Below are 54,488 nucleotides of genomic sequence, written 5' to 3' on the forward strand. Positions count from 1 at the left end.
AATTATCGAGCTGTAATCATACACGCTACTAATTTGGAAAGCTCATCAGTTATCTGAGGTTTAATATTCTGAAATGAAATTGGCGTCCTCTTTGTGAAAATGTGAAAAATAAATTGAAAATAATTATATGGAACGCGAGTTATTTTCTGATGACGTCGTAGACCCCATTATCATAAATCTCGGTTGTAACAGTGACGACGACGACAATGATGATGATAATTATTACTTCAGATGTGACCATGAAATGGATGCAATAGCAGAGCATGCAAACTCTCACTAACGGCTTGTGGTAAGATGTCAATGTTTTCAATTAGGTGTTCATTGCGTATCTTTGTCGTTTTCATTCAGTTTTCTCCCCTTTCCAAGTGACGTCACCCAGGCTTTCAGATCTTCTGCGCGAGCTCTAGATATGAATGTTAAATTTGTTACTCATTTGTGTTAAGTGTAATATTTAAGTAATGAAACATCGAGGTAATACATTAATTTCTTGCTGAATGAAGTTTGTACATTGAATATTGCAATTTCATTGATAGTGCGTGAAATGAATAGGAATGCCAAAAGTGATTATTTACCTATTTTTATTGGTCGTTTTAAAGGTTCACTTTAGGCACTGATAACATTGGGTAAAATTCAACATTACGCACTATCGTAGAAAAAATCATTACCTTTTTCGGAAAATTAACAGTATCCACTCAATTGTAAGTGTTGTGATAGGAAACTTTCATGAGAGTTAATATATTTTACTTAATGATCTGAACGCTCTTTCCCGAGGCAAAAATTTGAAAAACATGCTGACATGTGGAATTAATATTCATCATGACATTGCAAGTTCAATGACAAAAACTGCAGACACATTGTTCTGTCTCAAGTGCAAAACTATGGGTTTATAAATCAGTGCAGTGGTGCATATGAAGCAGAATATAGTCAGTATAGGCCTAATATAGTCTATTATCTAATTGACGAGACAACTGATGTACAGGCCAGATATATTAGAAATGTTATAGTGGGCGTGTTGAAAGATAATGAAACTTGTGAGGTGTTACCAAAATGCAGTCCTCAAAATATTGCTAAATTATTTAATGTCGAAATGGGGCGAAACAGCAATGCCTTCCATCTTATGATGGATGCAGCACGATATATGTGTAAAGCTGCCACAGCTTTGCAAGTTTTATATCCTAAAATGTTACATTTCACATGTCTTGTCCATGCATTCCATCATACAGCAGAACTGGTTCCATCTAAATTTTCGAATGTTGACACACTAATTTCGAATACAAAGAAAGTATTTTTAAAGCCTTACAACAGAGTCGATAAATTCAAAGAACTGTTTCCTGAGCTTCCATTGCTTCCACTGGGGAAGCTGAATTGATGCTGTAGGCTCCTACGAAAAGAATTTTGATCCTGTGAAACGAGTTCTCCAGTATTTTGATTCCCAAGGTGCAGTTTCTGTAGAAATATCAAAGCTATCATTTAGTGATGTAAAGCTTAAACACGATATTGCGTACATCCAGTGCACTTTCTTGCATTTATGCAATTCCACTGAATCTTTGGAGACATCTTCCAAACTCTCAGACAGTCTTGATGTTGTCCATTCTGTAGTCACTTCTCTGGAATGTCTACAAGGGCCGGTTGGAGTTGCAGTGAAGGGTAAGCTTTCTTCCAGTTGAAGAAACACCCAGGATTCAAGAAAATCAGTGCTATTAACAGAGTGCTAAGTGAAGATAGTACCGAAGTCTTTGAAATTGAGCTCACACCAGAAGATTTGTGCAAGTTTAAATATGCACCCATTACTTCATGTGAAGTTGAACGCTCATTTAGTCAGTACAAAGCCATGTTACGCGATAACAAGAGAAGCTTTCTATTTGACAATTTGAAACACATGTTTGTTCCTTATTGTTATGGGGGATCGTAATTTGGAAAACTAACAAATATGTAATTTTCCATTTTTGAGTTATTTACATACATTTCCAGATTATTATACCTCGTTGTAATATTGGATCCATAATATGGTATGTGTTAAGACATGTGATTCTGTAGGTAGCATATCAGCGATATATTTGAAGAAAATGTAGAGAAATTGTGATATTATGATGTTACATATTTCTTGGTGTTCTAATGGTTTTATTAGATATTTCAAGATTTTTAATACATATATATGTACATATTTTACTGATTTATAGTACATAACTATCCGGTACCTGGTTATGAGATTTGGTACTTGGAATGTTACAAGTATATTTAGAACAGGAGGGATAACATTAGTAGCAAAAGAACTAGCTAGATATAGAATAGACTTTGTGGGCGTACAGGAGGTTAGGTTAGATGGGAATGGCATATAACAAATAAGAGATTACGTGTTGTATTATGGGGAAGAAAATAAATATCACCAATTAGGAACAGAATTCGTTATCCATAAAAGAAAACATCAGTAGTAAAAAAGGTAGAATTTATCAGTGATAGGTTATCGTATTTAGTACTTAATGGTAGATGATGCGATATCGTACTTATAAATGCTCACGCCCCTATAGAAGAGAAAGACGACCATATAAAGATACCTTCTATGAGGAATTATTGGAACATACTTTTGATCAGTTATCTACATATCACATGAAAACCTAGTTGGGAGCTTTCAATGCTAAAGTAGGACGAGATGATGTTTTTAAACCGACTATTGGAAAAGAGAGTCTACACGAAACTAGTAATGATAATAGAGTTAGGTTAGTCAACTTTGCCACATGAAAAAATTAATTGTAAAAGTACAACATTTCCCATAAGGATATAAATAAAAGACAAAGTATAGGTCTATGATCATGTCTCGTGACCAGAATATTGTACAAAATGGAAATATGAAATATGAAAATTGGAAATTTATTCTTTGAAAAGATGGAAAAATTAAAATATCTTGGAGCAAAAGCAACAAATATAAATAACACTCGGGAGCAAATTAAACGCAAAATAAATATGGGAAAATGCCTGTTATTATCCGGTTGAAAAGCTTTTGTCATTCAGTCTGTTCTCAATAAAGCTGAAAGTTACAGTTTACAGAACAGTTATATTACCGGTTGTTCTGTATGGTTGTGAAACTTGGACACTCACTTAAGAGAGGAACAGAAGTTAAGGATGTTTCAGAATAAGGTTATTAGGGAAATATTTGGGGCTAACAGGGATCAATTTACAAGAGAATGGAAAGAGTTATGCAACGTAGAACTGCACGCATTGTATTCTTCACCTGACATAATTAGGAACATTAAATCCAGACGTTTGAGATGGACAGGGCATGTAACACGTATTGATGAATCCAAAAATGTATATAGAATGTTAGTTGGGAGACCGGAGGGAAAAAAACAACCTGGCCGAGACGTAGATGGGAGGATAATATTAAAATGGATTTGAGGGAGGTGGGATGCTAGGGACTGGATTAATCTTGCACAAGCTAGGGACCGATGGCGGGCTTATGTAAGGGCAACAATGAACCTCCGCGTTCCTTAAAAGCTATAAGTAAGTAAATAAGTAAGAAACGGAAAGTGGACGTAGCATATCGAGTGTTCAAAGATAACTGGTTGTGGAAGTATTTTCTCACATCTACAACTACTTACCAAATCCACCAAGGAATACAAAGAAAAGTAAATCTGTCTGTTGGATTCCTTACTAAAGGTAACTGTCGGTTTTTGTTGTTTCTAACGACGCAGTGGCAGTATTAATAATTCACCTGAATCTTTCCTGTCATAATATTGACTTCTTTTAATGTATCGATATGTGTGATATTCTGTATTATTCAGAAACCTGTGTTTAACTTAAACTTATTCACGACTACATGTGCGGGTTCAGATTTTTAAAATGTTTATTGTAGAAAAACTAATGCACGATCCTTTACCAGTCTCTTCTGTTTTCTCCATTTCGCTCCTCTGTACAAAATTTTGCTACCCCTGCGCTATATCATATACTACAGCTTAAATATAGCCTAGAAGGAGACGTCAAAGAAATAATCTTACATATAATAATTATCATTCCAATTTCGATACATTTTATGAAAGGTACTCCTGTGGGAAAACATTTTTACCTGCACTTCATAAAAGTAAGTAAGGATTAACTCTGTCAAAAATAGTTTACGCATGATTTGAGATAAACTCACGTTGTTCTACTCATGAAATATTGCCCATAATAAAAAATACTGTGACAAAGGAAATGCATTAACAGTTTACAAATAGAATCCATTGTAATCTTCTTAAGTATCGTCAATGTGAGTCATATACTACAATCACAGATGTCTCACCCCTGTACCAACAGTGAATTGCGTTAAATCATACTCTTGTAGAGAGTAATTATACGAGATGCAAATAAATGCACTTATTAATCAGCAATACGTTCCAAACAGATCGTGTTGATGATACTTACGTAAACAAAACTTATCTTAAATTATTTACGCAAATTTCAGAAGACGAATTGTGATTGGTCAAATGTAATTACAAAGATAAATGAACTAATGATTTATAAGGCATTCTCAGAAACGTTCAGACAGTTGTAGGGAGGAGGACTCAGGGTACGCAACTACAAGTCTGGAAGATTAAACTCAATATAAATATTACATAATTCACATCTTTGTATCTTAACGAGACGTAAGACAGCAAATATACACAGTAGAGCAAGGTGTTCTCCAAATTTAACTTAAAAACCGACATTATTTCTTATCTCTAAAGATGGCTGTGATATTCGACTCGTTGGCCCTTAATGTTATAACATTTCTGAGTTCAGTCACTCTCATTCTGTACTTATATTTTACACGTAAGTACAAATTGTGGAAAAATCGTGGAATTCCTTACATTAACCCCTTGCCCTTCGTGGGTAATATCAAGGATGTGGTCCTTCAGAAGTGTGGAGCAGGCCTTTATTTGAAGACTATATACGACGAACACAAGGATAAACCTTACGTAGGGATCTTCGCCTTTGATCAACCGGCCCTGGTGATTCACGACCTGGAGCTCATTAAGAGCGTCCTGGTGAAGGACGCTCACGTTTTCATCGATCGCAAGTTCACAGTGGAAAAGGCAAGAGACCCTCTACTTCATAACGGCATTTTCACACTGAAGGGATAGAAGTGGAGACATATGAGAACATATCTCTCCCCCACGTTCACGTCAGGCAAGATGAAGTACATGTTTCACCTGGTGGACAAATGCGCCCAGCAATTGGTGGAGTATCTTGACAAAGCTCACAGTGAGTAATTTTATTAGTGTTCACTGTATTTTTTTCCATTTCAAATTGATTTCACTGTTTTTTTTTTAATTTGTAATACAGACACTAAATATAGCGGGGGTTATAATCTTATTTTTGATTTCGAAATTTCTACTAATTCTAAATTGTTTTACTATAGGGAAACAGAGAGTTACCTATCTTCCTCTTGATGTGTGTTGAGTGTTTTCTTCTTATCTTGCTTTTCTCTCCCCAGTCATCTGAGCGAATTCCTCCATTAACAGAAGAAGGTTAGCGGTTATTCATATTAAATTTACTCTTAGAATCAGAATGGAAAATACATTGAACATAAATGATAAATTAAAAAGACAAATGCCCATTCTTTTTTATTTTTATTTGGAATAATTGCTAGTTATCGAGTCGTGCAGAGTCGTATCATGTTTCTCGTCAAATTTTATACTTTATTCCGTGCTTCATCCCTCAGAGAACTCCACTGTCCCAGAAGATCTATCTTCGAAGCCACTATTTGCTTTTAAGAATCTTTCTTTCAGGAAGAAAATTATCTTAAGAAAATTAAATTTCTGAAAACAAACCACAATCTTATCGTTTGAAGTTTATTCAAATTTGTTCGTGAAGATTCTTACAACAAAGTCCAAAGTCCAATTCGAAATCTTTCCTCAAACAGATTTTCACATAAATATAAAACATTGTAGGATTCGGTAGAGTAGTCGCTTTAGCGCTGGCCTTCTGTGTTCGAGGTTTTGGGTTCGATCCCGCTCCAGGTCGATGGCATTTAATTGAGTTTAAATGTGACAGGCTTATATCAGCAGATTTACTGGCATGTAAAAGAACTCCTGCAGGACAAAATTCCGGCACATCGGCGACGCTGATATAACCTAGGCAGTTGCGAGTGTCGTTAAATAAACCATATATTCTTTTTGTAAAATATTACCTACACGTACTAATTCTAAACGTAAACAGTTACTTGGAATGCTGCAGTAAAAACAACGGAACAGTTTGGTAGAGTAGCAGTGTTTCATTTTTGTGAATGTCAATGGGTTATGTAACATGCCAAAAATCTCATGCACTAAAACCGCTTCGTCAGTTGAGCGTAGCTGAGTGAGTATTATCAAATCAATGCCGGGGATCTAACTACTCAATTTGTCTACAATGTATCATTCAAGTTTTAATTTTGTAACCAATATATAGCCATATAAATGTACCGATGTTAACTGGGGTTTCGCGCAACCTCAGCGAGATATTCCTCTGCGTGTTACATTGGTCTTTCTGTTTCTTATTTTATACCCGTCTACGTCATCTCACTTCATTATTCAAACTTTCAAAATATTCGTTGCCCTAGCGACAGCTCGTTATTTCCGGTCTTAAATGGATTCAATTGTTCCTCGGTGTTGTTCAACGCAATTAAGCCGTTACTTTCCACGGTGGTAAAAATTTCTTCTCCCATTTATTTGAATTACGTACTTCTATGTAGAAGTAAGTTAATTTTACAATTATATGAAAGGAGGGCTTGACGTGTTCGACGTAATGATACACAGTTACACAGTTTCATGTTATACTCGTCGTTGGCCAATCCTGTATGTTTGGAATTCTAAGTCTACCTACTCTAAATGCATTGGTCTTACATACGTCAAGAAAATCACAACCACACCTAAAAGGAAAGGATTTTTTAAGAATCTGCCTTTCCAAATTGTATCTCCTCACATCAATAGAGACGTAGACACGAATTTGTCCATGAGCTCTTTGTGAACACATCTTCATTTGTAAGGACGAAACGAGGCAGGGATCTCGAAGAAATCGAACTTTGATCCATCAAGCTAAACGAATATTCCATGTGTTGTTTTTGCTCTCGAGAAAAGAACAGAAATGTGAAGACGAGTAGTTCAAATCGTGGCAGACCAGTTTGTACTGAGCAGAAGAAGGATATTTCTATACACTGTTTTCCGGTATTTTAAAACTACACATTTATGTACTTTTATTATAGCTATGTTACTTTTTGTGTGTAGGAAAGTCATAACTTAATAGTAAAAACGGTTTCGTAAATAAATATAGGCCAATCTACAGTATCTGTTTATATGCATGTTAAATACCTAAGGTGGTACGGAACCTTTGTTACCGATGAATGCTGTACAATACATGATACCAGCGGAGGGTTAAATCTGTAGGCCTAATTGCGTTGATCTAATTATTTGGCTTAGAAATATGTGTGCGTAGTTTCGACATAAAGTTTATAAGGTTCATAGATGGCAATGTAATTCTTAAAGTCCAGTCGGGAAATAAAATAGGGAAACTGATTTTTTGCGCAATTTTGACTTTTCATAACGCTTGTATCGTGAAGAAGAATATGAATTTTGCAATCGAATATCATCGAAGCGTCACAACCACTTACATATTGCATTATCAGGATCATATTATTCAAGTCGTATTCTTACTTATGGTTACACAAAACAAATGGAAAATGGTTTCATAGTCTGAACACAAGAATACACATGCTACAACGCAAACCAAAAATTATCGTTCATGCATTGTAATTTGTGTCCACAGGTCCCACAGTGCATGTGAAAGAGACTATGGCGCGCTTCACCACTGACGTGATAGCTTCCTGCGCTTTCGGACTTGATACGAGGTCGCTGCAGAGTGAGGGCGCCGAATTCTGTCAGATGCTGCACAAATTCTTCAACTTCTCTCATTTGAAATCCATCGCCTCGGTCCTCGCCTTTTTCTCGCCCCATCTGCTCAAGGTGTTAAGACTCAAGATAGTGGATGATAGCGTCACCGATTTCGTGAGGAATTCTGTGTGGGATACAGTGGAATACAGGTCAGTGTTCGAAGGACACTGTGAGAATTACAGTACGATTATTTAGTCCTGATAGTCGTCGGAGATGTGCGCGTGGGACAGGCGAGTCCATTTAGTTACGCCAAGGGGTGTTTGGGTTATTCACTCGCTTGCCTTTACAGACTGCTCGCCCTATCGCTACTCCGGAACTCTCCACACTCCTCCTATTACTTCCCCTCTTTCGCGTCGCTGAGCTATCAGAACTAAATAATCGGTCTGTATCTGTAGTAGGAGTCACTGAACTATCTTAAACTATGCATTAATAACTGAAAATCGCATTATTATACAGTTTACGGATATTTTATTCCATAATGTTTGACTGTTGTTATTTAGTCAACTGTATGAAGTCAGGTTTCAAATTTATAAGTGACACCATGAGGAAACTTAGCCAGGAGATAAAGGGGTAGGGTGGTCAGTTTCTTTCGAACGCCATTGCATGCATCGCTGACTAGTAACATATATATATATATATATATATATATATATCTCACTACAGTCTCACGTTTGGTTGCCTAAATCCTCCAAGAGACCCGCAACATTGTAGGTATGTATGGAGTATAGATCAGCAGCACCAGACCCTATACACATCTGTTGTTCAATGAACACGCGAAATCAAAACAAAGTTAGGCGTAGAAGAATTTGGTAGCCAACACTTCATTAGGAAAAAAAAAAGAACATGTATTTTATAAAAACAAGGAGAAATTTTTCATTTCACCCACTTAAAATGTTTAGTCATTGATTGTAATGTGTAGAGACTCGTAAATCACACACTCGTAATTTGTTTCATTTCAAGTTTTTCCATATATTTACGTTTTTCCATTTGTTAATTCTAACCTTTGATTAAAACTGAAGTAAATTAATGCGTTTTACTTATTGCAAAAATCAGCGGTAGACAAATTTCTGGCAGCAGGTAGCCATGGCGACGAAATATATTTTTAGTGGTACCTGAGTTGTTTGTCGTGTTCAAAATTTGTTGAGACTTAGATTTCTTTCATGTCACTACGACTAACATATTATAATGTTAGCAAAAGCGGTTGTAGGATGAAATTCGAATGTGCTTTTTAGATTAATGTTGTTACAATTGTTAAAGCTGCTCGAGATTTTGTTACTACATAGCTTCATTGGAGAGCAAAGAGCGTCTCTGAGAGCCTGTGTTTGCACAGCATAGATATCTAATATTGTTTAATATATTTCAGTAAATGTATCTTTATATTAGTGCGAATGGTTTACTCATTGCATGTACATGCTCGTGAAAATAAAGGGGCTGGTTCCTGAAATTCTTCAGTTTTGCCTAACCGTAGTGAAAAATCATTTTTATTTCATATTAGCTGCCTTTAAATATATTTTTCATTTTTTGTTATTAAAATAAATTGGTATTTTGTACATGAGTAGTATTCCTGTTACTCACTGACTTATAGACACAAGTATACGAATGAATAGATATAAGCACACAGTACCGAAGCGTACGGGGAGAGACCGCAGCGTGAATACTATTCCCTCGCAACTTGCTCTCTGTAGAAAGAGTATGCTCGACGTACAGCTAACTTGTATTCAAAGTAGCCAAACGCAGAACTCTACATATCACACTAATCACACTTCAGATGTATACAAACAATTGTTCCTCCTCTGACACAAATCTTCAGCCGGTAGCCTAATAGTAGATGTACATATCAGACAGAGTATCAATCAGAGGTGTCACCCAGGATGGTACAGTCGGTATAGTACTTCGATCCCGGCACAGGTCGATGGCATTTAAGTGTGGTCAAATGCGACAGGCTCATGTCAGCATCTACTTGCATGTAAAAGAACTGGGGAATGACATTCCGGCACACCTGGGACGCTGATATAACCTCGGCAGTTGCGAGCGTCGTTAAACAAAACATAAATTAAAAATGTAATCACTCAGAGGTAAATGTTTAATTGCAAATGAAACTTGGTATGGTTTAAGGATTATAATAATATTAGTGGCTTATGCAGCGAATTCTGGAAACTAAGTTAATTAGAAATTCAAATAAAAATTTTTCAGATTTATTTGCAATGAAGAATAGGCCTACCAGTCATTTTAAAAGTCATTTGCTTCCATAATAATGAAACGTACTCTCTCTTAATGGTTTTCTTTATGCCAAATACTTTTTCTTGAACCTATCCATCTTCGGTTTTTGAGTTTAAAAGCGAAAACGCAAGTAACAATGTCAGGACGATCAGTGGATTTTTCATGTGGGAGTAAAGCAGTAGTAGCTATTTCAGGTCATTGTGGATTGTAGGTGAGAGTTAAGAATATGTCACATTTGCTTTGCTTTCGAACAATAGACATAGACAGAGTCTAGGGAGCGTAAGCAATTCTGCTCTTCGCAATGCCGAATGAGGGCGGAAAGAGACGACTGCTATATCTGCTATGCTGAATGACAGCCGAGAGCCGTAGGAGAGGGAGTAGGCAATACTGCTCCTCGGAATGCCGTGCAGTGTGGAGATTATGCATTTTAAACTAAATTAAACTTATTTATAAATACCTGTATTTCAGTCACTGTGTACATATGCCATGATTCACCATTATTGTGTTTGTCCGAAGATGAGATGGGAAATTCTGCACGTGCTTACTGATGTAATAATATAGTTTTTATGTTAAAATATATCTTGAGGTAGGCTAGCTGAATTTTCGGTCATTGTCTGTATTATAATTAAATATAAAGAAATCTAATTACAATTAAAATGTCAATATTAAAAGAGCTTTGTTCTCTATACGTATGTACAGAAAACATAAAAATATCTTTGGACCACGGAAAATCTTCCTCTCACCATCGACTTAATTAAATTCCTGGATTTCGTTTATAGAGTAACATAACTGATTTCTGCGCGATGACTGATGATTTCAACTTCCTGCGCTTCATGAATCACTGTAAAGTTCATTGAGTATAAAATGTGTACACCTAAATTAATTTCACTAATTGTGAGTCATTGTATCGCACTGTTTAAGAACAGAAATCTACTGCATTAACACGACACTCATTACATTGTTTTTATCACAGTACAGTTATTATTTACACAAACCAACAACAGTAAATGAAAAAGAAATTTCCCTTTATAGGTAGGCCTACTTATCTATAGTAGACCTATCACTTTTCTTGCAATAAAGTTAAGCTAATATTCTGAGCTTCTACATGGTTAGGTTTAGTCATAGCATTATATATATATTTTTTTTTTTTTTTTTTTTTTTACAGAAACAGTCTTTTCTGAGGAACTATATTTCTTTTCTTTGCATGGATTATATTGGAATTGCAGATTCCCATAGATTCACATTCACTTTTGGGACGTACTGCAGCAAGTGTTGCATGAAAGGATGCTTTATGTCGTTTCAAAACTTCAAGTTCACTTTCTGTCATTACTGAATCAATAAGGTTAATTAATTCTGCTTTCACTTTCTCTTTCTGATTTGTGAATGACAAGGAAGAATGGGAATCTCCGTTCTTCATAATTTCGGATACAATTTCTTCTTTCTCAATATCATTTTCAGCATCCAAATAAATAAATAAATCATATTCTTCATTGGAGTGAACAGTATTAGGCCTACTTTCTTCAACACTTTGGCTGGCTCTCAGTAAACAAACACTGTGGATGTGCTTACACATGTTCTATTTAATAGATGAATCCAAACAGGTGCATGTGTATTGGTGAATACAGGTGTTACATTCAATACACAACAACTTGCACTTGCAGCTAAGAGCAGATTCTTGTACAAAATATACATCCTTCACATCGGAAGATGAAGGTATCGTCCATCCGTTTTCTACTCTAATAATCAGGTCTTTGTTAAGCTCAGTTCCCGATTTGTGTCTGTTTCTTAGTCTTTCAGCTTGCTCGTGATTTTACCTTTAGTAAGAATAACTAGTCTATCGAAGAGTTTGTCTCAAAAGTCATTAGAGCATAAATTGCCTTATCTAATCGTTTTACATTTTTTCCATGTAAATAAACATATTTTAGCGTCCTGTGCCTTCTCTCTATATCCATATTAATATTGATTCCGCTATGAAGTCTATATCAGTATGCACAGCTTTTTACGTTCTTCAGGTAATTTTCTCGAATGTATGTACCAAATTGAGTTGTATCAGGATCTTGAAGTAGTTTTTTTAGTACACTTGGTACCATCATGTCAAAAGTAGTGATATCACGTTCTTGCATTAACGTCCTCATAATTTTGTACACATCTACAGTACCTGTTTTCTTTTCCTGAAATTTTCCGCTAGGTCCTGTCTACATGCCATTAACAATACAACCTCATAGTTGGTGGATCCATAATTATTAGATTTAGATTAGATTTATTTATTTAACCTGGTAGAGATAAGGCCGTCAGGCCTTCTCTGCCCCTCTACCAGGGGATTACAACTATAACATGAACAATAAGATTACAATTAATATTAAATTTACAATTACAATTACAATAAAAATTAAAGTACGACAAGAATACCTGATTAATGAAAGCTAGACATTTTATCATAGAAGTTAAGAACAAAGAATATTTTTGTATTTACTAAATTACAAATTAAACCTACAATAACAAAATTCTATAGTGATGAAATTACCGGATATTGAGATATTTTGTGGTAGATTAAAAGAACTATTTACAAGAAACCATGTCTGAACGAGTCTCAATTACTGACCAAGTGCCTAGTAAGTTTGCGCTTGAATTGAATTTTATTTCGACAGTCCCTGATGCTAGCAGGTAGCGAGTTCCAGAGTCTTGGCAGGGCTATTGTGAAAGAGGATGAGTATGAAGAGGTGCGATGGGATGGTATTGTTAGTATTGTTTCATGGCGAGAGAGTGTGTTCAGATTGTGGTGGGAAGAAAGGTAAGTGAAGCGAGACGACAGGTACGAAGGAATAGAAGAGTTCAAGATTTCGAAGAGAAAGAGAAGTGAATGTAAATTTCTTTTCTTATCTAGTTTAAGCCAACCTATTGCTTCCAGGGATGGGGTAATATGATCATATTTACGAACATTGCTTACAAAACGTACACACAAATTATGAGCATGTTGAAGTTTCATTTTGTTGTCGCTGGAAAGGTCAGTCAGTAAAATGTCAGCATAGTCAAAATAGGGAAATACAAGGGTCTGCACAAGGGACTTTTTTAAGCAAGAGGGAAGATGAACATTTATCCTTTTTAGCACATGAATAATAGAATATACTTTTCTGCAGGTTTCTGTGATTTGCATGTCCCAGTTGAGATTATTATCCATGTGGAATAATTATATTCCATGCATTGAAAAAAAGACTCGGCCATGTCAGACATGAAAACTTTGAGGCATATTTTCCCCACCTCTTATCTAATGCAGTCAAAAAATACAGATAGGACATACTGATCACTCCGATTTGATATAAGAAAAGAACAAGAGAACCCCTGCCTCATATCATCGAATATAAGAAGAGTAATTAACTCGAATCCATAACTATTCACGCCATGTGTCCCATCTATGCATATTACATCATTGCCATATTTCCTCAGAATTTCCCGCTGAGCGCTGTTCATAATAATTTATGAAGTCATCGTTCTTCAGACCAGGATGTTTTTCGTTTATTGTTCCCTGTGGTTTGTAAAATAGCACGCAAGGGTTGTCACTGCCATTTATTTCATTCACCCATGCCTCCACACTTGTTCCACCATCACCATGCCGTATTGAAGAAGAACATAGATTATAAGAATGTTCTATATTATGGAGGTCCTTTTTAGTGACAAGGTGAATACGATCCAATTTTGGTTGTGACACTGAATCGCGAACTTTGTCCAGTATCGATTGAAAGGAAATTTTATTAGCAATGTCTGTTGCCAATGCTTGTCTCTCTGACTCTGTTAAAGAGAGGTGAGCTATATCATTTTGATGACCTACATGAGTGGAAATGTAATTAATTTTACAGCTTCCATCTTCATTTTCTGTTACTGCCATGCTTGCAGGACAGACACCATTGATCTTGTTGCTGCCATGAGTTTTTATATGCCTAACACCTTTGCTACGAGAGTTAAAATGTCCCGACCTGTGGCAGACATACAGTAATAATGTTTAGTACAATTATTAGCAACACGACGTGAGCCTTGCTGTTTCACATACCTTGTTACTGTTGCTTTTTCAACTTCTCCTTTCCATTGCATGAAGTGCTGTATTGAGGAGATTTCCCTGTTTTCGCTCTTGACTGGAACATAGTGTACTAATTCGAAGTGTTCATACAAACTCTTCTTAACAGCTGTTGTGAATTCACGAAGTCCACATTTCAATTTGCTTTCCTTAACATTTTCAGGTGTACCGGTACCATGAACTTCTCTTTCGTGGAATTTCAAATTTTTATTGTGATTAAATTTTCTTTGACATGCAGAACACTCGTAAGCAAACGACTTCTGGTTTATCTTTAAAACATGAGGATGTGCTTTTGATACATGTCTTCTAAGATTTCTATTATAGTCAAAGCCCTTATTATACTCCGAAAAATTGAACTGTTTAGGTATGTTTATTCTCTTATTAATACATCAAAACGCACGATAATACGAAACAGCTAACCCTTTATCATTCATGACCATTCCAAAATTAATTAAAACCATCTCTATTATTTCTTAAAAGACACTTATCCTACTATAAGCAAGAAGAACTCAGTCTAAGCAACATAAACATGAAAAATGATGTTACGTAACATTTCATAACATTATAATACACAAACTTATAGTCTGCATTCACATTATACGAATGTTATTTTTATGAGCAATGATACTCAGTCTGAACACCACAGAATTAAAGGGCGCGAATTTGATGAACAATGATACTCAGTCTGAGCACCACAAAATTACAACAGGCTCGAAAACACGACAATAAGAATAACATATGACGCGAAACATGACCTGCCAAACTCAGACTATGTCCACTGTCCAGCATAGCGAGGAGCAGTTGTCCCTTTTCTTTGTCATTCGGTATTATGAGGGCGCTGAGGGGTAAGTGGGGGCGATTTTTTGTGGTCCATAGATATTTTTATGTTTTCTCTACATACGTATAGAGAATAGAGCTCTTTTAATATTAACATTTTAATTGTAATTAGATTTCTTTACATTTAATTATAATACAATGACCGAAAATTCAGTTAGGCCTACCTCAAGATATATTTTAACATAAAAACTATATTATTACAATCAGTGAGCACGTGACCGCACGGCATCCGAGGAGCAGTATTGTCTGCTTCCTCTCTTACGGCTGTCGGCTGTCATTCAGCATAGCAGATATAGCAGTCGTCGCTTTCCGCCCTCATTCGGCATTGCGAGGAGCAGAATTGCTTACGCTCCCTAGACTCTTATTAGATATAGTATCTTGGTATAGCTGCTGCATGTTTCGTGAACTACCTTGAAATGTAGAGGATAGAATCATTTTATCCTGCTAGGAGATCCTTCTGAAATGATCGGAAGACTACAAAATCTTGTACGCCACTTATTTTATCAGTAAGTAATACCTTCTGGTCTTTCCTTAGAAATTGTAATTTTTGTGCTCTCTCCAGACAATACTGAAGAGAATCACGCATATAAATATCCACACCAACCCGGCATAAAATATATGAAAAAGACCCACACCACATGTTTAATAACTATAAAAATATTTCATTTCTAATAAAAATAATTTTAACCTACGTAAGTTTTGTAGTTTTCAGTAATATAGTCTATACTCTATATATTATACAGCTGTCACTCAGTAAATTACAGAAATGAAGATCTAATTTAAGATATATTCTCTACGTCTACTTATAGGTTTGAGTTTCATATCAATAGGCTATGTCATTAATATGTATATTAGTGACAAATACTCGTATCATGGCATTAACTATAATAATATTTCACTTTTAATGGTGATAATGTCATCAAACCATCTTTAGTTTCGTAGTTTTTAATACCCAATACACAGCTGTACTCAGAAAATTACACACCACAGAATCAGATCTGTAAATTATTTTTAGTAAGTCTTGAAAGTTTTTAATAACCAATTATAGAGATGTTATAAAAATTACACAAATTAATTTTTAAATTTTAATTGTGGTTTATTTAACGACGCTCGCAACAACAGAGGTTATATCAGTGTTGCCGGTGTGCCGGAATTTTGTACCGCAGAAGTTCTTTTACATGCGAGTAAGTCTACTGACATGACTCTGTCGCATTTAAACACACTGAAATGCCATCGACCTCGGCCGGGATCGAACTCGCAGCCTCGAGCATAGAAGGCTAGCGCTATACCAACTATGATACGGAGGGCGACTACACAAATGATGATCGACATATTGTTGTCATTATTATGTCACAGAATTTGCTCTGATTTGCTCTAAATATGTCAGCAATACTGCAGGTCATGTCCTTCATGTAATATTGCTTATTGTAATGTGTGTGCTTTGTTTTATTCTGAAAAGCCATTAGTTCTCAAAACTGACGACAGATGGATTTTGGAAAATAGGAAAATTATGTAGAAAAACTGACATTTCACTGAAAACTAATATATATATTTTTTTTAATCTTTGAGTCCCAAGCTTCAAACGAAGGAGTCATTCATTAAAATCCGTTCAGCCGTTTTCCCGTAATTTCCATTACCACTTCAAATTATATATATAGATTCTTGAAGTTAATATGGAATATTAGGAAATATATTAATATATTTTCTCCAATACATATAGCCGATAATAGCAGTTGATGTAACGAGGCATTCAACTGCAGAGATTATTCAGCGTCGAAAATCAACGTTAAAGAAAAATTACCTAGCCTATAAATTTTGCATGGAGTAGAATATAAAAAACAGAATTGTTTACGTGCTGTAAATATACATGGAATACACAGCTTTAGTTCCTCCTGGAAAAAGCTAAGCTATGGATTTCGTCATCCATTAAAACCCATCACCCTAGGCCAGATTTGAACCAACGAATCTTGAATTTAACCAGTTAGCACGTTATCCGCTAGACTACCTTTGATGATCTCCCTTTAGTTCATCTGAACTTTTGGGTTGCCAAAAATCAAGCAATATATATATAGACCTAACTAAGTCATTAAAACTGACAAATATAGGGCACGATATACAGCAGAATGCATTCTCAAATATGCTAAAAATTGCACAGTCAAGTTATTGCTGCATTTCTTTACAATCAGATTAGTGTATCAACGTCGTTTTGTAGATTACATTTTTGTGAATGTGCGAGTGTTATATAATAACCCCCGACACGGAGAAAGAGATTTTGATTTCAGGGATTCTTTCTCTTAAAAAGACTTATTTTAATATAGTTAATACGCTCCCTCTTCCCAACTACATAGTTTTGTTCCATCTCATTATTTTATTTCCCCGATACTCTCACGTCTGCTCTCAAAAAAACTGAAAGTTAGAATTCGAAAAACAGTTATATTACCGGTTGTTCTGTATGGTTGTGAACCTTGGACTCTCACTTTGAGAGAGAAACAGAGGTTAAGGGTCTTTGAGAATAAGGTGCTTAGGAAAATATTTGGGGCTATGAGAGATGAAGTCACAGGAGAATGGAGAAAGTTACACAACGCAGAACTGCACGTATTGTATTTTTCTCCTGACATAATTAGTAACAATAAATCTAGACGTTTGAGATGGGTAGGGCATGTAGCACGTATGGGTGTATCCAGAAATGCATATAGAGTGTTAGTTGGGAGAACGGAGGGAAAAATACCTCTGGAGAGGCCGAGACGTAGATGGGAGGATAATGTTAAATGGATTTGAAAGAGGTGGGATATGATGATAGAGACCGGATTAATCTTGCTCAGCATAGGGACAGATGGCGAGCTAATGTGAGGGCAGCAATAAACCTCCAGATTCCTTAACAGCAATAAGCAAGTACTCTCATGTCCGTACTAGAATGGATCGAGTCCTTGTCGTATTGGCATAATATTGCGATTGGAAGTGCAAGATGCTGAAAAATGTTGTACAAATTATATAGACAGTACTGTAACTTTTGATATTTTCTATTAACTTCAATACTGTAGTCGAGTAGTTTATGATAATAGTAATAAGAGAGCAAAATTAGATTTTACGCGCCACGGGCGTTAATTTTCACAACTACAATAAATCGGTTTACTCTAGTGAGATATAAAATTTTATTTTTATCCATTACTGATATCTACATTTCATTATTGGTATCTAAATTCAATTTTAAATTGTACGACTTTTCTTTGTAATGTGATTTTTATGAAGTAGTTATAAATGATTGAATGTATGGATTTTATAGTTGCTAATATTTTGGTTGTCATGGAAAAGTTTTTAATTGACAGCAGTGAATAAAAAACTTTTGTGCGAGATCGTGCGTATTTGCTTCTTTTCCGCACAGAACCAATACGCGGTAAGTGTGAAATACCACATTCAGTATTCCCAACGTAACACACATAACAATTTCCCTCTTTTTACAGCTTAAGCGCGACATTCATTTTACTGCTTTAGGCTTTTAACATATTATTTTTAGATACGTTTAACATAGTAATAATTATAAATTGGAAACTTACCACTGCAATTTCAGCTAATTGCAATGTTAATTATTGTTTTTAAATATTTGCAGTAATTAAGTAAAGTCTACTACTCCACGAAACTTATTGCATTCCTGATACAAGTAACATTAAGGAAGCCGTGAAAAAATCAACAAGATTCCAGATGCCGATGTTATTACTGCAATATGTTATATAAATAATATTGTTAAAATATTAAAATGAAAAATAAATCATTACATAACCTTACCGTTTGTTTTAAGTTCGCATTTATAGACTGGGGAAAAAAGACAGACGTATATCACGGCCTGCTGGAGTATAGTAAACACAGAAAACATTTTATATCAACAATGTTGAAGAAAGATATTTTGGTTTTCCGAAGTTGCCGTCATTAAACAGAAACCAACATGGAGATTTCATTGCAACTAATTAGAAATTCGTCTTTCAGTTATGTAATAAACGATCTTCGCACAAAATAATGTACGATACACGAGCGGTATGTTTGTTTTCATGTTCTCGGAAATTAAAAAAGCTCAACTACGTTTCGCTTTTTCAATCTTTTCCTCGACCATGAAAACGTCAACATACCGCCCTTGTAACGTATATTACTATTAATTCAGTGCTGTGAATAAAGCTATTGTTTAGGTTTCTAAGGACGATGAAATGAGACCAGTTTAGATAGGCATGCCTAAAACTATTTATAAAAATACTGTTTAGGTTGCTAAAGACGATAAAATAAAGACCAGTTTAGATACCAGTAATGCCTAAAATAATTTCTGTTCTTATCAAATAATACTTCAATTTTGAAATTATTTCTTCACCAGTATGAGACACAACTATCTTGCATAATGTGTATTTATTTTTTTTGTCCAATGGAAAGGTCATTAGTTTGCCTAGACCACTTAGTCCGTCAAAGACTATCCAGTGCGCACTACAGACTGTGAATCTACACTACTCTCATAATGAATGATGATGGACAATTGTTGGCATGTCAAAGGGGAACCGGAGTACCCGGGCAAAACCCATATGGTGCCTGGATCACGGGGTTGCCTAACACAAGATTTTCATCTTAGAATGTAGGCTTTCACGGCCTATGGCCTGAAAAACGTCATTGGGATCGGTGTTATCCGGACCATAGGGCAGTGGTCTGCTAGGACTCTTGTTACCACACGTTTCGTTTATTACTCCGGTAGACATCATCGGTGATGTGGCACACCGTAGAGCAAAGTCTTCTTGGAGTGCGGAGAACGACTGTAATGTTTCTCTGCATGGGACCATGAAACTTTTGATAGATATGTGTGCAGATACATGAATTTAACATTTGTTTAAGGAATTAGAGGAAAAAATACCTTGTCAGTCTCAAGATATATAAATAAGAGAAAGTCAAAAGTTATAATTAAGCCTATCATTAGTACAAAAAAGAACAACAGTTGGAAACAATCAAGTCTAATTTTAGACGCTCCATTGAATCCTACATAATTGCAAAAGTTTGACCCTTTATTAGAATAATAATATACTACGTGTAAAATGAGTACCTGAATTCAATTTCTCACTTACAATATTAACATAACGTCATGGGTACAGGATTATAACATTTCGACTGAAAGAAAAATAATTCACTTCCTGTAGTAATTATTTATAAACCTAGAAATTTCTAACACTTAAGAACTTAATAATATAATTACATATACACAATCAAAACAACTGGAAAGAACATGTAACAAGGATGGAAAGACATGGACTTTCGAAATTAGCAATGCAGTATCAACCACAGGGAAACAGGGACCAAGGAAGGCCAAGACGTTGTTGGGTCCAACAAGCTCAGTTTATAAACTAGAGGCGACAGTTCCTTTTACGAATGTTCATGATGGTAATGATGAGTTAGGCCTACATATACATACTCTTAAGGATGCTTGAATTTTTTTAGGGAGAAAAATGGAATTATCCGCAAAGATTTTCTGGACAGCATCATTGAGCTTAGAAAGAAGATGCAACAAGATCCATCTACAGGCATCAACACTGATTCCAACAGTAAGTGATACTGTACGCCCAAGATCTTTAGGAATAACGCTACTGTTTGTTTCTGTGAATAGAATATATCTATATATTAAATTCAATTTAAATAATTTTATTACTTAATTTTAATAAGACCGTCAATATTTTTGTTCGGTTAACAATAGCTGCAGCACAAACATTTATTACAATATTTTACTAACAAATACAGGATTCAAGTAGGCTACGGGGCGACGTCACATTCTTAGTCACAACATGACCAACATTGAACACGTTTATATGTAAATGCACGCTTAACATGAGTTTAATACAGCAATTCCTTTGTTTTTTTAGGACTTTGAACATATACTTATATTAGTCGATTGTCAAGTGGCCATGACTAGACCATGACAATCACGTGACTCCGATTCGTGCCGAAGCCTGTCTTCCTCGTTAGCCATTATTCAAGCACGATGATGTGTTTTTCATACAGAATAAAGGCAAGGTATTAACTGTTATGTGCATTAGACATAGTCATCAATCTTCATTTAAGATCAAAAACTTTTGTTTATCTAGTGAAGCGATCCTCAGCGCGGTAATCAATGTTTTTCATCTATGAGCGTTGCTTTCCTACTTTACTAGTGATGACTAGATCTCGGATATACAGGCTCGTTCAGCGTAGGCTGAAACGTACTTTCTTTAATGCAGCTAATTTTAAGCAATATCATCGCTCGAGAGTTTCTTGTGTTGCATACATTTAGCGATTTTTACATAAAATTTTTGTAACCCAAAGGCGGAGACAGAACCGTTTCCTTGGGGTGAGGGGCAAAGCAAAACCATAGAATCCCCATATAATGGGGTTATGTGGGACATAATTTACCTTCTCCTCCCGTTATAGCTTCACCGTAGTACAGTATATCGGAATACGATCATTTAATAAAAGTGTTTTCGGGAACATGTTTCTTACAGTGTTACATCCATATCCGCGAATTTTCGGACCGAGTTGTATAGGGCTTGAACTGTAGGTTTACTACAAATTTTAATAGGGTATAACTTAAACCAGTCTCCCTCTTTTTCTCTCTCGTACAGAAACACATGCATACATCAATAAAACCATGTAACAGTGCTACAGAAACTTTTTATATGAAGTTTACCTTCCTGAAGATATATGAAATATAACTCTTATTTACTTTATTTAATCTCGTCTTTAAGTTTACACATTATACCGAGATCACTTTTCTTCTTTCAGCATTGTTGTGCAGTGTTATTCATATTTCTCAAAATGGCGGCCCGAACACCTGCAGACTTCTAACACATGAGTACAGGCTGTTACAAACAAAACATTACAATGTTTCCATTCCTCAAATGAGGTATAGCAATTCTTATACAGTACATTCAGAAATTTGAAATAAATGTTATAGTTCAGGCACATGATCTGAAGACATTAATCATCAATTTAAGCACAAAAACTTAATCATTTTTTTAATCCAATATTTTGTAACATTAATAGAAAAAAAGGGTTGAGATAAATTTGGCGGGGCAGTGCCCCCCATGTTCCCCCATAACTCCGCCTATGTTGCAAAGTCTCCTATTCGAGCTAAAAAGCCTGAAGTGTAGTGATGACCCAAGAAGTTACCTTACAGTTTGTTCTCTACGAAAGAAAGTAATCCTATTGATATCAACGACCTAGTGGTCTAGCAAATATTGTCTCCCTCTTTTATAAGGATTTAGTTTTAATAATTTTGTCGATATCCAAGTTGACGTCTTAGATACACATGTCTATTGAGTTAACTATTTTAACGATTTCGTGGGAAATTGTTCTAGCCTATAGTCTATATCATCAAGTTTGTCTCCGGTTAGATATAATTTATTCGCATTTTTTTATTTAAAAATATACCGGTTTTTTTTTCTTTCCTTTCCATTAAATTTTGTATTCTTGAATTCCAGGACATTTCTTTAGAAATATAGCACAACACTTTTTTAGGCCTACGATTTCTTTATAAAATAAATATAAAGAATTATGCTGAAACTGATCAGAAAGAGAAAAAGAAATTGGTTGGGTCACTGGCTGAGTAGAAACTGCCCACTGAAGGATGTACTGGAAGGAATGGTGAACGGAAGATGAATTCGAGGCAGAAGAAAATATCAGATGATGAACGACATTAAGATATGTCGATCATATGGGGAGACTAAGAAGAAGGCAGAAAATAGGAAAGATTGGAGAAAGCTGGGTTTGCAGTGAAAGACCTGCACATGGGCAGAACACTTATGTGTATATATATATATATATATATATATACGAATATTTATGCATTTATATAAAATTATGTACATATGTATGTATGTATGTATGTAATGCTTTATCTGCAGACTTACTAAAGGCTTTACCAACAACCAAAAACGTATTTAAAAATAGGCTTAAGGACTTTACTAATAGACGGTAATTATACACAGTATGTAAAGGGTGTAAATGATATTTTGTTATTGAAGTGTTGCATCAGTGAAGAATTATGTTGTGTCAGTGAAGTGTGTTGTGTAAGTAAAACGTATTCCTGTCAGTGAAGCTTTATATTTTATAGTGGCAGTGCAAAGTATTTGAACAGTGAAATGTTTTTGAAGTGTTAGTGAAATCAGTATAGAATCAGTGAAATGTGTCGTAGTTCCAGTGCAGTGAGTGAGTTGACAGCGAAATGAGTGTAATGTGGAAAGGTACTTGTGCAGATATGAACATATCATACTCGTGGGTTTTAGTTCGAACTTAGGTTTAAGATACAAATTAGATTTATTTTAAATGTTATTTTAAGTGATCGTGCTTCATTTAATTTAGGATATTCCCTATTATTATTATTATTATTATTATTATTATTATTATTATTATTATTATTATTATTATTATTATTGTTAGTATTAATTATTGGTATTAATTATTGGTATTATTGTTAACTGTATTTTAATTAATAAGTTTATTATTGTCATTATTGAGTGTAATTAGTTACCACTGCCACCGGGTATATACCCATTGCAGTGTGAATAAATACACACATATGTATGCATGTATGTATGTATGTATGTATGTATGTATGTATGTATGTATGTATGTATGTATGTATGTATGTATGTATGTATGTATGTATGTATGTATGTATGTCCGTATGTACGTACTGGTATGTATGTAAATATATTAAGCTAACATTCGCTGTTCTAATATCTAATTAATGAGTTGGCACAAATTAAACTGCACTGAATGGAATTCGACTGAATACGCTCTTACTTTGATGTTCCTTCAAACTGTATTATATGTGTACATTTGCCCAGCGTAAATTCTTCCCACGCTAGAAGCAGGGAAAATACTGGGTGTTCATTTCAAAGTGTGTCATGACGTCACTGTTGGTGGGTCACCGATTTGAAGCGAGTTTCAGCTTAAATGTTAGAGAAGTTGCCTATTATTTAAGGCGTTCTTCAATCTGAACTTGAGAACGTGTACGGTATAACTTGAACGTCGTAGCAACAGATGGCGGTCTGTACGGTCTGTGTGCTACCATAACCTCTTTCGAACTGTGTTTTGCGCCGGCAAGTCGTACGCAGGGTATTTCTTATCATCGGTTGCGTACGGTAACATTCCACAACACAAATCAAATGCTCCGTGTCCATGTTGACCGTCGAAGTTAATGTCAACAAATACGTAAGTAATCGTCTTAACCCTCTCCCCATATCCCGACAGTAACTACGTATTTCCAAACAGTTCACATTCCTGCCACTACTAGTGTTACCGTACGTATCGGCACGTACTCTTCAGAATGAACGCCGTACTTGCTAGCCAACTTCTCTGTCTCTTAGATTATACACCTGAGCTGCGGAAGTGTAGGAAGATTGAATTCTCTAGGCTCATCAGCTAGCCACATGAAGGCATACAGCGAGCCAAGACACATTTTGAACTGAACACCCAGTATAGGTTACAGAGTACTTCCTCGGCAGCCACGTCCTGTAACAGTAAACGGCCGACGGCATTTAATATTGCAAAACCTACTTCGTGGCGAATGCTCTGTAATCTTATTGCTTATTTGTTACAACAGTAATAATAAATGTTGAGCGTGCGAAAATGTTTCAAGATGTGTAGCGCGATTCACCGTTTAATTCATTCTCAGTATAGATATGACAATATTTGAACAGAAAAGCGAAGTGACCATCTGGATCACATTACGACCGAAAACTTTTGGCTCGGAGCATGCGCAGTGTGACATTCTTTGACTTAGAAAAGACACGAGACGCTCATTGTACATTCATTAATTAGTTACTTCATTCATATTGTTCTGCCGAAGGGCAGGTCTTTCACTGCAAACCCAACATTCTCCAATCTTTCCTATTTTCTCATTGTACAGTACACGGTATATTAAAGCTCTTTATTTTCAATAGGAATTCACCCACATTTCAATCTGCACCTTTAAGTGAGAATTCAGGAATAATTCAACCTTTTCCCTGCAAGAGTTTTACCTCTATCTTGACATTATTCTTCTCTTAACACTCCTGCAAATTTTATAATGCCATAAAATTTTATCTGTGTCGGTTTTGGCGTCTCTTCTCTCTATATCAACCAGGACTTTGTTGTCCACTTTACCAGACAGGCTTTGTACAACTACGTGTTGCGGAAGGGTTCTGATAAGTAAATATGTCTCCTTTATAGTAAGTGTCCATTGCTGTTATTTAAATTTAAATTTCTCGATCTATTGTTATTCTACAAACATGTAACATGATTATAGAGCAAATTTATACACTCACACACTATTGACATCTTTTATCCAGGGATGGAAGATGATTTTGTGGCGCAGGCCTTCAACTTCCTCACGGCCAGCTTCGAGACTTCCTCTACCACTATGAGCCACGCCCTATATGAACTTGCTCTTCACCCAGAAATTCAACAACGTCTGCATGCAGAAATCACCGATGTCCTTGCGAAGCATGATCAGTGTGTCACATACGAAGGAATGCAACAGATGACGTACCTCGACATGGTGGTATGCGGTAAGTTTTTGCTCCGAGTGACAATAGTAACATCATGTTTCTGTTATTCCACTTCACTTGCTAATAATTCTTCTACAATTCAATCTTCATTGTCAATACTGTGAAACCTTCTTTAGGAGCGCTCTGCTGAACCTCTTATAAAGCCTAGGTTTTTCTGAACCGACGCATGAGAGTTGCGAGGTGCGAGGCCCGGCTCGCAAAAATCCGGACTGTACGAGAGATAGTGAGTGGTTTCTATAACTGCGAGTTACGTAGACCTCGTTCCTCGCAGTTATAGAAACCACTCACTATTTTTCGTGTAGTCCGGATTTGTGCGAAGCGGGCCTCGCACCTCGCAACTCGCATGCGTCGGTTCAGAAAGAACAAAGGTTTAAGGGTTATTAACTTATTACATTGCTCCCATGTACTATGATGTTTCGTCTATCTAGCTATACAAAGATCATATAATTATACAGAAGAAGTAGTTCACACGTAAATATGTCTAGTACCACTGAAGTAGTATTTAGATAAAACTTCGTATAAATGCATTTTGTCCAATACATATTATTTCACAGATTCAGGTGCGAATCGAACCTCGATTTCTTTGATGAGACATCATAAATTGCATGGATCTAAATAATACTCTACAACAGACTTACAGTGTGTCCATCTTCGCATTCACTCTAGCTGGTTCAGTGAAGGCGATGGAGATCATTTAGGGCAGTAAGTGTGGCATAAGATCAATGACTGCAAAAAGAAGACAATTCCAACTAGCACTTCTTATAATCACGAATTTATGAAAGAAATAATTTAATTAAAATAGTACTAAATGTATTATATTTGTTACAGAGACGCTTAGAATGTATCCCGTACTGCCGTTCCTGGACAGAGACACAAACACCAACTACAAACTTCCGCCCCCTAATGAGAAAGTAATGAGTGTCACACTTCCGGCGGGAGCTGCGGTTTACATCCCAATCATGGGAATTCACTACGACCCAAAATACTACCCGGAACCTGACAGGTTCGATCCAGAACGCTTCACAGAGGAAAATAAGAAGAGTCGACCAAATTTCTCATACATTCCGTTCGGAGAAGGACCGCGAATATGCATTGGTAAGTGAACAGGGGTCGTATATAAACAATGAAATATTTTAGCATTATCCTCATTATCTGTAACTCGACGCATGTTACTCCTTACATATTATGTTGTAGAATGTAACAGAATTGTATTTCTAATTTCGGAGGTCGCGTAATGGGATAAATATCAATTCATTCATTCATAGTTTTCTGACAAAGGGAAGAGATTTCACTGCAAGTCCTGCATTCTCCAATCTTTCCTATTTTCTGCCTTTCCTTTAGTCTCCTCATATCAATATATCTCAATGTCGTCTAATATTTGATATCTTATTCTGTCCCGAACTCCTCTCCCGTTCACCATTCCTTCCAGTGCATAATTCAGAAGGCAGTTTCTTCTCAGCCAGTGGCCCAGCCATCTCTTTTTTCCTGTTCCTGATCAGTTTCTGTACTATTCTTTCTTCACCCACTCTCTCCAACACAGCTTGTTTTCTTATTCTATCTGTCCATTTCACACGTTCCATTCTCCTCCATATCCACATTTTAAACGTTACTATTCGCTTCTCTTCACTTCGCCAAAATGTCCATGTTTCTGCCCCACACAAAGCACTCACTAGTCTCTCCATTACATATTTTTCCAGGGGGCCGCTCCTTTTCTATTAAAAGCTTCCTTTGCCATTGCTATCCTCCTTTTGACTTCCTGCCAGCAGCTCATGTTACTGCTTATAGTACATCCGAAGTATTTCAGGCTGACCACTTGCTCTCCTGATTCATTTAGAATTCTCCAGTTTACCTCCTTTACTTTTCTTCCTATAACAATGGTCTTCGTCTTGTTTGTATTTATCTCCATCCCTTAATGCTCACAGCTGTCATTTAGCTTCTCCTCTTTTTCTAACAACGTCATATCATCAGCAAATCTTATGCGGTTTATTCTTCTTCCTCCTATTATCACTCCTCCCATATTCTGAAAACAGTGATTCATTTAATCCTCCAAATAGATGTTGAACAGGTTAGTTGATAAAGGGCATCCTTGACGTACTCCTCTCCCTATTTCACTTCCTTCTGACATTTCTTCTGATCCTCAGAGGGTTTACAGCGGCGATGACCAAAGCTGGTGTCGTGATTACATCGTATAATCACAGACATTCAAACGGGTACAAGTAGTTTCCTGTACATTGCTGTGTGTTTCATTCACGTACTGAAGGCACGCAGTGGCGGTATCATGTCGCTCTACAAACTCTATCTCTACAAGCAGTAAGAGTAAGGTAAAGAATGAGGAGAACTTTTGTGTTGTTCTGTCGGACAAAATGTGATATGTTTACTTTGGTCAACGGTTCAATTAGGAGTATATAGAAATATTAATTTCCACAGTGAATATTATTATTGTTGTTGTTGTTATTATTATTATTATTATTATTATTATTATTATTATTATTATTACTGACCACTAATTATGTGTTTCTATAATTCTTCTGTACGTGCATGAACATTGATATTTTTAGATCTTCTCCCTAGAAGGGTGCAATTATTAGGTTTTATCTCAATTTTAATATTCTTAATCTTTACATGAGGATAACTATTTATTTGTTATTCATTTAATAATAATATGTAGAAAAATTGATTCAATATTATGTGCCAACGAACTGTTAAAGGCCAGGAATTGACATATTTTCAATCATAGCAAGGAAGAGAAAGATGAGATAAATAAATGTAAGGAAGTCAATTACCTAATGGGGTTTGAAATATCTCGTGCTCTAAAGCAGTGGTCGTCAGCACTCGCTGAAACGGGTAAAGGGTATGCAACATGATTTGCCCCGTCGTACAGCAGGAAGAGTAGACCCGCCAGCAGCCACAAATGCACGCTGGTGCTGTAAGAGACCTGCGGGTAAGAGACGCTAGCCCGAGAGTGCACTGAGTTGACGACAGCTGCTCTAAAGCCTTTTAATAGAACAGAATTTCTCAAAAGAGTAATGATTAAAATAGCTTACATAACTTCATCATTAGAAGTTTTTAATTTTGAAAAACTACGAATTTCTCGGCCAAGTATCGAGAGAAGAATTTAGAAAATTCCTCATTATATTCAAGGCGAAGGTTGAAAAAAAAAGCAAGAAAAATTGTATATTATTCCCTGGCTCTCTATGACAGTAATGACATTAATGATACATAGAAAATTCCTCATTATATTCATGGGGAAGGTTAAAAAAAGCAAGAAAAATCGTATATTATTCACTGGCTCTTGATGACAGCAGTGACATTACTGATACAGGAAAGTTTGATATTTTTTATACGCGGGATTGATCAAGATGTTAGTACAGGAACCACCAATGGTTGTAGTTTTCATGCCGAGTACCTTTTCCCGTCTCCTTACTTCATACGCTGTCTGTCGCATGTAATCACTGCAGCTCGAGTTTTGGTCACCGCTGGTTTACAGAGTGAGCGGAAAGTCAAACTAAACCCATTTATTTTTCCTGCAGAAACAATCTATGCATGGAAAATTTATTCGTCATACTCATATGCCATTTGCGGATGTATTTCGAGTTATTCTCATAGCTGGAGGTATCTGGCGGATGAGGGAAACCATAACACACAGAAATTCCAAACCATTCCAAGAGTGAAAGGTGGAGAGGAGAATACGAGAGTTTTAGTGTGGAGGAGAGGCTAGTGTCTTCCGTGCGAGTCCGGCTCTGTAAAAGCAAGCCAACCAGACTGATTCAAAAGTTAGAGAAACTAGGTGAATATGTACGGAGACACAAGTCAAACCTCCTGGTAAGGGTTGGCGTACTGTAGAAAGCAGTACACTTGCTTATCATGGCAACTAGCATTAGGTCATAAGATCTTCAAGATTGTATAAAACAATTGCCTTAAAAAGTTTATCACATTATGTGCGTCATTCAAAAATTCATTACCGTCAATATTGACATTGTTCTTACCGCACTACAAAAAGTAAGTCGATGTTGGTAGAGTATGACACAAATGATGTAATCTTGTTGCAGGTATGCGGTTCGGAATCATGCAGGTCAAGATGGGATTCATCCACATTTTGTCCAACTACAAAGTGTCGCCCGCCAAGGACACTCCTATTCCATTGGTGTTCGACCCGAAATCATTTCTTGTGTCAGCACTGGGAACTTTACCCCTCAATTTCACTAAAATCTCCACATGAAGCTCGACTAAATGTCCGGCAGATCTGGTTAGAAAATTATGCCATCACAAAACATCTCTGCTCACACTGAAGGAGACAAGCGTTAAAATGATGGTGTGTGTACTCTGTGCAACAGTTGTATATATTGCAAACAAGTTAGAATATTAGGAATGTTATATTTCTTAAATAAAATGCAATGAATATATATTTTCTTGATACCCTTATTAAGCGACCATTCCCTCTTAAGGTCCAATATTTTTCAGGAATGAGTTTCAAAGCACCTATACGGTCAATGTCTTTTTAAAACTACAGTGTGAAGAAGCCATATATAGCCTATATCTAGGGTACATAAAAATAACAGCGTAAAATGCGAAGCACAATTTGTCATTTTAATTTTGTAACGTAAACCGGAATCGATAGAAAATAAGTCCGAGATTTCTTCTGTCACACTTGCAAGTTTATTGTTACTCCAACTGTCGCGCAAGCGCAGAAACGAAATTAGGACAGGTGCTGTACTAGTCGGTTCCTTATCTGTTCAGATGTGAACGCCATAGCGTAAAGTGCAGTGCGTGCTGATTTTCATCGATATGGCGAATTATCTGAGCAACAAAATCACAGCTCTTTTGTGACAATCTTTTGGTTTAAGATGGAGTTAGAATTTGTAAGCATTGAAACAAAGATGCTTGTAAAAAATGTCGTGAACTGTTTAACGAGGAACTTGCAAATCTCTATTAATGTGCCTAATTGACTTAAGTGAGTTTCTAGCAAATGACTGACACATCTGATCATGAGCCTCTTCCCTGGTTTTGAAATTAAGCTTTTACTCTCTAGCAGAATTCATCCCACTCTTAAGTGGATTTGCGTGTGGGAGGATCCACATTCCATTCCCTTTGCGCACGCTGCTAACTTGTGTAACTGATTAATTTTTGCAAACATAGCACGCACTGCGTTTTACAAACTGATATTTAGCACGGTCACCCTGTAGTTAACGAACAATTTTACCACTGATGCACGAAAATTCCCTTAATGTGCATCTACACGGTTCACTTTTGCATGCGCGTACCCATGCAATCTGCGGCGATTAATAAAATAATCAATCAGAAAACGAATGCTCAATTTAGATGCATGCAGATTTCGTGTCTACATGGAGCGCCGTGTTGAACATCGTCTTCATTACATATATATATATATATATATATATATATATATATATATATATATATATAATTAATAATTACTAAATGTCAATTCAATACTTAGGCCTACTTGATTCTCAAAATTTTGATAGGCACTCATATTTGCGATGATCTTCAATAAGGCTAATCGTACTTGCAGATCTTCTGTTTAAGAGATCCGCCATCACCAATAAAAATAATTTTTAATTTATTCACGGCCACCTAAAACAATCAGCTGCTCCCTATGTGCTACTGTTGAACGAAAAACGCACAAGATACACACGGCGATGGGCAGCTTTCAATTGCCGCATGCGCTATCATGTTTAGTGGAAACGAGCATGCACAATCGAATGCGTTTGGTTTACTATTTCATGCATTTCTTCAATACTGTCTTAAAATTGATTGCAAAGTTGAACCGTGTAGATGCAATTTTAGCCCTCTAAAATGGCGATATTTGTTCATGGTTCTTAGCAGTTTTTTTTAAGAAAGTATCCCGTATAATTACATATAAATAATTGAGGATCGCTATATTGACATGACACACATTCTTTACTATTCCCGAAATACTTAAAGAGTACTCTGAGTTTAACGTCAGTACTGTTATCACAACGACAGAACTGACTTCTGACGTTACAAGTGAAGCACGTGGCAGGTAGAGATTCAGAGCGCTGAGTTGCAGCGAACAGTATCCTTCTCTTACTTCGGAGGCAGACAGCAGGCAGGGAAAGATTTTATCTTCATTACTGAAAAGCTCGGCGTGTTTATACAGGGACATCATTTTATTTTACTAACATTTTTAATATTAACCTGGCTATATCTTTGAATTAAAGGTGTAGAACCGGAAACACCGCTTGCTCCCCATTCCAAGACTGGAGTTCGATGTTACTGGCGTAAAATACAAATCACTTTACTAGGTATAGGAGGGAAGAAAAGTAGTTCATCCATTTATGTAAACTAGGAAATATCGCAATTTTTAGTTTGATAATTTTCATTAAGTTTTTCTTTAACCAAAAATACAGTACACTATTAACAATAAGTGCTTTTACTCACGAATTGAGCTATCCATTCGGACGCATTAATTATGCAGTGTATATTGTACTGTTACAGCACATTTGCGTACAATATAGAGAATGAAGTTAAATTGAAAAATAATCACAATATGGATATTTAAACACATTTTTAAAATGGTGGCCGTTCATTTCGATACAGGCTTCAGTTCTTTTGTGCATATTACTGCACTATAGACTATTGTACCTAATTCCAATTACCAGTTTCGTCCTTCGTACTAGTAACTCATGTTGAAATAATTTTGTACCTACTCTATAAAAAGAGTACTTTACGAACTGTAAATTTAATCTTCACTTCTGCCCGATCTGAAAAGATAAAATTACTCAGAAATGCTATCTATTGTCCGTCCAAGTGGTTATGTCGCAGGGTCGTAGAAAGGGGGGGGATCACGTGATAGTTAATTACTTAACGAGGCCCTTTCACTTAAGTTATTTTAAACAGTTGTATAATATTACGTAGACGTCCAATTCCTAACAGAAATTAATGTTTTTAGAAAAGAGCTAAGACAGCCCAGCTACTAGATTTTACAGAGGGGCGAACAGAAGCAGGTGGGGGAAACCAGGATGCGACGTAGGCAAACGGACGAGAGTACCTGTGCGAAAATATGATTCAATATTGAAAGCTCTTTCGTCACTGGAAAACGCGAACATATTTCTAGAACGTACTATACTCACTAACTCAGTACTCCATACGCGGCCTTGGCTCTGTGTGGCGAACGATTGTAAGTTTACTAGTAGAGGGGGTGGGAGTGAAGTACATTCAAAAACTCAGGTACAATAAAAATTGAAGTAAAACTGAGCTAAAGATCTATGTTGCAACGCAGTATTCACTAGCCTTGTGGCGCCGGAAAGATAGGTTTCATTTCCTATCGGTTGGACAATGCGAGTAGCAGATAGAATGAAATTTAAAAAAAAAAAACGATATGGAGCTGTCAGAGGTCGGTTAATTCCTTGCAGGAGATTTAAATGGTTGCTTTTACTATCCGTTATATGCACAGCCTACACGTATATCCCTTTTATCGCATAATTACACAGATACGTGTGAGGATTTCTTATATCTTGCATAATTAATTATAATATAGACTTTATTTACTGTGTCTCTTGGAGGAAGACGAATTTTACTACTCTTTAAAATTATTCGTTCTTGACCTGCTTTAGAATTGTGAACTTCGAATCCAACGGCCATTGTGGTAATCGCGAGACCACAGAGGACAACATTCCAATTTTCAAAGATAATACGAGAGAAATCTGCTCCAAAGTATTTCACGAATGAGTAAGAAATTTTCTTTTTCAAATTTGCTTTGCTCTTCCTCTTCTTTGTACCACTCCATCGATTCGAATCCAATGTTTGCTTTTGGATGAATTCATCTCCTTTCCTCAGAATATGTCTTATCCATCGCTTTTCTCATTTTCATTTGTTTTGCAGCAGGTTTGTTTCCACCATTTTCCCCACAATGCAGGGTCATTTATTACTTCAAATCAAGTATTCTTCTCAAGAAAGGATTTAAAATGATCCGCTTTATAGGTATTCTGATTGGTTATTTTCCAAGTCTCGCATCAGTAAAGAAAATTTCATTTTACATTATTATTATTAAATATAGGCCTTTTATTTGTTCTTGTTGTTCACTTTAACACATGATTAAATATAAAATTTTCTTAAAATTAAATCGTTAAAGTTAAAAAAATGTTATAAAAATAATATATTTCAATAATAGACGGACTCGTTTCGACACCTGTGTAGTGTCATAATCAATGTCTTTCGAACTACTGCGGCTCCAGCTCGTTTTGATTTTCGGAGATTGTTGCCGTCAGTGATGGGGGTGTGCTGCTTTAATGGTGGTGGGAAGGCTGTTTATTAAATTTACTCTGATCATATTCATATTTTTTCATAATGCATACAGTTGTACAAATAGCCTACTCTATTTGTTTTTAATCGTGTTTTAACGTCTAGAGGGCTCCTCCGCCTTATAGGGACCGCCGTGGATATCCAGAGTACCGCAATCGTTTGAGCCGGCAAATGCCGACAAATCCGCCATTGTTAGTCCAGCGCGCGCTATGCAGTATACAGTTGTATAGGGAAATAATGTAATTGAAGTGCGAAAAAATGCAATGCTGCTGTGTTCAGAACTGTTCACAGAAAACTGAAAAAAGCGCACATTTGTTTTCACTGTGACAAGGTGAAAGAAATAAGGAAAAAGGAAAGAAGTGGTTATAAATATAAAAAGGAACGATCCGCTACCTAAGCGAACATGCATTGTGAGATTAATGAATGACTATATTTTGATATTTATTTTTTCAAAAATTGGTCCCCAAAATGTTTTTATAAAACTAATCTAGAATTTAAATTGTTTCAGCAATGATATTTCTACATAAAACAAATGAAAATCACGTACCAATTATGATCAGTATCAAATTTTTACCATGTTCTCCCTTTCAAATCAAGCATTTCTGAATTTAATCCTATTTGCTATTTGCAAGAATGACATAATATATTTGTGAAGTTCTGAATTCATTCTTGAGACAAGATTGTATTGTTTGGCTCGATTGGAAAATGCAGAGACTGTAGAAACTAGAAACCCTATTAAGGTTAGACTGATGTGAAATTTCAATTTTCTAAACTATTCTAGGTAGATCTCTGAAATTTTATACTTTTAATTTGTAATTTTAAATTGCGTAAATTTAGGTTTTCAAAAATTGCTACTATTATGGCCAGAATTTTTGTCTACATACTTGTCAGACCTTCAGAAACAAAACTTAGTATACAATTTTCCTTTTATTTTACTAAAAAAAATAATTAAAATATTTAATGCACTAAAAGTGTAAAAACAGAAAAAAAATTCAACTCGAGCGTAAAAAAATAGTATTAAAAATAGCTTTTTATTAACATTCTGGCTGATATGCATATATATTATCAGGCAGTACATCTCACTTGACGATATGTGTCCGAAGAAGAACAATTGTTTGTATGCATCTGAAGTCTGATTAGTGGAATATGTAGCTAAGCGGCGAAGTATGCATTGGAGGGAGAAAGGAACTGGCCACCCTACCCCATTATCTCCTGGCCTAGTTGTCTCATGAGTGTTGGTGGTACTTATGAGATTCAAACATGTCTGCGAACATTTGACTAAACAACAACAACAAAAAATATGAGTGTTAGGTATAATCCTGATAGTAAGTTTTGTTAAGAACATATTCAAAAACCTCTAATCATTATTCTAATACAGTAAACTCTATGTAAACTGTAAGAATTGTTTATGTATTTTCGCGAAATGACTTCCTAAGCTAAAACGACATAGAATAAATAAATTAAGAAAAAAACTCTACAAAAAATCATGCACGTAGTACAAAATCTGTAGAAAGAGTAGAATTTTAGCAATGTAAAATTTACAGTTAATTAAAGTGGAGAAAATTCACTTCAAAGTTTTGGACGATAATAATGAACCAGGTCCCTGTCTTTTTTATTTTCTAGGCATTTTGAAACTTATAGACCTAGCATATTATGTACAGAACTTACCCTTATATACACTACCACGCTATGCACACCTAACCTACACTAATAAATAACGGTAACTAAAAAAACTATGTAAACTTATGAAAACACTATAATAGATAAATATTACTTACAAATTACTAGATACCGTAGATACTATTATAACACTAATAATAAAACTGTTAGAAACTAGTATATATTTCTTGTATCATAAACAAAAACCAAGCATGGAAAACACGTTATGGCACCTAGCAACAAGTGGAATTTTCCTTTAGACAAGAGTTGTGCTCTCCTTTGTAACTGAATGTTTTTTAAAGGAGTCCACACCTGTGGAGTAACGGCCAGCGCGTCTGGCTGCGAAACCAGGTGGCCCGGGTTCGAATCCCGGTCGGGGCAAGTTACCTGGTTGAGGTTTCTTCCGGGGTTTTCCCTCAACCCAATACGAGCAAATGCTGGGTAACTTTCGGTGCTGGACCACGGACTCATTTCACCGGCATTATCACCTTCATATCATTCAGACGCTAAATAACCTAGATGTTGATACAGAGTCGTAAAATAACCCAATAAATTTTTTTTTAAAGGAAAGCAGCCTCTGAAGTAGGCCTAACACCTGTTGGATTCCATGAAGAAATATTTTGAGAAGTTACACTTGCTCAATCGGAAATCTAATATTATAAATAATGTATAAAATAGAGCGTAAAATGGTAGCAGAATTCATAATGGAGAGCGTGGACGGAGCATTTAAATTAACAGTCAGAGCCCGCAGCCTTTTAAAAATGTGACCCTAAATAGCTGATAGACTGGTCGTATGATCATGAAAATTGGCCGTGGGCATCTTTAGACCAAAAATGAATTTTTAAAGGTAAAAACAAAGAAACCATTTTTTGACCAAAATGACAAAACCTCACGTCAGTGTATCCTTGGGGACATTATACTGAAATTACTAACTTCCATATTTTTAAAGCTAAATTCACAAAATGTTTATCACTAGTATATCTGGTTAATTATAACACATGTAGAAAATTTTGTCTCTCTATAATAAGTGGTTTGCATTTTATTAATAACTTAATAGAATAATATTGTATTGTTTTATACAAAAAGACCCTTGCGTCACAATTTACATTATTTTTCATTGATATTCACTTATAAGATTCTTTATATACATTGGAACAAACATTACTATTGGAATTTTCTGTACAGCGAAAGGGTAAATTACTAGGAATTTTTATGACTTAACTTTTTTATTTAATAAAAAATTCTAGCAATTTACTTATTAATTTTACAGCAAAAACCTTATAGTAAGCTTTAATTCCATGTATGTAAGGAGCCATATAAGTGAAAATCACTTAAGAATAATGTCAATTGTAGTGCAAGCGACTTTTTATATAAAGCGGTTCAATATTTTAATAAAATAATTAATAAATTGCGAACCACGTATCATAGGCGGATGCAATTTTGTACACTTATCACTAATACGCAGATATACCAGTGATCAAAATTTGGTGAATCTAGCTTCGTAAGTATGGTAGTTATTGGTTTCACTGTTGTGAACTCTTAAAACTAATAAACTTCGAGAAATTTCAGTATAGTGTGCCCTTATATGCGGAAGCCGGAGAGTTTGCACGAGGAATGCAGTTGGAAATGTTTAGATCTATTGTTATTTTATTTGCAAAATTGTTGTTTTCATTTGTTACTTGTAATTTATTAAGTTCTTGTTGCTGTAATACCTATAACTGTGATGTCTATGAAGGAGTATATTGAACACTTAAATGCGTATTTATGGTGTAATAATTATTAAATGAAGTTTTTATACATTAGTATGTTGACTGATAATAATGTTCTATAATGTGAGAAGATCCTTTAGACGTTTTTGCCCTTCAAATTAAAAATATCTGAGTTTTACTTCAAATATTCCTATCCCTAGCGTGTTGAAAAGGACTAACAATGGCGGCCGACTCGGTGATTGCGCTACTCTGTATATCCACGGACTCTGATAGGGAGGGACTGGTAGGAATAGGCGGTATAAATTTGCAAGTGATGAGATCTGACGTTTACAGAGATAGGATGTACTGTACATTGGTAGTTGTGCCTGGAGTGGAAGCCTTCTTCTACCTATAAATCAAGAGAACCCGAGTCCAATTCCCACCCTGGGCAGGATGCGTATCCCTTACTTTGCTTCTCTGGTGTTATCTTTTAAATTCCCCGCGGGTGTGTAATATTTCTCGCTTGAACGTGGGAGTAAAAGACCTAGTATACAATTCCTGAACCCAGGTAAAGATGAAATGTATTTTATGCCAATGAGTCCATCTTAGTGTCCACTGTTACTATTTGTAGTAAACATTATTGGGATATTACCCTTAGTGAAACTTCTACGTCTGTGGCCAAAGAATTATTTATGCAGTGAAAATGTATTATTCAGAGTCGTATGTTGCCACTGTACCCACAAAAGCGAAAAAAAGGTAGAGTTGACAAATTCATGTAGCCCGGCCATGGTCATAGTGTGATCAGGTGAGGAAGTTAAGCTCACGGCCATGAGACGGATGGATAGCCAGTATAACGTCAATGAATCCCCTACTTACCTTCAAACTACATTCTTTCCTTTAAATATATGTTGTCTGATAGATTTAGTGGCAGGGTATCTTATCAAAGCTAAGTTGAAGCTCAGGAAAGCGTAGTTATGGTAAGAACACTATTGTCGTTGCTTACAAGGGGAAAATATAAAATGTCTATTATGTTGATTTTGTTAGGTGTTAAGAGATACAATATACAAAAGCATTATGCCTTATGGCACAAGGAAAATTATACAATACAGGTAAACAGAACCTCAAATCTTTCCACAATGTATTCCCGAACAATGAAAATAACTCAGTTAAAACAACAATCAACATAACATTTGTCTCCATCAAAATATACAACACCACTATGCATCTCTATGATAATACATCTTTCCTGTCAAAATTGGACTTGTGAATAATTCAGCTTAAACGAACTAAGTACGTATTATAATTTAATTTTTAATACTGTCTCATGATGCAAAATGCAACAACAACAAAAATTATCATCTAATGATACTCTAAAATGTGAAATTATCTGAGGTTTACGGATTTTCATGCTAAGGAAAATTATTTTCAGTTTTTCCAAATTATTCTTCTTTAATGTTACAATGGAAATGATTGATCGCAAAATAACACTTTTTCAAAAAGCCAGTGTGCAAATATGATCGGCTTAGAAATCTACCAAAAATTACATGGGTTAAACCAGCCGTCGGCAAATTTGTACTCACTATGACATCATATGCTTCATTTTATTTTTCTCTTGACCATTCTTTTTCCTCACGATTGTAATTCCATCAGTTTGCCCATTCGTACCTTGTAACCTCATGTCTTCAGATCTCCTCTGCTCTTTTGCATATTGATGTTCTCTCTTCTTCGTACTTAATCCAAATATTGGATGATCTTCATTTGCCTTGCAGAATTCTACGTCATAGAATTTCCCATTGATTTTTAATTTGTCTTCATATTAATTTTGCAAAGTGTCCATTCGCTCTTGCCACCTTCCTTTTACATCTGATCTCGTAGCTCAGGTCTTTTTCAACTCTCATCCCCGTTCCTCGCACTCTGTGGTTACTATATTTGAGAATATTATCACAATAGGACTTTTACATTCTAATCCGATTCTATAGGTCTCCTCGATGTCTTCTGTTCTAACCTCCAGTTTGAAGATCTCGTAACATACTCTGCGTACTGCCTCCCCGGTTTCTATTGAAAATATTTCCCTCATATGTATGTAAAACCTGTTATAAATATAATGTCCTCCGCTTTGGCTCATTGGATAATGAGTGCGCTTTCCAACCAAGCGTCTGTAGCTAGATTCCCGTTGAACAATTATCTCCATTCCATGGGACTGGGTGTTTATCCTCTGTCCCGCCCTTGTTACTTGGAAATTTGGGACCGATGTGTTAGTGAGACTGAATATGACTTACATGAAAACCAAAACAAAGAATATAAAATTATGAAACATTTGAATAAACAAGAACGAGATATAGTACATCTCAACACAATATCAAGAACAGAAGGCTAAATTATTTTAAACCTTTATAGACTAGTGATGAGGAAGAGTCAGAAATAAATTCTAACATTAATAATACCGTTGATCTGATTTCAATAGAGGATCTAAATGTTGTGAATTGTTTCCGTATCGGAGACTTAACGCAGACGCGTGAAAACAGTCGTTAAATCTTGTGCTCAGGTTACGTCGCAGATACAGAGAAAGTCTCTCAGACTCACAGTAATGACTTTCTATCCGACTTCTTCCGAAAGCCCCTGTCGCGATTCTTAAACCCTGACGGTGAACTGGGTCTAATATTTTAAGCCTTGATTTAGATGTGGAACCGTAAATGAGACAGCCGAATAAGTATTCGACAAAGATGTAAAAGCACAGTACGATCTGCACTCCAGCGAACCCCGACAAGAAGTAAAATCTTCAAAGATTTCTCATAAAACCTTTGTAAATCATGGAAATGAGCCTTATAGTAAAATATCAGGCTCAAGAATCTCGCAGAGTATCTGATTGGAGCTGTACCCTATCTTGACACAATTAAGGATGTGACAACAATGCACGGTGGTAGTAGAAATGCACACACTGCATTTCAGAAACAGAGAATTCAAATCCATTTCGTAGTGTTCATGGAGACTTTGCGATGGTGGATAACTCAAGCTCTCGTGCAATAGTTAGAGGTAATCACGAGGTTAGGCCTGTAATATAAGCTACAGTAAAGTCATCAGAGTGGCAACGGCTGCAAGCGTGTCACGTAGTGTCCAAAAAATTGTAACTGAAACGAGGAAAATAGAGTGTGGCGACGATACATCTTTCGAAACACCGGATAAGAAGAAAACAATTAAAAACAGTGTCTTCAAACTAGACGCATTTGATGACAGTATAGTGCGAAGGTTAGTGTATGATTTTTCCACTAACGAGAAATGCGTTGCAACATTAATTGAAGGGTTCACAGCCATAGTGAGCCAAGCGTCATTTATTAAAAACAGAGAAAGCAAGGATTAAAGTTAAGTGAATACTATAGTTCAGCGTTTCTCAAACTTTTTTGAAGTGGGGACCACTTTTTGAAGTCAGAACAGTTCCGCGGACCACCTTACTCTTGTTCCCTTCGAAAACAAATTTATCATTTTCATAGCATATTTTAATACCAGTATACTTTATTTTAAACTGAATTAAGGTTCGGTACTTTGGTCCTCTATTGTGAATTCTGGTGGTGCCTGGCTGGGTTACAGGCGCGGCGCCAGATGTGCAGGGAAAAGATGTCGAGAAACACCACGTATATAGTGCTTTAAATCCCTCTTTTGTTGCTAATAGTAGAGTGGGAAGCCGATAGACGGGTAGGTTAATAAATTTCATAAAATGTCAGCACAGGGAGAAAAAGTGAAATTCGATTGTCACGTGTCATTTTCAAACTCTGAGATTTTAAGATATAGTGTGATACGCAATTCGTTTGAATTTTATTTTTTCTTCTGTCTTTTTTGAAGGACCACAAGGACAGATCTCGAGGACCACAGTTTGAGAAACGCTGCTATAGTTCAATGAAGATTGATATATAATTTAGTTTTAATGTGTATACTTTATATTACTTGCTATATGTTTCCATTGAATTATGGTAATGACTTCATTTTAACCCTTGTTTTCTACGGTTTTAGTAAATGACGCTTGGCACACTATGGTTCTGAACCCTTCAATTACTGCACGATACTGAAAGACACAAATCTCTTTAACAGGGCGCAATACTAAAGTTAAAACTCTGTAAAAGAATGGAATTTCCTCCGAAGAAAACTAAAACATGCCGATATGTGGAATTAACATTCATCATGGTATTGCAAGTTCAATGACAAAAATCGCAGACTCATTGTTCTGTCTCAAGTACAAAATTATGGGCTTGTAAAACAACGTAGTGATGCATATATGAAGCAGAATATAGTCAGTATAGGCCTAATATAGTCTATTAGAAATAGAACCTGATATGATATATTACACACGCACACACACACAAACACACACAAATCCGTAATTGTGAAGCATAAGCCCTGGAACAATTTTTACTTTAAAATTGTTCAAGTCTGCTTTACAGAGCGCTATACCTAAAAGCCAGATTTACATAGTATATACGTTACTGTAGGTACAGTTGTCACAAGAAAAAGAGGCCGCTCTCTAGAAGTAAAGTTCCCTTCGGGTATCTTCGCTACAATTCGGAGATAAGCGATGTTACACGTTGTTGGACCGCGCTGCCTGATATCTAAAGTTATAATTAAAGTACTCTCTCTGTTGCTTTATAGCGTAATGGTAGCGTTGCGGATTCTTATTCGTGAGGTCCTCCGTTCGAATATGATCTCGTTCTTTTTATGTTCTTTTTTGTTTTGTTTTTAATACAGAGAGACAAAATATAAATAATTGCTCCTGTCTCTTTTATGATTATTTTAGTAATTAATATCAGGTTCATGAATATATTATGCCGTCACTTTATCACTATTTAAGATGACATAATGGCTGCAAATGGAAAGAAAAGAAGATATTATTCTCAACAAAAATATCTTTCGTGACATGAACAAAATAAACTTACCGGCCTCTGCCTCAGAACATTCAAACAATTAAGTGATCAAAAAACCAAACAAAAAGCTACGATTCAATATTTAGTCTACAGTATATTCCCCATATCTCGATCACATATTGCAGTCGAGTGGGCATGGAATCGATTAGTCTTTGCAAATAGTGACTGTTCTCAGACACGACATTCCAGGCATCCTGGACATACACACGTAAGTGTTCTGCCCATGGGCAGGTCTTTCAGCGTTCTCCAATCTTTCCTATTTTCTGCCTTCCTCTTAGTCTCCGTACATGATCCACATATCTTAATGTCGTCTATTATTCTTCCCAACCAGTGACGCAACCAATTCCTTTTTCTCTTTCTAATCAGTTGCAGCATCATTCCCTCTTCACCCGCTTTTTCCAACACAACTTCATTTCTTATTCTGTCTGTCCACTTCACACGCTCCGTTCTTCTTCACATCCACATTTCAAATGCTTCTATTCGTTTCTCTTCATTTCGACGTAATGTCCATGTTTCTTCCCCATACAATGCCACGCTCCACACAAAGCACTTCACTAGTATCTTCCTTAGATCTTTTTCCAGAAGTCCGCAGAAGTTGCTCCTTTTTATATTAAAGGTTTCCTTTGCTAATGTTTGCAGTTTTTCTTGGGAAGAATAAATGCGGTAACTTCCCACTGCTTTCCGCACACCACTGTCTCTTTCGCATCTTATTAGATCCCAAGCTTGGAGATTAAGAGAGTGGATTTGACTAATTGGGTCCTCCGGACTCCTCCGAAATTCACTGAAAGGGTTAAATATTAGTTCTATCAGGATTTTTGACCGGATCAGAGACCGGGAAATCCCAATTAGCCTTTGCCCACGGCGTCCTGGACTAGTTTCTATAAATCATCAGAAAATCTTGGAAGGGGAGTGGGTTAGTTTTTCCGCAAATATTTCTATACTTGTGTCCTCGTAGCTCAGTCGGAAGAACGTAGGAATTTAGATGTCAGCGTCTCAGGTTCAGTTCTTCGTCACTTCTTTTCATTTTATTCTTTTTTCAAGATAGGCCTAATATAATGTAATAATATAAAAAAAAAACTAACACTAGTATTGTGCAACTGTATTGTTCCAAACTAATATTAAATTTACGTTATTTGTATCGCTAAAGAACAATAACTGAATATAAATAACTTGAATATTATTTAAACATTATCACTAAAAACGATAACAGAATATAAATGATAAAAAAGAAAAATAGTTATTTATGTCATAATAATTAATTACATAAAATACAGATTATTTATATCGCGAAAAAACAAAACAGAATATAAATAACTTGAATATTATTTATAGCAGTAAAGAACGAAAACAGAATATAAATGATAACTTGAATTTTATTTATATCGCTAAAGAACGATAACAAATAAATAACGTGAATATTATTTATATCGTTAAAGAACGATAACAGAATACAAATGATGACTTGAATATTATTTATATCGCTAAAGAACGATAACAGAATACCAAAAATTATAACGTGAATATTATTTATATCGCTAAAAGAACAATAACAAAATATAAATAACTTTAATATTACTTATATTGATAAAGAATGATAACAGAATATAAATGATAATTTGAATATCAGTTATATCGCTAAAGAACATTAAAACGTAAAATGAAAACTTGAACAAGGCCCGAACTCACAACCTTCGATTCATTAAGCGAGCACTCTATCGCTGCTCTACGAGACGCAGATACGGAATAATTCCATAGTTTCGGAACTGCTTCTACAAGGATATGCATCGTATAACATCGCCGTGACCCAAAGTGGACTTAGAAAATATTCGCTGTTCACGAGTGCGGCCACTTTTTTTTTTGACAACTGTACGTTAACAGAAAATCGCAATTCAAGTCACACAGAGTTTGTGTGCACTCAACGTTGGGTTTCTGGTGTCTTGTCAGCCCACTTGAGGTGTGTGGATATAAAAGGAAAAATAATTGAGACGGTGTCGGGTGTAGTTTCTGGGTTGCTCAGGCGGCATGTTACGCCAAAGGTCCTGGGATCGATACCCAGTCCCGGAATAATTTTTCCCTTGAAATTAGTCAAGTCTGCTTTGGCCTAGGATGTTTTTGTCACCGGCTAGTTCAGTCACTGGCAGTTCGTCACAATACCTGTTGCTCACAATGATAATTTTGTCACAATACTACTTGCTGCCAATATGAATGAATATTGTAATCTTAAAAGTTTTATTCATTTTATTATGTTTTCAATATATAAAAGTCAAAAAGTCCGAGGTTCAGATGGTAGATGTTCTCGCATAATTTCTTTAAGTTTTCTTTGTATGGACTCCTTTTAGGAAGTTTCAAGGCCACCTCACTGGATATTCTAGAAATGTGATTTTGGATTATGTGGGCTGGAATTATTGCCTATGTGCTAGCCCTTGCTTTCATCGAATTCATATATCCTGTAGCTTAAATTCGTCCCCAGTCAGGGACATGGGAATGGTCAATTGGTTCTGAGACTATTCTTGCCCTGTAATGTGATGATACCAGCAATGATGTACAGTTTCCCTGGAAAAGAATGAGACGATTTAATATTCCTAAGCCTCAGATGTACGACACTGCGCATGATCGGAGACCAGAGCACTGATACACAAGATAACGAATATTGAGTTACTTAAATTCAGGCTATTTGGTTTGTTACTAGCATCGATACGAAATTCACTTAAAAAACTCCAAACAATTTTATTTTATTTTAGTTGGTTATTTAACGACGCTGTATCAACTACTAGGTTATTTAGCGTCGATGAGATTTGTGATAGCGAGATGATATTTGGTGAGATGAGGCCGAGGATTCGCCATAAATTACCTTGCATTCTCATTACGGTTGGGGAAAACCTCGGAAAAAAACGCAACCAGGTAATCAACCCAAGCGAGGATCGAACCCGCGCCCGAATGAAATTTCAGACCGGCAGGCAAGCGCCTTAACCGACTGAGCCACGCCGGTGGCTTGCAAAAAATATTGTAATATAACGTAAATAATAGATAAATATATATATAAATCGTGCAGTTAAATCGACATTGGACCTTCATGACTAGATCGACACTCCCTCAGAAAAGAAACCTTTTGTGTCATTTCAAAATCTCAGACGCTAAGACTTTTGCATGTTGTGTAGAAGAGTGCGAGTTCGATTCTTAGTTTGCACAACGATTTTTCTTTGTCTAAATAACGTTGAAATAGCTAAATAACGTTGAAATAGAGTTTTACAAAGACCTGAGATTAAGGTTAGTGATCGCCAATAATACAAAATTACAAATTATAATATTATAAAGGTTAATCTATTGAATGCATTATATTAAAACTAACAATTGGAATGAAATTAAAAAATATATTCCTAAGCCACACAGACAAACGTTTCCAAAGGTTTAGAGTCCTTAAGCATATACCATTTGTTGAGTAATTATTACAATACTTTATTATTAGCTTTCCCATATGTGTAAGAAATGCACTCGCACAAAACTATTTTTGTTAAAAGTGTGGCTTTGGACTATTTCATTCTCAACCCTTAAGTTTATTTTAACTATTTTATCTACGTATTTGCAATAGTGTTTAATTTAATGTGAATTCAATTTTATTCATGTTATGATTGAATAAAAAAGCACTGTTGTAGTTATTGACTAATACGATATATTAATACTAATTATTATTTGCTTCTGTTAAATAACGAATTGCAGTATCTTTTGCAAAATCTTGAAAGTTTAAATTGTCAATAATATTTGTATACTATATACTATAAGGCGTTAAAAAACAGGATACGTTTCGTTATACAGTGGAACCGACACGCTACTGTACTCGTATGAGTATGAATACAAGACAGTGGCATTAGTAGCATTCCAGAATTTAGATCCCACAGCAGGCATTTACCATCGGTACAGAGAAGCAATAATATTTTGTGACCCGAGTTATGTTGCGAAATCGTGGCCTTGAGTGGCTGTCTTCCCCGTGACCCTTCTTCTGGTCCTTGTCCTTGCTGTGGCCCTTGTAACAATTCTTCTTTTATTTGCCATTGTACTTACTGTATCGTAGTTTTGGTCCTTATCGTGGTTCTTCCGTATTCCTAGTCGTGAACCATATCGTAGTCATTATAATCCTTGTCGTGGTGCTTTCCGTTGTCCATGTCGTCATCATTAGCGTAGTCCTTGTAGTTTTCTCGTGATCCTTATAGTCATCTTGTTGCCTTTGTTGTAGTCCTAATCATGGTCCTTGTTGCCTTTGTCATGGTTCTAATCGTGGCCTTGGTGCTTGTCGTGGTCCTTGTTGTGTCCAAATCGTAGTCCTGATTGCTATCAGTATCGCGATGCATGTCCTGATCCTTACTGCGTTCGCTGTTATTCTTGCCTTTGTGTTCGTCCGTATCGAGGTCCTATAATGGTCGTTGTTTCTTTGTCGTAATACTTATCGTGATCATTATTGTTGTCCAAGCCATGATGTCTTATTGCGATTATTGTCGTGGTGCATGTTATGGTCCATGTCATGATATTTATCGTGGTCCTTGTCCTTATCGAGGTCCTTATAGCGTTCCTTGATGTCTTTGCCATGGTCTTTTTCGTGGCCATTCTTTTCTCTGTTGTGGTTATTCTCCTGCTTTGTTGGGGTCCTTATCACAGTGCTTGTTTCCATTGTAATGGGTTTTTCGATCTTCTTTTTATCATGGTCTCTATCGTGGCCTTGGTCCTTATCGTGGTCCTTGTCGTGATTCTTATAGTTGTCTCTGTCTTTGTCCATTTCGCGATCTTATATTGGTCCTAGTTGTCTCGAGCATAGTCCTTACCGTGATAATTTTTCCTTTTGTCATATTTTGTTTATCGTGAACATTGTTGTCTTTGTCGTGGTCCTAGTTGTCATTGTAATGGCTCTTATCGTTCTTTTTGTTTTTGTTATGGTTCTTATCGTAGTCCATGTCGCGATTATTATCGTGGTTCTTGTCTTCGTCCATTCGACGTTTCTTACATTGGCCCTTGTTGTCTCTGGCATAGTCCTTATCGTGATCCTCATTCTTTTTGTCATGTTTCTTTATCGTGATCATTGTTACCTTTGTCGTGATCTTTGTTGTCATTGGAGTAGCCCTTTACTCCTTGTCTTTGTCATGGTCTTTGTCTTTATCGTAGTCCTTGTCGTGATCCTTATCGCAGTCAGTATCACGGTTCTTAAAGTGGTTCATGTTATGGTTCTTATCATCCTGAACCTTGTGGTGCGTGTCGTAGTCCTCGTCCTTATCCTTATCGTGATTCTTATAGTGGTCCGTATTCTCCTTCGCATGGTCCTTATCGCTATCTTGGTTTTTTATGAACCTTATTGTAATGTTTGTCATGGTCCGTGATACTTATCGTAGTCTTAGAATGTAGGCTTTCACGGTCGGCGTTGATAGGATGCGTATTTTCCGGGCTAGAGGGCCGTGGTCTGTCGTGTTACAACCAAACGTTTAGTCCACTACTCCACTAAATATCGACGTGCTTTCAGTCTCAATGCCAGATCCTGATACACACAGCAGATCTCTCCGCACACGTGTACCACGCCACTGAAGATGTCCACCGGAGTAATGGACGAAACGTTTGGTTGTAACACCGACAGACCACGGCCTTCTAGCCCGGAAAATAAGCATCCTACTTTTCATAGTGTTTGTCGTGACCCATGTCGTTATCCTCATCGTGGCCCTTGTCTTTGTTTTGTTCTTGTCATGGGTCTTAACATCGTCCTTGTCTTTGACGAAGTCCTTATGGCGATTATTCCGTGGTCCATGTGTTGGTCCTTATCGTGATCGTTGCCGTAGACCTTGAAATGATCCTTGTCTTTGCCACGGTCCTTATCGTGGTCACTGTTGTCTTTGTCATGTTTCTTATCGTAATCCTTGTCTTTGTTGTGGTCCTTATCATGGTCCTTATCGTGGTTCATGTCGTGACTCTTATCATGTACCTTGTCCTTATCGTGTCTAATTTGTAATTATTATCGTGGTCCTTCTCTTTATTCATATCGCGTTTCTTATATTGGTTCTTGTTTTCCTTGACATGGTCCTAATCGTGATCCTATTATTTTGTCGTGGTCTTTGTTGTCTTTGACATGTCCCTTATCGTAATCTATGTTGTCTTTATTGTGGTCATTGTTGGCATTGTAATAGTCCTTATTGTCCTCCTTGCTGCTTTTGTCATTGTCCTCAGTAAGTATTTGTTGTCTTTGTCATAGTCCTTATCTTGGTAAATTTCGAAGCCCTTACCATGGTCCATGTCGTGGTATTTATCGTAATCCTTGTCGTGGTGTTTGTCGTGTTCCTTGCTGTAGTAGCCTATATCATCATGGTCCTGATTTTGGTCCTTACCGCGATCCTTCTTGTCTTTCTAATAGTCCTTTTCGTGGTCCTGGTCCTTTTAATCCTTATGGTGGTCTATGTCGTGACATAATACTTGTGGTGTTTGTCGTGTTTCTTGTATGTAACTATGGTCCTGATCTCTGTCCTTGTCGAGGTCCTTATTGTCTTTGTTGTGGTCCTTACAATGTTCCTTGCTGACTTTGCCATATGTCTACATTTATCATTTCAAAATAAAATTAATATTCTTTTTGCACTTTGGCGAATGACTTTCGTGTTACACGGTATATTTCAATCTTTCATTAAAAGTAAACGATCAAGGACCTACACCAGAAATACACAGACAACTCTTAACATTTTGCACTGGTGTGCACTTTGGAGTAGGATGAAAATAGGCCTATGCATGCACGATCAGATTTCTTCCTGGCTACTTCGATATCGAGTGAACCGCGCTGTAGAACTTTAATTTCCGACGACCAAGAGTCGTCTCATTCTTTTTAAGGGGAACTGTACATCTGATGACAAACCAGATTGTACCGAGGCTCCCGGTATGTATCAGACCTGAATGTATCATACATTCCAGATAGTGACGTCACCTCAAATGGCAAAGCAAATTAAACAACTCTTCTAAAAGGTTATCGACTTATTGAGGTCTCAGTCGAATGCAATCGCCAAATAAGACTTGGACTAGTGCTCGTGTCCACCATTCTCGATTAAAATTTGACCATGGTTAAGTCGGCACTTGACCATCTTCAACGCCAATTTGCGGAGTACCAATCTCGATCAAAGTTAAACAAGCGAGTTGATGATCAAATTCGATCACGGGTGTGGGACCCATTATCTTGAATTGAACATGGTCAAGTCGAGAAAACCAAAATGGCGGCACGATTTGACGTATTTGATGGAATTGAAGATGAAATTATATATCTTGAACACTTAAATCACTGCGGAAATAACAGAATTGGTGTTATTGTAGAAAGAGTAAGTTTGTAGAAGAATAATAATTTTTTTTTTTTCTGAAAATGGACTAATGTTTTATATATGTTTCTGCTTTGGAAGATCGGGACTTTACTTGAAGACAAAATATTATTTAGGCCTAACTGTCCAATTTTGTTAACATAATAATAAAGTAGTTATTCTATGCCGGTAATAATATATTAAAACTACATGACCAGTTTGTAGAATGCGAGATTATCACTTATTAGCTATAGATTTGCCGTTTGAAACTATTAGGACCTACATGACGTTTTGGACAATTAGGCTATTTACGCTTGAATTAAGAGAAATTACACGGATACCTTCCTTTCCCTCTTACTCCAAAATTCCAACCTTGTGAACACAAAATAAATGGATAAATTTCAGAACAAGGATACTTTCCTTTCCCTCTTACTCCAAAATTCCAACCTTGTGTACACAAAATAAATTGGCACTAAAAACTTCCTTTTCTTATGCATGATGATGTGTATTCGACATACACAGACGAATTGCTTTTTTTTTTTTTTTTTTTTTTTTTTAGCGAGTTATCCGTACACTGAAATTTTCCCAAATAAATTATTGGCACTGAAATGTGTCTTTTCATAAGCAAGATGATGAGCATTCGACAAACACATACAAATCTGATCTTTTTAGCAGCCTATTTCAAGATAATTGTCAGTGAGGTATCCGTATACTGAAATTTTCCAAATTATTATCAATAGACTTCGTGGAATTGCCACGAGAATCGCAAGGTTTACTGCGCACGCGGTATAGACTGTATGAGAAGGGGGCGTGTAAAGGATGGAGTTTGCCTCTAATGTAAGCACTGAGCAGTATACTGCGGTTACAATAAAACCTCTATCCTGCATTCAAGAAATATAATGAATGATCATTGAAGTAGGAAATGTCTAAATATGTAAATACACAATTATTTTATAGTGAGATATATTAACTCAAAATTTAATGTAAGATATCGCATCATCCTTGAATATATGCAGTGCAGTGAAGAGTTACGTACATTTTGAGCGACTGCAAAATAACCTCCTCCGATGGTCATTTAAATAGTTTCAGATGTCTTGTCATGACCTGATGGTATATCATTTATAGTACGAAGTTGTGAATAGGCAGAATTTTTAGCAATAATGTTTCTCAACTTACATTTCATTTTTTCTGAAATTAGTGAATTGTTATTTTGGATAACGGTTTGTGATACTTTATCCACTATATTAAGGGCTTCTGAGAGTTGTAGTTTAGACGATTCTAACTGGATGATGCTTTTGGACACGATTTTAAAATTAGAATCAATGAACAGAATATCTTCCAATAACTGTTCAGAAGGCAATGATTTTACATCTGCAACATCGGAATTGTCTGTGCTATCCAATGCATCAATTACCTCCATTATTTTGCCGTAATGTTCTGCATAATAATTAACAGTATCCAACCACGTTCCCCACCGTGTCAATACTGGCTGCGGGGGTAAGGTATTCCAGGGGCAATTATTTGCAACAGCAACACTCTCATTGTAGTATGTTTGATTGAATTCTTGTCTGCACTGAACAAATGTTAAGCTTTAACTAATCCAACCACAGTAATGCAAAAACAAGTGCTTACTTAGGTATACATTAGCTGTAGCTGTTCTATCTATTTGGACTGGTCACAACTCTTAACATGAACTGCTTATACTACGAGACCGGGCGGTCGCTCGTCTCTTCTATACTACCGTACACCGGCAACCTGATTGCATGCTGCGTGTGGCAATTCAACGAAGTCTGATTATCAATAATATGAAATAATCACTGTATAAATTACGTTACAAATTATGTGGAATTATGTAAACACGTATAACTCATGTTGAATTGTGAGGTTAAATCCAACCAGGTAGCCTGCTTTTCTCTTAGAGAACTTCCGTCAGTACTTTTATTCTCTAATGTGGATGCAGAATTGCTGACGAGTTCTAAAAGAATTCCCACTTCGAACTGTGAAAAGTTCGGTGCTCTTTTCTTTTTTTCTTCCATGATTATTGAAACTTGTTATTTGAAAACTGCGAGGATGTTTGAAATAGTCCGACAAACAAAAACGAAGCGATAATTGACAGAGTGCATTCGTTCGCTGTTTTATACGCGGTAACCTAGCGCTCAGATGATTCTTCTCAAGCGAGCTGACGGTACTGAGTTGATCGAGGGAAAATGTCGGTGCACCGCATCTGTAACTTGATCATTGTCAAGAATTAACCATGTTTCCGTGATTGCTCATAAACGGGCTAGATGATCGAGAATGGTGCACACGGCCATAGAATTGTTAGTGTGAAGAAGTTAAACTTCCATGTGCATTGTACAGTATAACATTATATTACTGATGTAAAGTGAACGATAGTGATTGTTATAAAACATTAATGTGTCTATAGGGTAGTGTAGTGAATTTGTAAATATACCTCAAAAGTGCTGTGTACCAGGATGCAGATCAAAGTTTGGTAGATAGACCTATGTTTACTGGTAAGATATATGTTGCTGTGTTCTCGATTCGAGAAAATACCCAGAGTACTCCTAGAACAGTAGTGCTGACGGGAGAAACAGTGATAATTTTAACCTCGAAATTCCGCTATAGTTTTTTTTATCAATCATTTTCCGGAAGAATTTATATACCTAATTAGGGAAGAACGTGCGATGGCGAAGGAGCGGTGGCAGTGAGCTTGTTTTATAGTCGGAGGCAGCGATTTTGGCAGGTGATCTCGATAACATTTCCAGTAGGCGAGCCAATATTGTTTGTGTAAGCTGCGTGAATGAGATGCGATAACATTCTGAGTCATTTATATTTTCATAACAGAGGCTCATATTAATTATCATTATTGTGAAACACACCACGGTACAGTCCGATTCAAAGAATTGATTTTCGTTCGCAATAATTTTACAGTACGTCTCCTACATTTTCTAAATGCATTGCGCATATATATATACATATATATATATATATATAGATCTGGTAAGAGTAGGATTACATACATACATACATACATACATACATACATACATACATACATACATACATACATACATACATACATACATACATACATAGGCTATATAACATCCTACCCTTACCAGATCAATATACAAGATTTGTCCAGTAATAATCTAGGGATCGTCTACTGGTCGTGCGACAATTGAAGTTAGTAAAATTATGATTCTTCTTAGTAATAAAAATATAATTTGATTAACTGGGTAAAATTGCATGCTGCGGAGTTAGGTTTATATAAAGGTATAATAAATAATATTTCCAATATACGTATTATGATTGCAATGGACATTACAAGGGCAATAATTTCTTAACACGCACATTGTGAATAAAAGAAAGAAGAAAGCATTTTAAATTATTCGAAGGCGTACAAAATATCGGAGAAACCAATTTCCCCTGCACAAATTGCACCAATTGAAAAATATAATTACCGTTCACAATAAATACTTTATTTTATGGATTCTAAAAAGTTGTTTACTAATCTAGAGGTATTGGCTGATGACTATACTAAATTGCAGCACAAAATTCAGTCAGAATATGTAGAAATTACATTTTTGGATTTTATTAAATGTATAGGCCTACTATCGAAAGGTGTTACCTAGCCCCTTAAATACTGTACATGTGTTACCTGTGTTTATATATATATATATATATATATATATATATATATATATATATATATATATATATATATATTTGCTGTTCCGATGTTGTATTTTTTTTAATATAATTCATAGTACTGAAACTGCCATAATGAATTCGCAAAAATTCTATTATTCGTAATTTTCATCTCGAAAACCGCTAAGATATCTCATTTAATTTCTCACCTATTTTTGTCCGACTCCATCACTTTAGGGACAAAGTCGGACAAAATAATACCTTATTCGTATTCTATGATCACAAAGTTCCCCAGATATCGACTTTCATCGAGATTGGATGACATCAGATTTCTCACTCCCTTCTGCCTTTTCATCAGTACCTTAGGAGATGGTATTTAAAAAATTTAAGAATGTTTAACCAATATTGTAGACAGTAACCTTCATTTTAAATTTTACGTCTCTAGTTAATATACTTCAACTCCTTTCTCTCTCTCGGAAGTTAAAAAAAAAAAAAAAAAAAAAAAAACTATACATTTTAGAAACAATTCTGAGAGATGAGAGGAATAGTCTAACCCAATTTTATGAATGAATCTTTGTTTTAATTTTAAAGGCTACACGTCTGTTGGTTAAAAAAATTAAACGTTATAATTATTTTGATCATCACTGCCTCCCATTTTCCATCTCTTAATGTTTGTATTTCGTAAAATTCAGTCTTATCTATCGACTAAGGATTAAATGAAATCTACGTAGACTGTAGAGTTTAAGGAGATTTAAGTTGACGAATCAGTCAGTCTGTTCATTATAGAATAGTTATTTTATTATAAAGATTGTCTTTATACTTTTTAGTAACGAGGGAAAGATTATGCAGCGGCAACTGGAATTATCTCGAAAAATGTGTGCCAGGAGGTGGTCCCTTTTCATATACGTACATGCACACATTATAGATTAGTGTAGTTCTATACTTTAGCTATATGTGTATAGTTTTTGGAAGTGACTGTCCATATAAGTCCACTCGGATCTAGACCCTACTGCATTCCTTTAGCGACCGCTCGCCCTTATCTGTACTCCCGAACTCTCCCCACTACTCCTATTACTTCCCCTCTTTCGCGTCGCTGAGCTGTCAGGACTAAATAATCGGGCTGTAAGCATTGTCTAGTGTTCATTTTGTATTTATATCACAGTATTTGATTTTCAAAGAGTAAAATAGTGCTTCTAAGAAACGGAAGCTGCGAATATATTGAATAAGCAGTCGCAGACAGCCGATGAGGGGTGGTCCTCCAGCTTGGAGGTTGGGCGAAGAGCTAACAACTCATCAACGTAAAAAAAACAGCTCGCTACAAAACACCAAAAACAGCCTCGGAATGCCATGATCACAGCAAAGGAATAAGGTTATGAGATTTGGTACCTGGAATATTACAAGTCTGTATAGAACAGGAGGGTTAACATTAGTAGCAAAAGAACTAGC

General features: G+C 36.0%; 1 pseudogene; it reads left to right on the plus strand.

The window, feature by feature from the left end:
- The first annotated feature begins 4,530 nt into the window (after positions 1-4,530).
- On the plus strand, positions 4,531-29,950 carry LOC138711627 (cytochrome P450 6j1-like; annotated as a pseudogene).
- The last annotated feature ends 24,538 nt before the right edge of the window (positions 29,951-54,488 follow it).

This window comes from Periplaneta americana, chromosome 13, assembly GCF_040183065.1.
Source record: "Periplaneta americana isolate PAMFEO1 chromosome 13, P.americana_PAMFEO1_priV1, whole genome shotgun sequence".
Lineage (NCBI taxonomy): Eukaryota > Metazoa > Arthropoda > Insecta > Blattodea > Blattidae > Periplaneta > Periplaneta americana.